Source organism: Pelmatolapia mariae, linkage group LG16_19 (genome assembly GCF_036321145.2).
Source record: "Pelmatolapia mariae isolate MD_Pm_ZW linkage group LG16_19, Pm_UMD_F_2, whole genome shotgun sequence".
NCBI lineage: Eukaryota > Metazoa > Chordata > Actinopteri > Cichliformes > Cichlidae > Pelmatolapia > Pelmatolapia mariae.
The window spans coordinates 25,395,778-25,448,488 of NC_086241.1; the positions used below are offsets into that span (position 1 = coordinate 25,395,778).

General features: G+C 39.4%; 2 protein-coding genes across 4 annotated transcripts; both read right to left on the bottom strand.

Moving 5' to 3' along the window:
• Positions 1-351: 351 nt before the first annotated feature.
• On the bottom strand, positions 352-13,011 carry ccnyl1 (cyclin Y-like 1). Of its 2 annotated transcripts, XM_063499102.1 has the most exons (10): positions 12,035-13,011; positions 10,179-10,253; positions 9,330-9,373; positions 8,830-8,930; positions 8,432-8,467; positions 8,270-8,321; positions 7,481-7,600; positions 6,430-6,596; positions 2,145-2,307; positions 352-1,724 (listed from the first exon to the last, which is right to left on the bottom strand). In XM_063499102.1, exons 1-10 carry the CDS (start codon positions 12,192-12,194, stop codon positions 1,608-1,610), a joined length of 1,035 nt encoding a protein of 344 aa, XP_063355172.1. In that variant the 5' UTR covers positions 12,195-13,011; the 3' UTR covers positions 352-1,607. The 2 variants fall into 2 exon arrangements, with proteins under 2 accessions (XP_063355172.1, XP_063355173.1); XM_063499103.1 differs by lacking the exons at positions 352-1,724; positions 2,145-2,307 and adding an exon at positions 4,641-5,092.
• A 2,343-nt stretch (positions 13,012-15,354) lies between these two features.
• Positions 15,355-27,156, bottom strand: creb1b (cAMP responsive element binding protein 1b). 2 transcript variants are annotated; one of them, XM_063498363.1, is made up of 10 exons: positions 27,012-27,156; positions 23,024-23,212; positions 22,869-22,948; positions 22,393-22,505; positions 22,123-22,269; positions 21,912-22,012; positions 20,716-20,870; positions 19,860-20,042; positions 19,526-19,679; positions 15,355-19,240 (listed from the first exon to the last, which is right to left on the bottom strand). In XM_063498363.1, the coding sequence occupies exons 4-10, from the start codon at positions 22,495-22,497 to the stop codon at positions 19,096-19,098; spliced, it is 990 nt and encodes a 329-aa protein (XP_063354433.1). In that variant the 5' UTR covers positions 22,498-22,505; positions 22,869-22,948; positions 23,024-23,212; positions 27,012-27,156; the 3' UTR covers positions 15,355-19,095. The 2 variants fall into 2 exon arrangements, with proteins under 2 accessions (XP_063354433.1, XP_063354431.1); XM_063498361.1 differs by lacking the exons at positions 22,869-22,948; positions 23,024-23,212.
• Positions 27,157-52,711: the final 25,555 nt, after the last annotated feature.

Sequence of the window (52,711 nt, forward strand, 5' to 3'; positions counted from 1 at the left end):
GATATTTAACAAGGAGCCAATGTAAGTTGGCTAAAATTGGAGTGATGTGTTCATAGGTTCTAGTACCTGTTAAGAGACGCGCAGCTGCATGTCTGTAAAAACCAAGGAATTACAATATGAGCGATTCTCTGGTTCCCTCACAACTGTGGGCTGTTTTTGATTTAGATATCATAATGCCAGCTAATAAGGTTAATGAATGGCGCATGTTGTGTTTTTCTAATATTCAGCTATAACACAGTGTTAAACTGAACTCTGGGAAGTCAGGCTCAATATTCTCAACAATGTTTAGAACTGAGCTGATCGTAAAGACACAACATAAAAGACAATAAACCACAACACATATGTTACATGATTAGTGTTTATTTAAAATACTCCATCTGCAAATGTTTTTTTTTTCTCAATTAAAAACAAGACAAATTCACAGCTAGAAGCCTACATAGTAAGCAAAAGAGAAGGGGAGCATCCATCAGTTTGTTTTCCCCCTCAGTATCTGTGTAGTGTGTTCCAAACCTTAGCCTGGATGGGTCCTTGGACAAGAACAACACTGGTGATCTGATGGGGGGGTGGGGGTGGGAATGAGGTTGGGATGGTAGGATCTAAGGAACTTAATACTGAGGCTGACCTGCATATACCTAACTTCCATATGGAGCCATTAATTTGCAAATACTGATCCAGAGTCAGTAAACAGCCTTGTTTGATCACCCGTGGTATACACAACTTAACATCACATTGCAAATGGCACTCCTGATTTTCCTGTCACAAAACAGCTGACTGAGAAGACGTCAGCCAGCTCCCACACAGTGATAACAGCTCAGTGTCTTGTAATATGAGACATGGTTGATGTTCAATCCTGATGGACAGAAAAATGTACTCGAAACATATCGACAGTAAACAGGTCTGAGTTACAGTCTCCACAGTAACTTCTGGTATTAAATCTAATTTACAACAAAGGTCATTTTGCATTTTTTTTGTGGCTATTTAAAAACAAAAAAAAAGAAGGAAAAAAAGGATACATTTGATGAAAGTTTATATTTATATACTGTTAAGGAATCCCAGGAAATGACCAACCAACATTAACTTCACTATGCTATAGCACTCAAGCATGATTTCAATCTTCATTAAAAAAACAAACAAACAAACAAAAAAAAAAAACAATTAGCCACATCTGAACAATCTAACATTTGCTGGTTTTGGTCTTTCGTGGAATACGGTGACAGTAACAACAAATATAACACACCACTCTCTTCATCCTTTAAGGCTGCATGAAGTAATTCAAACACTTTTGTAGAAAAAAAAAAAAAATAGAAACTAAAGTGTATTTCAGACAGATGATGAACTCAATCATTCATGTTCAATGTGTTCTCTCAGAAGTGATAGACATATAACAAATAAATAAAGGACTTGTAAAAACAACAGTCAAATGATAATGCTTCAGATAAGGTAAACACCTTTAATTTAACAATCACGCACGTCTACAGCTGTAATGTAAATTACCGTGTGGACAGGTCATACAGTGGCGTTTTTGTCCTTGCCTGATAACTCTGTGGGTAATGCTTTCTGGGGCTGGCTGTGGGTTAGCTGAACTTTGGAGGTCAGAGGGCAGCAGTCTATGAGAGCACAGCATTGGAGCGTCGTATACCTATCAGGTTGTCTGCGCTGAGAGATCGCCTCATTGCGGCTCGACTGAGGTCCTTGTACTTGTCTTCACATAGTCTTGAAATGGCCTGGAGGAGCATTATCAAAGCACAATTACTCAAAAGTCACACACAGATGGACTAGATCATTTTGATTTAACCAGGTGGTTTGAATTAAAGGTATCTAATGATTAGTAAATGATAAAACAGCCTTTGTTGCACTTTAAAATCCAGGTCATGAGCAAAAAAGCTACACAAGAAATTTCTCAGACTGTTTTCAGAGGGTGGTTCTTCCTACTGTACTAATCACTAACACTTTTATTAGTTCAATTAAATCCTGCTTGTAAATCATGCCATAGAAAGAGTTGCCAAAATAAACAGCCTTTAACTTGAGAATACAGAGTATCCACCAGCAACTCCTAATCTGAGGTCTGAGGCAGTGGGCGTTGCTTCAGAGCGTTAGATGAGCATTACAGACGGATGTTCTGTAGTCTCTGGAAGGAAGCTTACCTCTAGTTTCTGGGCACGCTGGTTGTTGAGGGGTTCCAGAGGGAAACTGAGGTTGTTGTCATCGGCCAGCTGTCGCAGGTCAAAGTAGTACTTGGCGTAGACGCTGGCCGGCACATTGATGTTAAATTGCAGAAGTTCCAGGAAGTGGCGCTCCATCTCATTCCTAGAGATCAGGAAGACACCTTAGGGTTATTCCCAACAGTCAAAACCTGGGACGTAATTTGGACTGTCAGGTATGAGTGTGTGTAAAAAATAGAGCCCATTTTTTCCCTAGGAAAGATCAGCCTAGTCAACCAGTCTCAAAGTTAAAAAAAATAATTGCATTTTACATAATTTGTGACACGGTAGGAGACATTTGAAAAGATTTATCAGAATCACACTTGTTTTTGCAACCTGCTTTTTGAAACTTCAAGCGGCTGGTTATGGATAGAGGTGGGCGTACCGATTCAAATATTAATAGTACTGTTGCTATTGCTGGTGGTACTGGTATTGAATAGTTACTTTGTGTTGCTTAAGTTCAGTATGTATCCACTGAATTGAGTTAATTTTTTTAAAAATTTGTAATATAATAATGAAAAACAAAATCACAACTCATTAACCATGACAAATGTCTATGTTTTGTGTTGACTATCATGTTTATGTTATTTGTAGTCTATAGCACATCTAAACAGCAGAAGCTGACAGAAGTGCTTTAAAGACAGACACATTTAAAATTCATGAAAAACTTCAGTGTGTTGTTGTTTTGTTTTTTTTAATTATTGTGAAAACTGAAAATCAGTTATTTAGTGATCATTACAATTATGTTGAGAATTCAAAAAAAAGATGATTCATCCCAGAACTCATGACACGCTCTCTTCATTACATAAGCTGCCTTTATTGTTTGAAAATATTGGCACTGGCCCTGGGCAGCACGGTAGCACGGTGGTTAACACTGTTGCTGCACAGCAAGAAGGTCCTGAGTTCAATTCCACCATCATGCTGGGGTCTTTCTGTGTGGAGTTTGCATGTTCTCCCCGTGTTTGCGTGGGTTCTCTCCGGGTACTCCGGCTTCCTCCCACCGTCCAAAGACATCCAGCTTATGGGGATAGGTTAATTGATTAATCCAAATTGCCCATAGGTGTGAATGCGCGAGTGAATGTGAGTGCGAATGGTTGTCTGTGGCCGTTTCTCAATTCTCAAGTACGCGAGTACGTACTCGCGTTCTCGGCGAGTACGTACTGGCCGAGAACGCACGGGAGTACGGACTCGCCGAGAACGCGAGCACGGACTCGCGATTTGTACATTTGGAACACCAGCGTACGTGATGATGTCACAGGTCCGGAGTTTCTACTGCCATCCCCTCTTAATTTAACTGTGAGTAACATGTTATGAAGCTTAACTTTAATCACAGCCAAACCGGTTTACTCAGGGACAAATAAAACACTGAAATAAACCAAACATTAACATTTAGAAGTGATCTAAGTGACTTGTATATCATTTTTAACCTCAGTAGTGAAACCTCTATTAATAAAAATAGTGTACATGTACATACGTGTACATACCTTAATAAAAACAAGCAGGTGAGATGTTAGAACGCTTTTATTTTTATTTTAGTGGACACTCAATACTATAGACAGCTGCTGGGGTTTCTTTAACCTGAGTAGTGAGAAGACCGCGAGCGGGGGGGGGTTGAAAACGATGTGCCAGGAGTCCGCTGTTCTGGACGAAATGCATTCTGGGATATTTAGCTGTACCAAGTCCACACAAGTCACCACCGATGCATGCTCGATAAAACGGGCGGAGCGAGAACACATCCGGGACTTTTTCGCGTTCTCGGCTTGATGCGTACTTCGAATTGGAACCGTACTTGGTCTCCGACTGATGACGTATCACGAGTACACGAGAACGCAAGTACGCACAAGTACGCATATTGAGAAAGGCCCAGAGTCTCTATGTGTTAGCCCTGCGATAGACTGGCAGCCTGTCCCCGCCTCTCGCCCTATGACAGCTGGGATAGGCTCCCGCAACCCTGAAAAGGATAAGCGGATGGATGGATGGATGGCCCTGTATTTAGATGGTATCGGATCAATATTAAAATTTGCAGTATCACACAGCACTAGTTGTTGCGACAGCCTTGATTAGTAGCAGGTGGATGAGTAATATTTTGAAGTAAATAGTCAACTACAGTTGCGCATTAAGGAAATATTAATATTTAGCTTAGACAATTTCTCCTGCAAGCACAACATCTGAAAGTTCCTAGTATACAATATCTTTTTAGTGAAAAGCCACTGTAAACTAATCCCCAAAACAACCACTGCAAAAGTTCCTTTTTGTACTTGTTCACAGAAAAGGGGGCCAGGGTCCAACTGACAGGTAAGAAACAACTTCTCAATAAGACATTTTGATGAGTTCTACAAAGAAAATCATTGTTGACTTTGCTCGTTTAGCAAGCAGCAGAGAAGACGACGTGATTTGAAGAAACAAAAGCAGACAGGACAAACCTCTCTCTACACAAACTTTTATATTCAGTCACTTTCAGCTTTAAAACTCATCTCTCTGAAGATGGAATCTGATATATCTTTATAAAGGTCTCACACTCACACGTGGGTAATCAGACATCCAGGCACTTAGCTGGAGTATCACAGCTCATCCTTTTCCAGACTACAACCTCCATCATCCTTCCTCATCATCACAGTCACGAGTAAAATCTAAGGGAGGTGGTCACCAAGGAGACAGCATCCAGGATGCTTTGTTGGTCAGCAAAGGTGGTGAGAGCGAGTGTGTGAGTGTGTGTGTGATGTCTGGTCTCCCGGGGCAACTAATGGAGCGGGCGAGAGCCAGGACCATTATGTAGAAGCAGTGAGAGCACTTGAGACCCTCCTCTCCGTTTCTCTCCGTCTCTGTTTCTCTCTCTCCCTCTACTCTTCTTCCCATCCCTCCATCCAGACCGGACCGGGATCACAAAGACACTTCAGTGGAAGCAATGAAAACAGGGCACAGACAGGGTAGGTCAGACGTATGAGAGGGATGGGGGCTCGCAGAGAGAGTGCACACGCATCTTTCCAAATCATGAAAAAACAAGGAGGCACTTTCGACCTCTTTCACAAACACACGCATATGAGCGCGTGCACACACGAAAAGCAATTGTAGGAAATAAAGCCTGGGTCTTCCAAGTGCAGCCTCTCGACTCTTATAGCCTGACAGACAGCAGAGATTGCTGTGGCTTCTCTCCATCCCCGTATTTCATCTGTCTGCTTTAAGTGCATCCTAGTTGATGTATTCCTTTTATTTATTTATTGGTGATGATGGTAGTGGGGCGGACTGAGCATTATTAACAAACAATTTTCTTAGCTGGACAGCAAAAAACAAATAAATAAATAATTAAATCAACACATTTCTTCATTTTCTCATTGCATGTGCGTTTCCTGGAGCTTTCCCCACCTGAACATGCCAACAACCCACATTTTGGCACCCCAGAGTTCACCAAGAACAAACCCAAATAACCCTGCCAATAAAAATTTAGGGTACTTGTATGTTCTCTCAACCTCTCAAACAGACCCGAGGATATTTGGAACAATGTTGATTCAGTGACAGCGGGATCTTTCCAAACCCAAAGGGGGAAATCAGCTTTGTACACAGGCTGAGTGCCACAGCTTTAGGAGGTGCTAAATGGGGACGGTGCTCTTCTTCCTAGCTGGATTTATCAAACACTTTCTTTCAAATTTAAGTGAAATGTTACAATTATGTTTCAGAAGCGACGTTCTGAAATTGTGCATCATATTCAAGCTTCTACCCACATCTTTTCTGGCTTTTCATTCCACTTACAAGTGCTTGAAACAGCTATTACCACATTTCATTTCTAACATGTCTGCTAGCAAACTAGTTTTGACTGAATGCACTCTGATCGTGGTGCTTCACACGGGCCAGCAAGATACCAGTACAGCAGAATGAAAAGACTCTGTTTGGTTCCACAGTCGGTATGCTGTTTGATCAGTCAGTACCAGCAAAACAAGGATTTCCTTGATAAGGCTAAATTCACTCCTTCATTTGAATTGTTATTATTCTAAACCCTTGAGGAAGATTTGCCTTGATATGTGTACTTAAAGCACTAAATCTGCTTTACATTCTTGGTAATATTTGACATTACTATTTTAACATGTATTTTCTGAACAAGTTGATTGATCTTCTCTACAGAAATTAGAGTTCACCAAGGATGTGACTATATTAACAGGAAACAGGTTACTAAATCCAGTGGTTCTTTTACAGTCACCATGGTCTCATTTTTCAGATCACTTGTACAACTTACATGTCCTCCACAGTGATGTCTTTTAGGATCTGGCAGTAGTCGACATTCCACACAGCTTGGTCATCCCAGACTTTAGAAGCCAGTAAGATGGCTCCCAGGACAATGCGCTTCCAGTTGGCGGGGCAGATATCCAGCTCAGCGTAGGTCAGCAGGCGCTCCAGGTACACCTTGAGGACGAAGAACGTTTAAAGTTTCAGAGGTTTTAATAATTCCTTTGCTAGTTCACTACAATTAGTCAGGAACGATAGTCTGGTTGTGTGTATCTGTACTGAGCAAGATCCCTATATGCACCTTCCAAACTACTTAGACTACTTTTACAGTATGTAGTCACACTGTATTTCTGTTCTAATAACAATGATTATGAGACAAGCCAACAGCCACAACAGCACCACTGCAAAACTACAAAGATGTGTTGGGGGTTTTTTTTGCCATTTTGAAAACAGAATACTGAGTTTTCATTTTTGCAACAGCTGAAAATAATAAATAAATAAGCAAAACACTTTCCAAAATACCCAGCCTGTAGGATGACATAAACTGAAAGTAAATATAGGGATTGAGCTAGAAAAATTCGAGAATCCTACTCTGACAGCTCTGACTTAAAAGTGAGTGTCTTTTGTCTTCATACTGACATTTGACTTCAACTGTCATTTGTGCTATTTGGGAAAACAGCATAAATGCAGGCGTTCACTGCCATCTGGTGGCCATTTAATACAACATCAAAGTACTCAACAACAACAACCTTCTCCACAGCTGTGTTCATGTCACTCAGGTTATCTTCAGTACAGACAAACACGATGCTGAGCACAACTTGAGTTAATATCCACTTGGTGATCTTTGTGTGTTTGATTAAATTCTGATCGATACTGTAGAAGTACACCATGGCATGAGCTCCATCCAAAAAAACAAAAAAAAACCCCAGACAGAAATCAAAAACAATATAAAAAAAGGAAAAAGAATTAAAACAATATAAACACACTGGGTGAAATCAAATATGCAGTGTGCAATGCAATTACTGTTGTAAATGTGATAAATAAATCAAGACACCACTTACAAGAGTGACGATGGCACATTCTGCAGTCAGCTGTGCAGCACTGAAGAGCGTCCTGACGAAGCGGTAGATCAGTTTGTGTTCTGGGTCTACAAATGCGTAGTCTTCAGGCACTGGCTCTCTCTGCATGAGGTGAAAAATACACACTTATCTGACAGAAGCAACAAAGGTCTAACAACAATCAGGTCACATTTGTTTGTTTGGGGTTATTTTTTTGTAGCTCAGTAATTCATCTGAAAGTCTGGAGCCAAAAGCTGTGTGGAAACACACCACAAAAAGCTGGATGTGTCAGGCATGATGCAATGATTACATTCTTAAGTATAGAAAATTGATTGGTGAAAAAGAAGCTGTGCCATTTAACTGCTGAAATCCATTATTAATGGAAACTGTAGAACAAGTTTAACAGTGAAATTTCTTTATTTTCCACTACTATAACTTCAGCTCTGCCAAAAGCACGCTGTAAGGCAGTGAAAAGAAACCACTTCTGCATCTTTATCACAAATCTACAACTGAACGGAAGTCATTAATGCAGACCGCAAGAGAGGATGTTTTTCTTCCTCATTATGGGTTCTTTTTAAAACAGTGATTCACATCCCTTTTGTGATGCATCACTCACAACTCTTAATAACTTGTGAAGTTTCTAGAAAAACGTGGCCCAGAGAAGACCAGTGGGCAGAGTGCCTACACATGTAAATGTGATGGGTCTTCATACTGACTCACATCAACATGAAGGATGTGAGTCTACCACCATTATTGAGCTGGAGAGCTGGTTAATTTCATTAACATGCTCACCGACAAGGGGTGCAACTTCTCATCAAAGATGTCCAGTGACCTGTCCGAGTCCCTACAGCACAAGCAATACATCAGTCAATATACTTCGCAGGCACACTAGTTTTAATAAAATAATGTGCCAAAAGTTACACGATAGTAATCAAATCCAACATTTACACATACCTGTTTTTGATGTGGTAGTATATTGCTAAAGTGACACTGAAAGAGAAAGAAAAAAAAAACCTGATTAGTTTAATAGCTACAACCTCAATGGGACATTAGCATCGTGTGTGCATGTGTATTAGAGCTTATGGTGTGACAAAATATTTGACACATTCAGCAAGAAGGCTTCATTTAATCACACTCAGATAATCCTGATATAATGATCCACATTCACTGGACTAATGTCATTACAGATTACTGTCCTAAACGAGGGGAAACAACATGAGCTTTAGTCACGCATCTGTTTTCTAACACTCCAGGATTACTATGCTCTGATGTAACAGGACTTTTTTTTTTTGAGGGAGGGACCTTTGGACAACACAGCCCTGTGTGTTTGTGTTTCTGAGAGACATTCTTACCATTTGATTGTGCTTTTGAGGTTTGGCTGGCTGACGGTGCTGTCGTCTATGAAGATGGTTGAACAGGAGCTGTATTTCTTTGAGAGTGGACCAGGGGACACCTTCACACATTTAAAAAAACAAAAACAAAAAAAAAAACCCACAACACACAATTAACTGGTGCTCAGGGGACAGACGGTCACGTATGCTTCCTACATTTCCAATTTTTTGAAAGCTCTGTGTTATAATTGGTTTTTTTTTTAAACAATATTTGTGGATCATCTTTGTTTAAATGTTTTCCACGCTGAAAGTGATTCATTCACTGGCAATAAACGCAAATGAAGCCCTCTACAATATGAAATGTACAAGCTAATAGCCCATAAATTAAGTTCATAAGTTACATTTAATTAGTTATATTAAAGTCACCATTAGGATGTTAAAAACCAAGAAGCTTAGTGTGATTGATTATTTTTTTTTAATATTACAAGCACAAATTTAATGTAAATTTTCAAAACACTTACATGACTGACATGGTTTATGTGGTTGCTTTTCCTCTTGTCTCGTACTGCAAAAGAATTAAAATGTTCAACAAAGACTAAAAGCAGCATCAATCACAGAAGACTAATTGTAATACCACATTAAACAGCATTTAACAGCCTTTTCACACTCAAGAATCATGTAAAATAAATTATAGTTAGATGAGTTTATTTACATTTGTTTAGATATTTTTCTGTAAATATAATACCATATATACTTATTCAACTATGTCTTGGACACATAACTAATAATGTATAGGTTAGCAAACCATTAAAAGTGATTTATTTTGTATTTTCCTTATAAGATAAATGCTTAACTTTTCAAGACTTGCAGGTATCCTGCAATCTTGATACTGAACTTACCATTAGAGTCCAATCTTTTCTTTACTTTACTAATTTTAGACAACAGAATTCTAAAAATCTTCTGAGACCCGTTTAAGTAATCGCCAACTTGGTTTTTTTAAATGATACATCTTAGTCTTAAACTCTACAGTGAAGAAAGTGATGAATTTATAAATTACACTTATGTATCTGTAGAGCAGCAGCTATAACAATAGGACCTATAACCAAGGTCTCAGCCAGGATAGAGTGTGCAGGATGAAGGGCACTGAGGAACACTTGTTTGCTGTAATTTCACCCAACAGTTACCGGTGCTGTTCTCTGAGGGTGTAGCCGAACATCTCACAACTAGGGAAGCTGGCAGGTTAAAGACCACTGAATTTCAAACATTTGCTCAAGTGAAAAGATGTGTGCATGTTTTCTGTTAACTGGGATTTAGATGAAGACAGTTTGTGTGAATCACTGCTGTGTGAGTGTCATGTTATGATTGCTCACCGTCTGTCTGGGACTTGCTAAGGAAGATGGTGCTTGCTCGGGCGTGGTCCGATGGATTAGACTCCAAGGCCAGCTCTGATACAACAAAAACAAGAAAAGCATTTAAATGTTCATTACTAGTGGCTGATTTCGAGCATTTAGCTCCTGTTTCTGCATTAATAAATCCAAAGAAAAAGCACAACGTTGTGAGCTAACAAAACCATCAAACACTTATAAGATCATACAGTGTATTTATGTAAACCATCATCATCATAAATAGTGGAGAATAATGTAACAGAGACAGTCTTTTAATCTTTTAAAGACAAACAAGACGTGAAGCTCAGAACAGATTAGAGAGACTGGGAACCTGTTTGTGCTTATGTGTTGGAGGTTTAAAGCCTCCAACACATCTGACTTAGAAGAACTAAATGTAATCTTGTTGCCTGACAGGTGGATTGTGTGCAAAATTTCAATTAAAGCATTACAATTACAATGACCTTTACTCCTTAAATCCAATTTGCCCGAGTACTATTAGCAAATGCAACTGCATTACTGTCCAATTACTTTTTCAATTTACTGTGCAAATACGGAGACTATCAAGGACACAAGCACTATGTTAAAACTTTTCACTACATTTAAAACAAAACCTCTGGTTTTAAAACAACTTAGACATTAAACATAGCACAAGTGTCATTAGTTTGATTTGCCGGCACTGGTTCATAGATGTCCACAACTTAGAAATCCGTTTTCTCCAAATTCATGCAGACGGCACATTACATAAAATACAAGGGATTAGGTGATAGAAGCATTTGTTAAGGGAGTACCATAAGGAATGCACGACAGATTGCTGGCCTGATCCTCCCTCCCACTCCCACTTTCACCCTGCCAACAGCTGGTCTCACAAACTGCACTCACAACTGTCCATAACCTCATAAATGAAATAAACTCTGTGCAAGCTGGGGAATCAATAAAGAGTGGCGACATAAGGACTGAGCTTGGGTCTACATCACACAGAAATATCTGAGATACTTTCCTGATCGGGGTCTGTACCACAGCATGAAATTACAGTGTGGGCATCAAAACTAAGATGGGTACAACACTTAATACGTACTTTTTATTCTGTAACATTGTGTTCAACCACTACCTGCTTAAAGACACATTAAGATGAAGTTTATTTCCTAAGGAATATGTAAATAAACGTTAATTTCATGCATGAACATAAAAATCTCATGCAAAAAAAGAAAATACTAAACACAGTTGCCATTTGGGTATTTGTGTGTGTATGTGTGTGTGTGTGTCTCAGTTTCTTTATTTTTACTTTTTCAAGTTTCCCCACACAGTAGATTGCAGAAATTGATTCCAAGTAACCAAGATAACAAAAAGCTTGTTTTCACGTTTTAATGTCTAACTTTTGTATGTAATGCCAATATAATCAATATAATGCAGTGGATAAATAGTGCCAAGAATGTCCTAATTAAAAAGGCCAGTTTTGCCACTGGCATGGTAATAAATACAGATGTGTAACTAGGCAATAACCAACGTGGGTGTGGTGTGTGCATGTTGTCCCTACAGTTGTGAAACACTATTATTACTTAGTTGTTGGATGATCCTTCGCTTTCGATTCATCCCGTGGGTCAATATTAGCAGAATTGTGTGCATACATGATGTGGCCTGTATACAGTCATCTAAGTTTGCGTGTGTGTTTGGGAGTCACACAAAGATCATTCTGCACTGTGCCAGTGGGTGGATTAGGATGAGCCTCCCTGTAAACAAACAAATATGGGTGTAGTGTTTCACAGGCCCAGATACTGAAAAGTAAAACGGGAGTTAAAGCTATAAAGGAATCGTTAAGTGCTGGATGTCTGGCAGGCTCTTACCATCAGGGACCTCTCTGTCGCTTATGTGCTGCAGGTAGGGCACAGTGTCGTCGCTCACTTCGGTGCTGGTCTGGAACTCCTCCAGCCGCTCTGCCGGCAGTCTCGATGGCAGTTTGGGGCTCGACTCCGGAGACACGCAGCATGACACCGTATTCCCCATTCCAAGCTGAGCGGAAGCTTCACACGATAGCAGCCAAATCCAAGTAGTGCAAATATATGTAGCTAGCTGAGGTTAGCCTCCCTCGGCCTCATAAACATTACCAGGCTGCACTCAGTACAAGCACATTATCTTTGCGTGCTAAAACGCCGCTCTCCACCAACTCCCAGGAACTGCATTCCTGTCCATTTGTGGCTAAGTAGAGCAGCAGCCGAAGACCAAACAGCCAAAAGGTTTGCCTTTTAGTGGAAAGTCAGACTGGGCGTATGTAACAGTCGATATGTTCTTGCCCTAACAAAAACCGCTCTTAGTTTAAAGCAGCTGGTCCATTCATTCATTCAACATGCCAGAGTTTCGGTGCTAAGTAGCCAACTAGCATTATAGCATGTTAGCTAACTAGTTAGCTCGGTTCGTTAACTTTTCTCTGCTCCTCATCAATTCAACTTTGTGGTACCACGAAATAAAACAGTCTCTTCAAAATGACCGTGTTACGTCTTCAAAATGTCACATTCCAGCAGACATATTTTACGAGACTTTCCGAGCAATCCCAGAGATGTCCTCTTGCAACTGAGCCCAGTGTGTCGACAAATCCAGTTCGAGGCTTTTGCGGCCTTCTTTGGAAAACAAAGAAAAAAAAGATAAAATTCTAAAAGACTAGCCAAGAAATTATCAATGGAGTTGCACTGACAAAGTCTTCTTCCGGTCCCTCGTTAGACAACCAACTCTATTCACAATTCCGGACACCCCCATTTGAGTCTCCTCCCTGTCAGATTTGTGCCGTAGGTAGACGCCACTGCCACCATCTGTTGCCGGAGCTCCCAAACGGACAAGCCTTGGCACTGAACGTGGTAAGCCCGCCCACCTCGGAATTCCATGCATTACTATTGGCTAATAAATCAATGCGCGAGCATTTAAACCCTGCTAATTGGTTGTGAAGGCTGTCTATCAAAGAAGATTTAAACTCATGAAATGTAATTACAACGCTCCTATTTTTGTATCGTCACTGATCCACACCCTTTTTTGACAGTGAAAACCGAAGCCCATCCTCTATTGCACTACCTGTCACTCAGTGCATCTTTTGTTATTCAAACAACGCAATAAATTTGGATAGGCAAGCAGGGACTGTAAGTCAGGTGGTATATTTTTTTTAACATGCTACATTTGTTAAATCTTAATTTATTAAACAAATAAGAATGGCTGTTTAATTAAAGCCGAAGAGTGAGAGGAAGATTTAGGGATAAAAAAAAAACAAAGCCCTGACAAATATTTAAAGATGAATTCGTGAGCTGATGATAGATTTCCTTACAGGCCGCTAAAAACCAGTGTCAGACAGTTTGTATTAAAATGTGGCAGCTCAGAAAGGACTTAAATTCACATTCTCTGGTTTCAAAAACAGGATTCCTAACTCCTCTTCCTTCTCACTCTTGGCTGTACGTGATGAAACAGGGAAACCACAGATTGTATTTAAATTTTGCTCAATGATTAAATAAGAAAAAATGACATAAATCATATACTAGTGTCAGTCTGCCAGCAGCTGTTGAATATTTTAATGTGTACACATGAAATTCTAAGTACAAACAAAGAAAGCCATGTCAGTCATCCAACCCTATTTTTGCAAGTTCATGCTGGAGACTAAAAAAACATACTTCAGCAGACTTCATCAAATACTTTTTAAGTGAATACCCAATATACTTGAATTTACTTATAAATGGTAAATGGACTGGTACCTATATAGCACCTTTCTACTCAGTTTTAAGTGCTCAAAACCCTTTCATTCTCATTCACCCAATTACACACAGTCATACAGTATGTTTTTTTTCCAAATCTATACTTAAGCACTTATATCTAACATTCACACACATACTCACACTCCTTAAAAATATGTCACAGGCAACTCAGGGTGAACACATGGACAGGAAGAGCCAGTATGGTGACCCAGAGAGGTCAAACACACTGCACACTGTCTTCCTCCCCTCACCCCAACCTGAACCCGGCAGATGACTGCCGGGTTCTGCTAGAGGTTTCTTCCTGTTAAAAGGGTGTCTTTACCTTACAAAATAAAGCGCCTTGAGGCAATTATATAAATAAAATCATAATGAACATCAAGAAAGCACATGCAAATAGAAAATACTGCAAAAGCACATGAAAAACAATGGAAGTGTTTTGCTGTGACGATAACGTGATGGAACAGCTGCAGAAGTGACAGATACCAAAACATGCAAAGGACTGAGACATGCTGAAAAGAAGCGTAGGATCATTGGTGTTGTGAGGGAGAAAAATATGCAGGTAATGTGCGTTCTGATCACATGACTATAGATAATTGGCTACTATTAGTTGTTTACTGCAGCTGTTTCATCAGATGATTTTCTCCCCTAACCACTTCCATTGTTTGTTTTTTCCCCTGCTTAAGTTACAATGTGTTTGATACGGTAAGCCAGGAGATCAAGCCACTGACATTCCAATTGGTAGACAACCTGCTCCACCACCTGAGCCACGGTTACCCCAAATCCATCAGCTTAAATTTATAGCAAACAACCTTTTTTTTTTTCTTGCTTAGTGTTTAAGCTGGCTTACACATACCTAGTGTTCATGGTCACGTAATATGGGTTTAAATGCATGTTAGAATAGATTTGAGACTTCTACCCACCCCACCCCTACATTTTCTGTTGCTTTGAATACTTGATCCCAGGCATTTCAACTCATTCACCTTTACTTCTTTTGCTTCTTACATTGCCATTTTCATCTCTTATTCACACACGTATTCCGGCTTGTTTCTACTGACTTTTGTTCCTCTTCTCTCCAGTGCATACCTCCACCTTCATCTCTCCAGGCTCTCTTTGAACTCCTCCCACACTCACTATAGATCACAGTATTGTCTGCAAACATCATATTGCTCCCTGACCTCATCTGTCAACCCGTCCAACACCACTGCAAACAAGGCTCAGAGCTGATCACTGATGTAACCCCACCGCCACACTGAAACGCTCACACCTCACCCCTTTCTCGATGTCCTCGTACATGTTGCAACTTGGATAATCATGATTATTAAGCTGACATGCTAACATTTTATTAGAAATAGAACACTAAATACAACGCAGTCAAGCAGATTGAAAATAAACACAATACAATTAATACAATTAACAATAGGATATATAATCTTCAGTATCAGTTTATTGTGACATAGCAAGTGTTTACAAAAGAGTGACATAATGCCAGAGTAACAGCACTTTGAAATAATGAGCTGGTATAGTTTTATAATTTGACAATGTTTAAACAAACAGTATTGAACGCTTCATCTGGCAACCCCGTCTATACAAGGTACCGTATGATACATGGCATTTTCAATTGATAACTTGCAAAAGTGGCAATATACAAACTCATCACATTAAAAGTTAGAAAAAATGTCATTATTACTGTTCTAGAAATCCTGTTTATATATACACTTTTACACACATGGATATCGTTCTGTTACATGCACAAATGAGGCCTGTCGTTACAAATTATTCTGGCACACAAACAAAAATCGAAACAATTATCGTTTAAAAGATATTGTGTAATCACATCACAAAGTTGAGCTCACCATATCAAATCAACAGAAAAGAAAGTTATTACTAGATTTTTTTAATATAAGCACCACTGGATGTTTGAATTACAAAGGGGTTGACTTTCTTGCATTTCCTCTCTGTCACATCGTAATGGCACTGGTATCTAAACATTGTCACTGCTACCAATCCCTGCACACACTGTTAAAGCCCTGGCACTGACCATGCATTTATTACTAAATACAGATTTTTAGCCCATTTATGGTTTTCTCGATCATCAGACTTTATCATCATCGTCCCCTGGAGTGCAGTACAAGAACATTATTTATGACTTTACGAATACTACAAATTGCTTTAAACCACACTACGGGTAGCAAAACTGGGTCAAAGGGACCTCAAGTGCCTTGACACCTCATACATTTCTCCTCAGCTCATGACTGAGGTTTTGAAACTAATTTGTGAAAACACAGTTAAAATACTGTTAACTTAAGATGCATTTAGGACCTTCAGAAGATTTCAGACAACCTGGAGATCGTGACTCTGTTGTGCAATGGCAAATGAACTAATTTCATGTGTAGATGAAGAGTGGGAAGCATTTGAAAGCTCTGAACAAAGCTAATAAGTGCACCAAACTACTTCTTGATGAGTATAAAGATCACAACCGTGAACCGTGAAGGACATTTTTTAAATTTCCCTTTCTACTTTTTGAAGTTTTCATGTCAGCATCTTTCCCACTAAAAATGCCTCAGACTTTTCATTAGACAGGATTGCAGTAATGTTCTGGTTGAAATGAATGAATGACTGAATTGACATAAGAAAAAATAAAAACTGTGCTTTAATTTCTTAACTTAGACAGAAAACCTTTACCTGCTGGAGGTTCTGCTCATTCAGAATGATTTTCATAACAAATTTATGTCACAATATAACATTTCTTTTAACAGAAAGAGTTGATATAAATATCGTACCACTGCTAAAAACCCCACTATGTTCTGTTAAAACAAATATAGCTTTCTTATGAAATACATTTTATTTTGAAAGTCATCCTAAACAATGGGAATGATATTCTCAAATTCCATGAGCACAGACAAAAGATATGTTTAGGAAACCTAATAAAGTTTTCCAATGACAAAATTGTGAAGCTGATATATCTTGTGGACCCCAAATGCTTTCAACAGACTTGCTTTTGTCTACAAACACTACTGATCCTAAAGAACACTCCAAAATATAACATCTCCATTAAAGGCCTTTTCTCATACACTAGCTGCCATGACTGTGGTAGGCCCGGTGGATAACATGAATACACACATACATGTCTTTCAATTATACACTGATATATGTTACAAATATGCAAAGTTGATTTTCATACAAGCCATAAGAACATTTTTTTCCATATCAAACAAACAGAAATACATGAGTTCTACACATGCTGTAGAGTCTATGTACAGTAATATAAAAAAATAAACACACAAATACATACACATATCTGTTCAAAAACCACACACAGTCCCACAAAGTGATCTCCTCTCGACGGAGTGTACATCTTCACGGGTTATTAGAGTTAAACTCATGTTACTGTAGCCTTTATCTTCTGTAGATTTCACCAAGGATCCAATCTGCTACATATCCAGAAATGACCCGCAATCTTATGGTGTCACAATTCATATTTTACCACCATTTAACACACATTGCAAAATGGAAATAAGATTGAAAAACAAAACAAAACAAAAGTTAATTATTACTTTTGATAGTGTCGCTTGTGTTACTTGGGTTTGTTTCCTTCTTCTTTTAATCCTCTAAAATTTTGTTGTGAGAGCATTTTACGCACCAAATTAAGAGCGTGCATTGGCAAATGCAACAACGCTTTATTTAAACCGTGAATATACCTAATGTCTAAAATTGAAATTTTTCCTTAAGCTAATGAGTAAAATGTTCCCAAAATTACTAGGAATCTTTACCAAAACTATAAAGACTTAGTCTAGATTGTAACAAAAATAATCTACCTTTAAAACAGTACTGCTAATGATCTTTCGGTAGTAGCGACAATCATCATGTTGAGAAAAAAAAGCAGTGAATAGAAAATTGTAATATTACCATTTCAATATATAACACATACGACTGCGGCAATCAAATTTCTGCTTGCACCTACGTAGCTCCACTTTCTTCCTTTTTGGCAGTTGGTAGCATCATTACAAATATTTAGAAAACAAAAAAGGATTGTTTGTGCCTAATTAACTGTAGAGTCCCCTTTACAATGCGGTTCACATAAAGGAGTGGATCAAGTAGAAATTCATGTTTCATTCAAAGCCTTTAACTGGAACTGACTGGGTTTGCCTGGTACAGCAACATATTGGCTATTTTCCAGAAAAAAAATGTACAGCCGGAAAAATATCAATTGACATGACAATTTTATATATATATAAATAAAAAAACAAAGGCAACCAATGCCCCCGCCCCCCAAAAAAAAAAAAATCTTTTTAAAACAAGCTTTGTGTTCCTGTCAAAATTTTGGCCAGTAAACATTTTCCAAACTGACTACCTTCAATGTGATGTTGTGCCAGTGCAACATAACCTTTTTTGGCAAGTTTCCATTGAATCACATATTAGGACACAGTAAAAATAGTTCTTGCCTTACAGTTTGACTACTGTATTAAACCAAAACCACTGGGCAAATTAAACAGCAAGCGACAGCTACAACAGTGACACTCCAAGGCCAACTTAAAGATGGCATTATTGCTTACATAGTAAATACAGGACTCTACGGGAGTCCAGTGAGGCCAAAAAATAAACTGTTTTTCAACAACTGAACCTTGATTCAAGTAAAAAAAAACTTGGAAGAGAGATAGTAAAAGTTAGTACCTCAGTAAACCATTATGAATGATTTTCATCTTCAAGTTGGCCTGGAAGTTGAACCATTTGTCTTACTCAAAGATAAAACAAACAAAGAAAAAAACAAAACAAAACAAGCAGATATCAGGATTTCTTCTTATTGTCTTTTTCCTGTGAAGCAACATTAGACTAAATGATATGGGCATCAGCCAAAACTATGACAATAAAACCCAGGCTCGTACACAAAGAAACATGTTAACCACTGTCATATGTTTGTCATTGCGATCTGTATTGTAATTGCCTATGAAGTATCAGTTAGCACTTTTGCAATTTTTCTCATTAGACCTTGATAACAGTACACAACTTTCGTTTTTTTAAATTTATTGTTATAACAGTCTTCTAGATCGAGCAATTTTGTGGGGGTGGGGATAAAGACCAGGCAAGGGCAAACCGGAAGGCCAGGTAGACAGAAACAGTCAAAGCATTTGAAAGGTATTGAAATGCTACTTGGCCCAGTATGGTGTTCAGGAGTGCAACTACTCTGATTTATGGCAGTAAAGGTCTTTAAGGGCTTTAAGTTCTTCAATTAGTGTCTTGTTTTGGTTCTCCAGAACGGCCACTCGGTTCTCCAGACATTTAACATACTCCTTCTTCTTCCTGCGACATTCACGGGCCGCCTCTCTGTAGAAGGATAAGACACAATTTGGGTTTTTGTTTCCTTCTGAATGTTGGATTTGGTGTGTACTTATTGGCCTCCTTTCTAATACCTGCAATGTGAACACTTCTCAAATGTACCAAACTCTGGGCCGAAACATACTCACTACAGGGATTGTATGAATCACTATTAACTTGCTATGAATACCCTGCGATTCCTGGTGCTTGCAGCTGTAGAAATGTATTTGAAGAAACTGCAGAGACATTACAAAACAAACAAACACAAAAACACACAGTCCTCCTTTTTTATACCTGTTCTTCATGAGGCGGACCTCGCGTTTTCTGGTGACCTCCTCAGTGGCACCCTGGGTCGGAAGAGCAGGGGACGAGGCCATGACTACCCCGGGAGCAATGGTGCTGGCAGGGGCTGCTCGGATCTGATAGGCCTGAACGTCACCTGAGGCAGCTAACAGGAAAATTTGACAGAAAGCAGATGTTTAATCTGGCCTCTTAATGAACCTAGTTTATTGTTTAACTATATTGTTTACTAACGATGAACATCCAAATGTTTTTGTCTTTGTTGCCAAAGACAAAAGAATGGCTTGAAGAATGGCTGTGCTCATGGATAATAGACTGCCACTCTTACCTTGGACCACCACCTGGTTGCTGGGAACCAGTATCTGCTGGCCGTCACTGGTCTGTGCATACTGCAGTATCGTGGCGCCAGGCTGGGCTGCTGCTGCATTAGTCATAGTCAGAGTCTGAAGGCCCTGTACTCCATCTGTACCATTATTGGCCAACTGAATGGCTCCACCCTGTGTGATTGCAACTATTTGTTCAGAGAGAGGGACAAATGACAGGGGAGAAAAATAAAAGGACAGAAAATACATTATAAATTTGTTTCGTTCTTATTAAGGTATTGCCATTTTAAAATGTGGGCTTGGGTTAGGAAGCCATAAGAAAAAGTAGCTATGGTGACCTAAGGTAGCTCCTCAGTCTTCTCATAAAGAAAACATTGTGATGAATGTGCTGTCAAGTTGTTATTGTTCCTTTTAGAGTCTTGCGCTTAATCAAACATGACGCATCAAACTGTATTTCTGTGATGAACTTGCACAAACTGCCCCACAAACAAAAAAATGAGCTTAACAGGCCAGACTTATTGTCTTCCTCTATGTGATGAATATGTGTAATATTAACTGCCCTTTACTTTCTTAACCCAGTTTAAGTCATTTAAAAAAGCTTTAAACTGCACTGAAAACATATATTTTAATACTAGTGTGATCTCCCTAAATATGTTTACATTTATATTAAGTAACTTGAGCAGTAGTGCCAAGTTTTTTGGATTACTGGGGAGATAATTTAAGGCTTCACACGAAGTAATGAGGTTGATGGGTAAATTGTTTTATTTATTATAAATATTTTAAATTTTAATTCCTAATTATATTCTTTTAATTACTAAAATAACTTAACATAATTTAATTACTGAACCAAATGTCACTTACTGTATTGGCCGCTGCTGGTCTGGTAGATGGGTGTCGGGACAGTAACAGTGGTGATTGCAGGTGTGGCAGCAGCAGCAGATGAGTCTTCTTCGGCCTTTTCTTCCTCGATACGAGGGACAGCAGGTGCGTCAGACGAAAGGTCGTTCAGAATTTTCCTGTTAGGACACGCAGAAGTGGATTTACTGTCAATCCTAGTTATCCATATAAAATAATGTATCAGCCTTAGCATGAGCGTTCAGTCAGGGCAAGCGAGACAGCCAGTGCCCTGTGAAATCTAAAAATAGACATCAGCTACCAAAGTGAAAGCAAACTCTCTTTAAACGTCAAACAGTGTCATTTCTGTTCCATAAAGCATCTTTCATTGCCTATTTGTATCCTTCCTGTAAATACTAATGCAGTAATATTACATTATTACAATTGCTCCCATGAAAATGTAATTTGGTGTACTACTACTACTTATTGCATTACATTTGCATTTAACTTATTTGTCTCATAATAAACCTTTAACAATATAAATCTGAGGCTACAGGGCCACACACCAACACAAATCCTAATGTGGACGCACATATGATCTTTCGCTTAGAATTTAGGTATGAAAACAAAGCTATCAGCACAAAGCAAAGGTGAAAATCAGCACAAAGAGACTTAAAAGCGTCACAGTGAGTCTACTTTAGAAACAAATAGAAAATGAGGCTTCAACCTGATTGCTCATCACTACCTTTGTTAGCTCTTGAAGTTCAGGATCTGGCTGCTGGGCTGGGGTCTGCATTCATTCAGTTTTAACATCACTCTGGGTTCTAGGCTAGGTTAACGTTAGCACACTGACTCTGCAGATGCTCGCAAGGAGCTTGGTTTAGCACCGTAATGCAGTTGTTTCTGTCCTGGATGCAGTTTACACTTTGCACTCGTTTTTTGGGGGGAATACAAATAAAAGAAATGCCCATATCCACGCTGTAGGCACACCACTATTTTCCTCCTCCCCCACACAAACTAAAATCAGCCGGTTGTACTCCATGCGGAACCAATATGCAGAATTGATAAGCAAGCAAGAAGAAATTTAACTTCTGGGAACTACTTCTCGATTCCCAAAATTTACAGAGCCAAATTAAAATGGTTTAGTGGCCATCTGACAGTTTTCCCCGAAAGCTTTAGACTCACCTGTGGCATAACACCACTGTCTTGAATGTCTTAATTACCTGTATGAGGGGCGCCGTGATAGAATCTCTCTGCGCTTCTGAGAGTCGGTCACACTGTCTACAGACTCCTGCGAATCCTCGCTTTCTGCTATGGTGGAGATCTGGAGCATCAATCAAAAGAACAAGACATTAATCAACACTTCATGGTTAATGATCTTGTGCTAAGGCTGAATAAAAACACAGTAAAAACACTGTACTGCTCAAGCTTCACCTGTACGGCTTGGACCTGTGGGGACTGGATTACAGATGGCTGCGCAGCCTGGATCACACCGTGGACCTGAACCGTCTGTCCGTTGGGCAGCTGTACCAGTGTTACTGTGGGACCTGTTGCTGAAGCATGTCCTGCTGTCATGGACACCTAAAATTCAGAGGTGATATGACTGAGCTATCACATGCATTTTAACACACTTCAAGATGGGCACTGAATGCACTGAAAGTAGGGGAAATTGTGTCAACATCATCTTCATCACGTGACTGATACCTGCGCCAAAGTAGCAATCTGTGCCGGGGTGATCTGCTGGTTCTCCGTCTCAGTCATAGCAGTCTCTGCCCCCTGCTGAACCTCTGCTGCTGACTCCATCTTCATTGGCTAACCTGAGGGTACAGATTTGAATGAAGCTGTTAAAACAAAACTTTTGGGGAGCTGCAGCAAACGACTCGCCAGGAAGACGACATTTACTGAATTATGCTCCCTAACATCAGGAAAATAAAAAGGTGTCAGGTAACTACAGCTTAGAAGCATAGAATGTTTGAATTTAAACTTCCACTTAAATAAAAACACAAAACTAGATGACTCAGAATGAGTCACCAAGGAGTCAATAACAGTAAACATAACAACAGTTGACAACCACTGGCAATCTGAGTAAAGAGGTTTAAGATACTATCATTCTCTTAAAAAATATGGCTTTTATGATGCTAATCATCAATAATAAAATCTCCTGGAAGCTTCTTCTATACCTGTATAAGCCCGCTCTGCTTTACAATAAGCTGAAGGCATTTGTCGTCTTCATGTCTGAATGTAAACCCTGGTCACTTTTCTGTAAAGGCAGAACTGCAATTACTTACTAGGTCAGACCTTAAAATAATTCTGCATGTATTTAAACACAGCATACCTCTGAGAGAATGGCGTCACATAGCTACTACTCTTCTGCTTCTCTACGAGTTTGTCAGCTCAGCAAAAGACGACTGTTTTGGGTAACAGCAGCAATAACAGAAAAGGCCAACAGGGTTTTCAGCTCTCATGCTTTCAGTGTAGGGTCTGCTTTCAGTCGGTTTCATGGTCTCACATTTCCCGAGCTAATCTAAAAAAGAAAAATAAAAAAAGACTTTTCTCCCTAAAATTTAAGCACAATACATTTTAAGTGGTTCCCCTGCAGGTTTCTGTCATTCAACTTATTCACATTACTACAAATGTAAATATTGTGAAATATAACTTTACAGTAAAATGTTAAAAAGGTTTTTGAGTTAGTTGTTGCAGCTGTTTATAACATACGTGAAGCATCAGAATAATTCTGTTTCTAAAGTGAGACAACTGTGCGCATTTATAAAGGAGACACGCCAAGAGCAGTAACTTCACTGTTCATATATGAGAAATTCAGCCCCACAGGATTGATCAGGATCTAACAGCAAAAAAATCCGACCGTGTCCTCACGTCCAGGAAGGTGAGTTTGGAGCTGAGCAGTTAGTTGAAGATGAATCAAAACTGACATTCAGAACCGCTAATCAGGGTTTTTATTATTTTAATTCCATTAATACTTTTATGTACCATCCCCTTTCAAACATACTACTGAGTGTGTTGTCACGTAACTTTGCCCACTCAGTCGGCTGAGTGTTTGACTGGAGGAAAAGTCAAACACTCAGCCGACTGCACAACTCAATCAGTTTGTGCCAAATAACAATGCTGTGTCTGTTATTTGCTCACATTTTTGGCTTTAGTAAAAACAACATCAGAATAAAACTGAAAACTGCAGGAAAAATAGTTTCAGTGACTAAAAGTAACACCGCATATCTGCTACAACACTTGGCACACATTCAAATAACAAAAATTAACTGGATGCATTGGGAAATAACTGAATATTCATCCCCCTGGAAGGGTTGTTTTTACCATGTCATTACTCTGAAAAAACCCACAGACAACACTGCTTCACAACAAGGCCTTGCTCTCCTGACGCAGGCACGACACTTTTTATCTCTGCTCTGTTCACAGAGTGAGCAGTGAGGTTTCAGTGTGACAGAGAGCAGAGCACCCTGTCAGATGAAAACTTGTGATCACTTCACTTATGTAAATGCAGCTGAAATCACAGCACAGCCAGGATTGTTGACATACGTCAAACGGTAAGGTATTCACAATAGCCTTATGAATCTCAATGAATAAAACCGTGAGGAGCAATAAGATAAAAGAGGCTGAAAATCATCTCTACACTCCTGTATTCTCTTTTATTCCACGGTTATCTCATCTGCTCTTCTGTTTGGGAACAGTTTTTCGGTTTCCGTTTGAATGCATCCACAGACTGACGTGCCCTATCCAATTATGACACGCGTATCAACGTATTTTGCCTGTGTGTGAAATTGAAAAATAACTAGCAAAGAAAGACAAAAACTCCTTTTAAGGACATATTGCCGCTTGATTTTCTTCATGGTAGCTTCCATCATATCCAACAAAATCTGCAAAGAATGTGACTTTTTGCTGACGTGTGACTTTCCCTGATGAGTATGACATTGGACAGGCCAACGTCCTCCTTCCAACTGTAATTTAAAAAAGCCATTCCTTCATATACACAGAGTAAAAATCAGCCTTTAGAAAATGTGGGACACTGTCTCAAGACGTGGGACGATTGATAAGGAATAAAAACAGAGAAACATCTGGTCACCCTAGTGACATATTCTGTGACAGGGGCTTAAAAAAAATAACCAAATCACAGGTTAGGTTGTTCTTAGAGATTATCAACAATTTCATTTAATTTGTGTAATTCAGACCACGTTATTAGAGCTTGATCAACATCTTAATTTTGCTGCTGATGCCATTTTCAGGGAGTTAACAATATTAACCAATTGTGCGGGGAAGACAAAAAATGAAGTTAAACATAAACAAGTCTAACTGCACATTTTATATATCAAATATAAGTAAAAGCAGTGTACTTTCAACAGTTTTTCTACAAGACAGAGAAATACTGCTGTAGTAACTGAAAGAAGTGTGTCAGCACAACTGCTTTGGCTTAAACTATAAAAAATTAATGTGAAAAATTGCAGAAAAAGTTCCAGGGGCTCACTACCAAGACTGTCCTGAAATAAAACAAAAACAAAAAAGGAATTTCCCGTTTTTTCACATTACTGTTATTTAAATTAATAATTATTAAGTACTAAGACAGTATGAATGGGTGAACTGGCAGAGCTTTAACAGTTGTTGCAGCTGTTTATAACATATGTGAAGCATCAGAATAATTCTGTTTCTAAAGTGAGACAACTGTGCACATTTATAAAGGAGACACACCAAGAGCAGTAACTTCATTGTTCATATATGAGAAATTCAGCCCCAAATAAAGACAAGATTGATCAGGATCTAACAGCAAAAAAAATCCGACCGTGTCCTCACGTCCAGGAAGGTGAGTTTGGAGCTGAGCAGTTAGTTGAAGAGGAATCAAAACTGACATTCAGAACCTCTAATCAGGGTTTTTATTATTTTAATTCCATAAATCCTTTGACATTTAAAATTAAATCATTGCTTTTCTTCGCATTTTCCAAAGCTGTTAAGGGGGCCGGGTTGGAGTTTTTGCCGTGCTAATTCGAGCACCTGGGCCTTATGTTTGACATCCCTGTACTAGACACTAGATTGTGCATCTGAATTGTGTTTTCACCATTGTCTGCATGGGCAGGTTTTGATAAAGTTACAAATGTTTATGAAAGAAAAAAATGTCCCAAACAATGGGATAGAAATTATTTTGTGAAGATGCAATCTACTCATTAACACATACAAAGTTGAACCCTTCCAGGGTAATTCCAAGGGGACACATGGGCGTGCCCCACGTCATCTTCAATAACAAACACACACAAACTGCTTTTATTTTGGAAAGGAAAATTATTGAACTTCTTTTTTCTTTAATAAAAAAAAATGGTTAATGATCATGAATGGCATCTTGGGCTTCACTAACAAAATCCTGATCAATTATCAGGAGGTCACACTTCAAACTCAACTTAGCTGCTCCTAACCAAAAGCCCCCACATTAACTATGATTCTTATAAAGGAGCTTTGGAGAGGTGATCCCCGCCTGACTTCAGGCGATGCAGCGAGTGTTGATCTGGGACGTGTTGTTCTTTGAGCTCCGTGATCTCACACAGTGCGTAGCTTCTCTCCGCTGCATGATTGGCTTTACACATTTCTCCCTCTGCTTTTCAAAAATCACTCGGATGCTCCGTGTGTGACAGCAGCGCCACATGGCCGGGTAACGCCCCCTCAACGCACACCGATCACATCCCAGGAGATGTGCCGCAATTTTTTAAAAAAAGTAATGAGACCGCAGACACACGATGTGCGTTAAATCCACAGGCCCGTGGGTTATGTTTTTAACGGGCGACCAAACGCTGAGGCCTGCGATGTCACATTTCTGTGTGCACATCGACGCAAACTCGGAGCAAAATCACTAACGACGAAAGAGCGTCGATACAAATGGGTATGCAATCATACATGTAAATGTACATATATACATATAAAAGAATAACAATTTAGTCTTTCAAGTAACGGAGAAAAACGCAAATATCGTAGCTAGTGTTTTCAGTGCGCCTTTAACGGGAGGAAAACAGCGCAAATCTTTGCGCAGAAAGCTCAGTCAGCTACAGCATCATTTACATGTGAGCGTATTAACAAAGCTAAAGTCCGACCGCCGTTTGTGGTGCCTTAACACTCTGCCCATCCTGGTTCACTAGCAAAGCCACACATTTGCTCCGTTTCTCCCAAACAGCCGCAGACTCCCCTCCCTCCATCCTGCTACAAACACACCGCGGCGCCATGATCTCTTTGTTTGCTTCGGGCCGAACCCGACCAGACCGACACTTTCTACGGCAGTGTCCCGTCCCTGTGAGCCCCGGACACCGCTTCGTCCTTACCGGTACAGTCTCCCTTCGTCACTCCCAGGCCTCCGGAGCTCCACTTTTATTCTGGCCGACACGTAAGAGCCCGCGTCAGGCTACACCTCCGCCGCGTCACCGGGAACAACAACACGGAGATTGGAGAAGGACGAGAAAGCAGATGGCGACGCTGACCGGAAATGAACGAAGTGCAGACGGAAAATGCCGGAAAATCCCGAGAATGAACGGATAGCAACGACACCCTCGTGCCCCATGAAACGTCTGGCAAAATAACTAAAAAAAAACAATACGCGGTTTATTTGCAATTCAGTAATTACATAACAAAAACAATAAAAATCTGTCAGCTAAAGCTGGTAGTCATAAAAGCGTGTTGTAAACGTGAGGGTCGCTGCGTTCATCTAAAGCCGTATTAGACATATGACAAAGCAGGAAACAGAAATTCTGTAAAATATTAGTGGCCACGCTGCTTATGGTAAGACAAGCTACTTTTTATTTTTTCTATGTTTTTTTTTAAATATATATTTTTTCAACGGTATTAATACAAACACAGTCCAGTTAACTAATTAATTTGAAAGCCCCGTGGTTTTATCTGAAGCTTATACATCATTGGGCGCTCCTCAGCCTTGATTGCCTCTCCCAGTGGCCCCCAGTTAGTTGTATTGATTTGTTAGTTTAGTGGAGCTGCGGTTTTTTTTAAAAAAATATTTATTAATTTTTATCAAGTACTGCGATTATAGATCACAACTTGTATTATTAGAAATGTATTATAACAAGGTTAAATATCTAACTTCACGGGGGATTTTTTTTTTGTTTTTCTTTTTGTTGCAGCTCCCGTCATATTTTTGATTTACTCATATAAACTAATGAAACCTCTGCTCGACTGTAACAGGTCTGTGCTTTTACTACCACATGGTAATATAATTATGTGTTACTGAATATTTCCTGGGGCACAATAAGTCTTGTTTCTTCAAGTTATCTGGTTACTGCCTCCAGTTACAACTTTGTAACATCTCATTGTGATAGTCTGTTTGTCTTAAAGAGCCTGTCTGATGTACTGAACTACGCCTATACACTCGTTCATTCGTTGGGGATCTACAAATTAGGAAAAACATTTAAAATGAAAATATGCAGTTTTAACTTAAACCCCTTAAAATTCTATCTATATATCTATCTTCCATTTTCTTCTACTTTTAGCATGAGGATTACACTTAGATCCATTAGTTGTTCTTGCAGTAAGTTACAGGCAGGTCCCAGAGGGAAACTCTTCATGAATAGATTTATTCAAAAGATGAATGCTGCTTCTTGCACACAGCTGGAATTAAAGTCAGTGTCAGTACAATTCTTGCAAAAACTTTACAGGAGAAATAATAAATAAATAAATAAATAAATACTGCAGTATTAAGCTTATCCTTACTGACACCAAAGCACAGTCTGACTCACAGTGATGGTGAAGATGCCCTGCATTTTATCACCTTTCACTTTCTTTGTAACCACACTACAAGAGGTACTGTGTACATCATTTTCACATTAATCAGAAATAAGTACATTGTAATGGTTTACTGAGAGCCTCTGATGAAATGAAGAAAAAGTTCAAGCTTTTAGCACACATATTGATTTTCAAATTATGACAACCCAACTTTTTGCTGTGAAAAAGACAAACTTGCTGTAGCCATTCAGAATCTAACCACAAGAGGGGAGCATAAGACCAGCTGAGCATGTGCACGAATAGATTTTGCAGGCATTCAATCTGCTAGAAAACGTAAGCCATCTCAAGTGAGAAGTTTTCAAGAGATCAGCCAAAGGCAAACAAAAGAGAGAGAGACAGAGAGAGAGAGAACTTTGCAAACTTAATGTGAAGTACTTGCAGATTTTCTCTCAGGCGTTTATATGCTAATGAGGAGACTGAACTCCAGCCTGGGACTCAAGAGGACACAGATCCAGTTTTACTACCTAATCACTGGGTTAGAATTTTAAGCAGCGTGTCTCAGGGTATGATACATAATTAAATCCTGCTAAAAAATATTCAGTATCACACATCCAAGAATGAGCAAAAATATATCACCTAGATTTTTAAATCTTGCAACAAAAAACATTCTATATGTAGAAATGAACAAATATGGCCATATCAGACATTACATAGTCAGATGTAACAGATTACTGTGATGTTCAATGTAGAAGAAATAAAGTGGATATGATCAGTTTCCAAGCTGTCATAATTAAAAGGCTCATGACAGTCAGAAATAATCAAATTTTAAACGTACTTTGTGCATATTGTCAAATTCTTTGGTGAAGTTGCGACATGGAAAATACTCTCATAAAGAGAGGTGTAGATTTGTGAACTGACACCAGGTGGCAGTGTGATGAACAGATGTACTGAGTTTTAATTATTATTTAATAATCCATCCATCTTCTTCTGTTTATTCAATTCAGAAGCTTATCCCAGCTGTCAGGTACACTTAGACAGGTCGCCAGTCTATCGCAGGGCCAACACAGGCAATCCGTGTTACAATCTGTCATGCTCACATTCACACCTAAGGCCAGTTTAGAATCACCAATTAACGTAATATGGATGTCTTTGGCCAGGGTGTCCAGACATGTGGAGAACTTGCACACTGCACATAGAAGGATCTGAAGCTGGGATTTGAACGCAGGATCTTCTTGACAGCGCTGTACCACCCTCAACCTTCCCCTATTTAACCATTGCTAGATTTTAGTTATCGATATATAGATATTGTCTAATTTGAATCTGTACAGATGCATTCAGTGAGTTGTTGTCGTCAATTTTTGTTGAGACCTCATTTTGGAAAAAACAGGGGGGAACCTAGAACTTTGTTTTACCAGCAAAGTTCTAGGTTCAAACCTCCTCGTCAGCCGGGGCCCTTTGTTATGGACTTTGCATTTTCTACCAGTGCCTGCTCCATTTTCTTCCCAGCACAGGAGACTGTTAGGGAAATGAATGAATTCAAGTTGGCTCGTGGTGTGGATGTGAGCAGCTGCCTCCCTGTATTAGCCTTGCAATGAACTGGTGATTTGTTCAAGGTTTAACCCCCCACTTTCCTAATAATAGCAGTGATAAGCTCCAGCTCTCTTCCCACCCCGATGTGGATATGAGGCTCAGAAATCTGATGGATGGATGTTTAGAGTAGACGATGAATGGTGCAAAGATTCAGAGGAAGTGAGGGATTAAAAATGCCACACAAATTATGACAATGCCAATCTTTGAGAAAAATGCAAAGAAAGAAGAAGTGGTACAAGAAAAAGAATAATTTACACACTTCACTGCTCAAACCCTCTCCAACCACACGAATATAGATGGATATGAATAATAATCTCTGCTCTCATGAGCTTTGTTCTCATGCACAGCTCTGCTGGGCAATGCCTGGAGAACTTCAGGGCTGCTGTGCATTTGTGAAAATGGCTATGCAGTCCAAGGTTCTTTCTTTTTACCTTCATTCTTTTTCCTCCTCCCCGGAACCAAAAAATGGTATTTCGACCTTACCACATGGTGGCGCTGTAAAGCTGCGAAAATTCTGAGACCATGTGCTCCTCGGTCTCTGGCTCGTCCTACCCAGGACTGGAGAGACGAGAGCTGCTGGTGTGTCACCGCGCAGATATGCAGAGTTTATCAAGGCAATTCTTTTTATAATCCTCCTGATGCTCGTTGCCGGTGTTTTATCTGTTTAATAGCATTTTACTGCTACACGCCGTAAAAAACACCCTTTTTATTGTGGCACCAAACACATTGTTTGGGGATTTGACCCTGCCTGGGTAATGAACAGCAGTGAATTTGCAGCCAGTTATATATATTAAAATAAAGAGGTGGAAAAAAAAACAAGAGGTGAGGAGGTGCTGAGGTGGGGGTGGGGGTTAACCCAAAGAGGAGAGGAGGAATATTTTACAGCCTGTTCTCAACGTCTCATTAGAGGTTTCAGCTCTGCTGATTTTTAACCGTTTTTGCTGGATCGTCGTGGCAAAAAAAAAATCAACACTGACTTTGTCAAACAGACCTTGTCAAACAGAAAAAAATTAGGTACAAAACAGCCTTTTAATTAAAAGATAAATGTTGTTTTTGAGACTTGAAACATATATTTGTTAAATCCTGGCATTGAATGTTGGGATACCGCAGCTCTACAAAGGAGGAAAACCTGGAAACTAACAGGGATCAGATTTAAATGAGTGGAAACGTACAAGCAGTCCAACACCCTCCATCACCATCACGGCTTCTAATACAGAACTGTGTTTTGAAACATGCATCTAGAGTTGCGTGTAGGTGATGTTATTATCCTAGATATTTAACATGCATAGAGAATGTCTCCTAAGTAGCACTGAAGCAGTGTCTTACTCATATCTACATGTAGCCGTTATCCACTGGTTTCCATTTACCACTGGGTTCCCTGAAACTAAATTAGAGTTGCAGTCTTTTTGAAGAAATGACAACACGTCGATCACACCTATAGGGCTTTTCTGTGTGATATCTAGTCCCTATTGGTGCTCATTTCTTTACCTTCCTCGAGATTTCACTCTTGACTTCACACTTCTTCCTCCTTTACTCCAGAAGGTCAAGAGTCACCACTACAAGACTAAACATTTTCTTACATAACCAATGCTGAGAAAACTTAGTCCCATAGTTAAAGGTTTGCATTTGTGTAGGAAAAACAGTTTCACTAAAATCTCTCTAGTCAGTAGCCAGAAGCCAAGAGGTGGCTCAGCAGAATTACCCCTCACCAATGAAGATGACACAGGGATGCAAAGCCAAGCCAAACACAGCAGAAAAATTATCAAACAGATGAAACAAGATTGTAGTAAAATGAGGACTGACAATGTGCACAGCAGAACACTCACACACAAAATTACAAACTATATTTACTTTTCACTAACAACTGTCAAGCTGCAAATACATCACAACAATGCTTTCAGGTAGCAGCAGGGAGCTAATACAAGAGCAATCATGTGAGCCTTCCATTACCGATCTAATACTGGTAAAACGTCCATGTCTGACATTTTCCTTCAGCACTTTGTCTGTGTTTTTAAGCAGGCACATTTAATCATGTTTCATGTGAATTCAAACCCCATCTGGTTCACAGCACCTGGAGTTTCAGCGACACTTCGTGCCTTCACTTTCACCTCTCGGGCAAGATCTTTTCTTTTCTTTGCGGTCTTGGTTCTTGCATTTTATTTTTGGCCACGCCGTTTTAGATCCCTGCGTGTCAAAATGTAATGATCATGAGGAGCGGGTGATGTATTAATACGGAGAAGTCATATGTTTGTTTCTTCTTTTTTGTCTAAGTAGAGAGGAATAGATATTTTAAAGAAGGAGAATGGAGCGAGACATAAAACTGATTTTACATGCAACCACAGAGGGAGAGAGACAGACAGAGAAAGAGAAAGAATCAATAGAGGCATTTGGTCTATTATCATAAACACACAGTGTGCGTGTGTATTTGTGTCTCTGCGAGTGTGTGTGTGTGTATGGGAAGAATGTTTTTATCTCCAGATGGTTGACTGAGATTTGGCTGGTTGGTACACAGAGTCAGAGAGAAAAAAGCAGGCAGAAGGCGTCTTTTCTACTTGAGCTCGACTAAATGCATTTGTGTGTGTGTGTATTTTGGTGTGTACCGTGTCTGCCAACCGCCTGCCTGTGTGTGTGTATATGAGTCTGTTTTGTGTGTACATGAGTGTGTATGCATGCGTGTGGCTGACCTTGAAGAAGGAGGATCAGTTGGAGGAGAGAGGGATGAGGAGCCCCCCACCCCCCATCCCCCGCCGCGCCTCCCCCCTGGGTAAAGAACGACTGGCTTCTCATCCTCCTCCTGTCCTCTCTTTTTCTTCTTCTCTCTTCTCGGAGTCGTTTCTTTTCCACCTCCTTCACTTTCTCCTCCTTTTTTTGCTTTCTCTTCTTTCTCCTTCTCGCCTCCCTTTTTCCTCTCTTACATTTACCTCCCCCTTTTTTTCCTTTTTACCCACTCACCTTGTTTTTTATGTTCTCCCTTTTTCATTTCCACACCATGTGTCCTCGTGTCTCCTCTTGTCTTTTATGCTGTCTCCTTCCCTATCCTTATTTCCTCTTCTCCCCTCGTTTAACCTTAATTCCTTCTCTCTCTCCTTGTCTCTTCTACCACACTTTTTCTTCTTTTCTTTTACCCTTGATCGTCTCTTCTTCTTCTCTTTTATGTACACTCATCCCTTTGTCACCCTTCCTTGCTCATCCTCCCCTCTTCTGTCCTCTTTGAATTTCCTCTCCCCTCCTTTTTTCCCCCTCTCTTTTCATCTTCTTTCCTGTCCACTTTAATCTTCTCTCTGTTTCATTTCTCAGTCTCTCCTGTTCTCTCCCTGTCTCTTTACATCCTTGTTTCCTTTCCTTTTTTCCTTTAAATCTTCTCTCCTATCCTCTCACTTTATGTCATGTGCCTTCACATCGAATAACCGTGGAGCTCTCCAATGCTCCCTTTCAGCGGCCAAGGTGCTCTGCATGAAAGAAATGAAGAAGAAGAAAGACGTGTCTAAAGTGAAGGAGAGCAGGGGGATCGAATGCCAATCTAAAACCTATTTCAAAGGCTTTGGAGACAGCAGGATGCCCAGAGGGTAATTAAAAAAAAAAAAAAATGAGAGAGAGGAAAAAAAACATGTCACAAGAAATGGTCCAAGAGACGGTGTCACGATGTGTCTGCGACATGTTTCATATTCACAAAAGTCCGAGTCTCCACACATTTACCATGTACTGTTGTCAGTGTACTTTCTCTCACTTGATTTAGTTTTGTGCCATATGTTGATCGCTCACAGCGTCTTTGTTTGCTGCTTTTCTGCTTATTCACCAGTGGCGGAGATCTTAACTCGCATTCTTATCTTTCTTAAAAATTATACAACATATGATATGATACGAGTTTGAAAATCTTCTCTTCTAGCCTTTTGCCTGCTACCATGTTGGTATTTTTGGACTGTATTTGGACAAGGGGGTGAAGTACTATGCTGTAAGCTAACTTTAGCAGGTTTGGCTAGCAAAGTGCATCTGTAATTATCTGCACAGCGGGACATTGTACTTACAAGACTGATGGGACAGGATTTTTAAAAAAACTAAACAGCACTAACAGCACAACGTTTAAGAGGTGTATATCCCTGTAATGCAGGCCTAGCAGACATACGCTGACTACAACCACATGTGGCAGCATTCGGTTGTCAGTCAAAGCGGCCAAGCCCTCAATAATGCAAACTGTAAGCCTTATTTAAATGAGCGACTTATGTAAAACCCCTGATGCAGTTCTCAGAAAGAGTTAAATTAGCTAAACATGGTGACGTCTGCTGCTCGTGAATGTCTCAACAATGGGATACTTACAGAAGTGCAGTTTATGCCATGTGATCCTCTACAACACGTGCATATGGATATCTATAAGTCAACTCTTTCTACACTGATATGAATCTGTTTGTATTGCCTTGTTAGACCTTGGAGCAAAAAGTGGGAATTTGTCTAACAGGTACATTTAGAAAACTCATATCCTTGAGGATGACTACATCTGTATTTTCAGGGCTTTGAACTGCTGATTGAATTGAGGGGGTGGGGGTAAAAACAGAGAAACAGCAGCACAGATGGTACACACACACATCAGTCTGCATTCATTTCATGTTCAGTGTAGAGCTATGTTATTTAAATTTCAGGTATACAGAGTTTATATCAACAACAAGCTCTCCTTATTAAAAAATTTAACTGTATAAAAGCACAAAAGGCCGTGTCTTGTACTCTGGTGTTGTGACCTTGCTCTACTGCATGCCTTGTTGGTTTATAAAAAAAAAAACCCCAATAACCCAAACATGCTGTTGATTGAAAATAGAGTAAAGCAGGGACTCATGCTGGACAGATAATTAGAAAGCAAATGGTCTGAGAAGTAATATGGAAGCAATTTTGCTGTTGGCAGCGTGATTAAGGTGCCTTTTTAAAATTCATCAGTCTCACACTCCCTCGGTGACAAAAAACGATATTTTTTTAAATCGACTGTCGCCAAATGAGGACGCCGCTGTGGAAAACTCAGCACGCAGAGGCTGTGAAGACATGGCGCCATAAACACACTGAGCTACTTAGGATAATACTAAATGCGGAGCATTCAGATGACAATGTGAATACATCAGCTACGTGTTAGATTTTAATGGCTACAACTTTCATTTTTTGAAGTGACAGAAGTGAAAGCTAGCGTTGCAGAGTCTGCGGCTGATGATTTTTTCCCGGCAGACACAAATATGACAAGTGCTGTCTGTATCTGTGATATTCCCCAGTGGTGTCGTGCCTTATAATGAACGTTATTAAAAATGGTGGAAAAATATACATATGGGGAAATTTAAAGAGTGATTCCTGGAAAACTGCATCAAACACAGATCAAGACAGTGGAGGCTGTGACAAAAGCACTACTCAGCAATACCTCACACGCCACATGTAATCAAAAAGCATGACAGACTCGACGTGTTTTCAAAACGCTGTCACCTTGAGAGGTGAAATGTGGGACTGTGCCTCCTCCATGTCTAGCACACCTCTCTCTGCTCTTTGAACTGAATCACAGGTTCAGACAGTGGCAGACTGTCAGAGGTTTTACTGTTTGTGCTCCTCTGTCTGTGCGACGCACAAACAGGCTTATGTAGACTCGGTCCAACATCCCTGAATCACAGCCTGACATTCGCTCGTTTGAAATGCTCTGTGGTGAGTTTGTGTCGAGGGGAAACCTGTGTGGGACGAGCATCGGTGTAACAAAGTCCTCTTTCACATGTTCAAAACGTTCAAATGGGATTTTTTTGTAGTCTACTGTGTGACCTTTTGAAGGCGCGGAGGAGAAGACGAGAAAAGTAGCACAAAGAGACCTTAGTCAATGGAGGGTATCCATGCATTCAATTTCCACTTTGTCTCCTGTCAAATTTGCTGTTAATGTTTACTAACCGGACTGCTGTTCCCTTCTGCGTGGAAGCCTTTGTGCCCCTTTCACAGTATAAGTGTCTCATCATTTATTATATAAAAGCTTATTTAAGTCCAGTGATGTGTAAAAAAAATACGAAAAATCCATGGGAGAGAACAGAATGAATGAAAAGCATTCCCCATTGTCACCCTCAGTTACTGTTGCCATAACTTTCTCGCTTTGTAGTACAGCATGTAAGCTTTCTACAGCAATAACAGGATTCAACATACATCCACAGTAACTCAGGAGGCTTCAAAAGGCAGCTTATTGTTCCTCTTCACCATTGGGTTTGTTCAAATGACATCTAAGCTTTTCTAACTATCCATTTAATGGAACTTGATAACATCTTAGCTTACATAAATTATTTAGTACATAGGAATGCAAAAGAAAAGGGGGAAAATGCACACATTGGTTTTGTATTACAGGGCATCCAGTTGTTTCTGTGATAACAGTGTGACAAGACCCCCCCGAATTCAAGTCAATTTATTTATATAACGCCAACAACAACAGTAACCTCGAGGTACTTTACGCTGTAAGGTAAAGAGCCTTCAATAATAAATAGAACATCCCAACAATCAAATGACTGACCTCTGAGCAAGCACTTGGTGACAGTGGGAAGGAAAAACTCCCTTTTAACAGGATGAAACCACTGGCAGTACCAGGCTCAGGGAGGGGCGGTCTTATTGTCAGGAACAGCTTATAGTAAATAAAAATACTGGTGGCTGCCACTGCTAACCCTCAGCCTCCTAGTAGACACATCTATGGTATTGATTTCAAAATCCTACATTGTCTTATTCTCGAGTTATTGCATTTACAAACTTGCATGTCCGCAAGGCCTGAATGTGGTCAGGTGACATCAATACCCCAGCAGCCTTTTACGGCTGGGGGTGGGGAATAACTTTTGAGGCTGTAGTCTTAGGCTACGTCCACACTAGCCCGGATAGATTTGAAAACGGCATTTTCATCTGAAAACGCTCCGCGTTCACACTACCGTTTTCAGTCATTTTCACAGAGTTGCACATCCACATTGAAACGGCTGAAAACACTTACGTTCCAGTCCTGCGCATGCGTGAAACGCAAGAAGATTCGGCCTGCCTCATTTCTGTCTGCTGCTTATTTACTTTCTGGCTTTTTGAAACGTTGAGGCAAAATGTCGAGGAAAAGCACCGAGTTTTTTAAACGGACTAACATCGAGGTGGAGTTGTTGCTGCGAGTAACACAAAAGTACAAAGTTGCAAAAGCGAGTGAGAATTAAAGAATTTAATCTTTAATAGGGCTGTCAAAATTCAGAGCAAACAAAACAACTGCTGTATAATGCCCTCCTATCTTAGTTTAATTGGTCACATGACTGCATCATATGACTAACATGTGTCATCGTTTTAGAAATTCTCAGTTTTCGCTGTCCACACTGCGATGCGAAAGCACCGTTTTCAAATGTATGCGTTTTCGAGAGTGTTTTCAAAATGCTGCGTTTTCCATGAGCGAAAAACGCGTCTCAGTGTGGACGGGAGGCCAAAACGGAGAGAAAACAATGCCTTAACGTAGCCTTAAACTGCTTGGCCAACCCGTTCTCACTCCCAAATCGTAACATTTTACGCTAGGTGACAAATCGTCAACATATTACGTTTTCGGGCACCCAAGGCGTTCCTACGTCACGACATCGGAAAACTGCGGACACATGAGAACCGTTTGGACTCAATCTACACATCTTCGCCTTTTCCCTTAAAATTGCTTTAGAAAACACTATTTCACCTCATTAAAGTGCTGGTTAAGGTTAGGAATAAGGTTATGGTTAGGTTTAGCGATAAGGTTAGGTTTAGGCTTAGGTATACGGTTATGGTTAGGTTTAGGCATAAGGTTATGGTTAGGTTTAGGGATAAGGTTAGGTTTAGGCGTAGGGATACGGTTATGGTTAAGGTTAGGAATAAGGTTATGGTTAGGCATAAGGTTATGGTTAAGGTTAGGCATAAGGTTATGGTTAGGCTTAGTGATAAGGTTAAGTTTAGGGCTGCAGTACAGGGCTGGAAACCGCCGCGTACCATAACAACGTGGAAGGTCACCTTTCGCGTTCCTCAGGAACGCCGCAGGACGTGACAAAACGTCGGGATGTTACGCCTCGGGAGTGAGAACGGGCTCGCTTGGCAGAGAAAAAGGGAAAAATACATGAAAAATGTCAGGCTAGAACAGGGGTGGATCTAGAAGGGTGGCATGGGGTGGCAAGTGCCACCCTAAAATGATCCCTTGCCACCCCAAGTGCCACCCCAGTTTTGCATATGACAGTGTTGTTTATTAAAATAAGATAGCATTAACAGTTTGAGCGTAGTTACAGTCAACAGTGAATATAAATGCTTAAACTGAATATATTGCATAGTGTTCCCCCCCTCCACCGTTAACAAATGGTTCAGCCCATAGCAGGACCGGCTTTCTTCTTGTTTTCAGTAGCAAGTCATGTTTATGATTGTGCCAGAGCACATTTTGAACAACACCATGGGAATTTCAGATTTTACACAGGTGGTCGGATGTTACACTCTGGAAATGGAAGGAAGGTGAGTGTTATTAACCCTCTGTGGTCCACGGACACGCTGCACCTCCAAATCACATGACTGATGTAAGCTGACATAGCAACAAGCTGCAGCCACGCTGAGTCTCTATTTCAGCCCACATTGAAAGCTCTGACTTCAAAGTTTTTTAATTTTAATTACAGGCCAGTAAATCCAGAGTTATGATAATATATATAAGCCACGCTTTTTTCTAAATACTGTCGTCACGTTTTTGTGTGTGTGTTTTTTAAGCGTTTTCTAAGGACAGCGCGAAAACAGTAAAGAAAGGAAAAAAAGCCACCTCTTTCCTGTCGGTGGAAAAATGTACCATGTCGACCAATTTTTTAAAAAAAGTCAACATGTGGGATTTGGTTGTTTAGGGAGAGGGGAGAGTTTTGGGAGTGACGGTAACGGCAGCGAGACAGAGCGAGCGAGTGAGAGAGAGTTTTTAGATGTGGGAGATTTGTGACGTTTAGTGTGGAGTGTATACTTAGTGTGTTGTGTTGTCTTGTGTAGTTCTGTTGTGTAGTTGTTTTGTTTTGTGTGTCAGTGAGGGCACTAATGAATGTCACAAAGGCACATTTGTAAACACTGTCACTAAGTAGAAAACCAGCGGAGTGATACACCTCCTGTTGTCAGGCCTGCAGGTTTATCCCTGTGCTGTTCTCCTCTGTCTTTTGGTGGACAAACTCTTTTTTTTTTTACTGGCACACACCATTTGTGGGGCATCTTATTGTGAAACCTGATTGTTCTCTCATTTTAGTTTTAGTAATATTTTTAAATGGTTGTACAAAATGAAAAAAACGGCAGGTGTATTGGCTGCATTTTTAGATAAATAGTTGTATATGTTTACAAAATGTACAATTTATATTTGCATTTCAAGTCATAAAAATTTACTCAGCATGTCTGTTTTTTTTTTACAGTAAAAAAATACTACTAGGATTTTAAGTTCTTTATGTGATTTCAGATCAGTAATACTAATGCAGTATGTCAGTGAAAAAACAACTAAATTCATGTGAGTTGAAAAGAATGACACCAAACAAGGCAAGGGGAAAAATAAACTGAAACAATCTGAGGGTGAAATACAAACGTAAACTCAAAAGGAGTCAAAAATGGCCGGTTGTATTTCAGACCTCAGAGGGTTAATCCAACAAATCATAAAAAATTAGGTTTACATTTTTGTTCATGACAGTGCAGATTTCTGACATTTTGTGTAATTTAAGCTGTAACAATGTGACTGTTTTCTAACAAAAAACAGTGAAACTTAAGTTAGACTTGTGTTTGTAAATGAACTTTCTGCTTTCTGGATTTTATACTTATTGGGCTACATATTTATTTATTGTACAGACTATACAGTACATAGAATCAAAACTCACATGTTTTATGTAACTAAAGTGTTTAATTATGTGGGCTACAGACAATAATTAAGTTATAGACTATATTTATATGAAAAACGTGTATACTTACTGCATTTGAATCATTTTAACCATATGTAGCCACCTGCATATGTGTTTGAAAAAACAGGCTTTGATTTTGCCACCCCATTTGATTTCTTTGCCACCCTCATGCCACCCTAAGACAATTTCTCTAGATCCGCCCCTGGGCTAGAAATCCTGTTAATGAGATTTAGTTAAAAACTACAATTAAAAAACAGAAAAAAACCCCCAAGAAAAAACAAATTGCCAAAATGAAAGTACCCAATTTTGCCAGCAAACCTAAAACAAATTCAAAGATGGTTGTAATCTGAACGTTGTTCCTAAAACAGAGAGTTTCAGTTAGTGAGCACCAAAACAACAAATGACATAAACAAGCTACCGAGCCTTACAGCAGCTCTATTCAGTATGATCAAACCAACAAAGGAAGTCATATGACATCATAACAGAACGGCAACATCCCTATAGAAAGGAGCTCGGCGTCATTTATGGTCATTCATCCTTTTAAACAATAACCATGACTATTCCCTAACTTCAGTACAATGTTTATTAATTAATTAACCCAAACCCCTAAACATAAATTGACCATAATCATAGTGTTATCATATCATAAAACAGATATGACTTAGTGAGTTTAGAAGGTGCTGACAAATAATATCTTGCTTATAAATCAGGAAGGATGTTTAAGTGTTGCTTAGAGCCCATTGGCTGATGATCAAATGATCAAATTTCTTGGATTGATGTGACTTTAATGTGGGGGATTTTAATGTAACCCGTAACCCAATGATGATGCAGTTAGCTAATGAAAAGCTCTTTGCAATGGACATAATGAGCCTTATATTAGAGCAGAGAAGCACAAAGCTTATACTACACCCTTGTTATTTGGAGGTTTAATTAGGAAAAAGCTATATAAGAAAGACCCAGACCTCCAAACTCCAAACTAAAGATTTCTATATAAGCCACACATGCACCGCTTTAGGATATGAAGTCCGCAACTTGGGCAAGTCTACTGTGCCTGTTAGAGTTTCTGACCTATAAGCAGACAGTACTGGGTTGGGGGGAGGGTTTAAGTTAAGTCTGCGTGTCAAGTTTCTTTTTTAACATCCTGTTTTCTTCAGTGGTAATTCACAGGCTATTTTTGTTAGCTACTCAGTGAAACATGCTAGTTTGGTTTGCTCCAAACCTCTCTATGTTCATAAAGATCACTTCAATCCACTTACAAGTCTAACATTATTTACCGTAAGGAAAAAGCAGACATACTTAATTTACCAAACAAAAATCTATAAAGTGAATTTACAGCAGTTTTTCACATCTTACCTCCCCGATGATGCACTGACAAGTAAACTTATTACTGCTTTGCATCCACAGAGAAGGAGCGGACATCTAATTTTTTTTTCCTTTCGGTGCATCCCACTTTGTACATTTAATGCCTGGCAGAGGAGCTCCTCATTTCCCCTGAGCTGAGAGTGAGTGCACACGGAGGAGAAAGGGGGAGACGTGGAACATAGGGCTATTTTTATGAGCAACATAATAAAGATATGGAGATTAAGCATCTATATGCTACCTGAGGACCTTCTCTCTGCTCGCAGTCTGGCCCAACAACCTCTTCTTTTGTTTCTGCTCTCTGGCTCCCGTGGAGGATAGAGAGAACAGGCTGAGATGAATGAGCGTAATAACCCTACTGTCAGGAGAGAGAGAGACAGAGCAGTGGGGAGGGCCATGATGGTGTAAACACCAGAGCGAAAGCTTGCAGGTTTATGGATCTATTTTTACTATGGCACAGGGGAAGAGGAGGAGGAGAAAAAAGGGGATGAGGGGAGGGAAGAGGAAGTGGTATGAAAATGGGAGTTCTGCATTATTCATGGACCCAACGGAGGAGTGTGGATGGTGGCTAGTGATGGTGGTTGTTTCACAGTCTTCACGTGCATGTTTATACTTATGCACGTATGAGTACACTGATTAAATAATTATAATACCATCTATTTTCATTTCTTTGTTACATATTAAAGAGCCACTAACCGTACAGTAAGAATAATCCAAGCCTTCTGCAAGCCACGACGAACCTACAGACCACACAAAACTTTTTTTTGTCCTGTGTAGTTGATCTGTTACAGCCCAGGATATAATCTCAACACAGCATAGTTAGCTGCGGAAGAAATCAGAGCTGGAGTCTATAAGGATGGGATTAATAAATTTAGATTCATCATGTGCACACACAGACCCACACACACTACTTAACCAAGTTCTTGGTTATTGCAGTTAGTTAATGTTAACTGTTGGAGTAAACATCTGAAAGCAGTCTGTGGAAAGTCCTGCTGTCCACCCCATACTGTAGCTTTACAGATAATTACTGTGTTCAGTGCACAGAAAGCCATGGTTCAAAAAAGAGAAAAGTTTATCAACCATTGGCTTGTTATCGTCTCCAAAACACTTTCTTTCCTTTAGTTCTCCTACAAATCATCTAAAACAGTATATTTAAAGCCAAAAAGTTTGTCCTGTTGTGTAGTTTCACTTGTCCATTTTGTGCAGAGAGACACACAGTTGTGTCCTTCTTCTTTTGCACAAAAGTAGGATATATTAATGGAGAGTGAATAGTACAAGTAATAAACAAGTATCAAATAATTAAAATAAAAGTAATATAAAAGTAAAAAAATATATACAAGTAATCAAATAATAATCATATCAATATATTATAAAATATATTAAACAAATAGCATGTTTGCTTTGTTAACTAAAATGCTAAGGTAACATTAAAAAAAGGTTGCACTGACTGACTCGCTCTTGTATCTTGTAGTAATAAGTAGCATAACAATAAAGTATAAATAAAGTAACAGTAAAGTAACACACTGGCCTTAGTTCAGCTTTTGTTGACATCGTTGGCAGGAATTATAAATGTTTTGTTTCTTAACATGCTTTAGTCTGTTTTGGATATTTCTGAAAGGTTTTTAAGTTAAAAAAAGAAGGATAATAATAATAATAATAATAATAATAATAGAAAATAAAAATGTAATTTACGATAAGTACCTTTAAAAAAATAATAATAAAAAAATAATTTCTCAGTATTGTCCACCTTCATTTATTCCTTACATGAATATTACAATATACAAAAGAAATAGCACAAAGCCGTCACATCTAGACTGTTTTTTGTTGTTTTTATGTTTTGAATATTGCGATAAATAAAAAGATCGTGCCTAGTGTGATAAAATCTCAGTCCTGTGTAGTAAGTTTGGCATAACCATAAAAGGAAAACAGGGCATTTGTTGAAAATCTGGAGTAATCACTGATTTCACTCCAGTCTTTAGTATTAGTCATCCAGTGGGCTGCATTGGACCCTTTGGTGGGCTGTGTTTGGGCCCTGGGCCACGTGTTTGACACCACTGATTTCAAAGCCGTTTTAGCGTCTCACAACACGTGTTCACCTGAGACTTTGAGAAAAGTGAAAGCTAAACTTTCAAACCTCATTATCTTTATCACACAGATATTAGCTGTTTCCTGACAGTTTTCTCAATCTTTAATGAGTAGCTGATGCCATTAATGAAAATCCCTAAAATCACTAAACCTGTCAAAAAATCAATATTCTAGTTGCAAAAAATGTAGATTTTTTTTAAACGTTTAATCGCTACTTCAAAATACCGAACACACTTTTCTTTACTACACCTGCTATTAGTTGTGTGGCACAAGTTTTATTAGCTCTTAAATTTGGTAATAGTATTATATAGCAGCAATAACAATAAAACTATGAAATATAGCTGTTAACCACATATTTCAGTGTAATATAGATTTTAATATAGTATAAAAGATTTGAGTGTAGCCACCAAAAAACCTTGTAACGGATGTGTGTGTGTGCATGCGTTCATGTGTGCTGCTCCTATCTCTTCCCTCCACAGTACATCAGCGGGAGCTGTCAGATCAGCATCAGGCCTTGCCAGTCAGATTAAGGATGTTACTGCAGCAGCACCCTGTCCGTCTGCAGATAGATTACACTCTCTCTCTCTGTTTATCTCCACCCTGTCTCTTCCTCAGTCTCCGCCTCTCTGTCTTCCGTGTCTCTGCAGGACGCTGCTGCTCCGTCAGCGCAGGTCCCAGGGTCGAAGGGAGGGGAGCTGAGGTGAGTGGAGGAGGTGAAGGGACAGGTGGCCCAGCATAGCGTCCCCACAGCTGCAAATGAATCTACGTTAATGAAAAGTTCTATTATGATCTAAAATAAATTCATAACTCCGCGGCAGCTGCAGCTCGAGTGGAAGAATAGCAGAAATAGCTGGGGAGGAATTTGACAACAGGCAAACTTTCAGAAGCGTATTTTATTTGTTAATCATCAACCGTAAAAAAAAAAGAGAGAAAAAAAAGCATTTAGTTAAGATTAATTGCCATCTGCCAGATGCACTAGTGACTCTATCAGTAATGCACAATAATTTAAAACCCACATGAGTTTCTAAATGTGCAAGATATGCGGGGTGGAATACTAAGGAAATGTTTCCTGTTACTGATTTTACAGATGTGACACTGCAGATATTTCCAAACACAGAAACTTGTTGTAAATTTTAGTAAATTTTACTGTGAGCTTAAATGTACTGTGTAGTAAATGTAGTAAAATGTACTCGAGCTTAGAGGTACTGTATATGATAGATTTCAGTTATTACTGAAATTATTAGTTATTACTTCCAGCTGTCACATACACACTGGCTTCCGCAAAGGATATCACAGTGAGTGTAAGTTTATTAACAACGTAACTCTCTATGTGGACTGGTGAGTGGGAGGTCACATCTGGAGTACAATGCCGGTGATGTAAACACTGAAAATGTGAAAACTGCATGGTGATAGTCGTTGATGGCATTTGCAGTTCACACTGAAAAATCAAGGAAAAACCTATAGTGAATATCAATATGTTTAAATTCATGTATTATGCTAGGAAACTGTTTATGTTAATATTTATTGGTGTTGGTATTATGACTTGGACAAATCTGTCAAAGATAACACAGTTCAAAAGGCATAAAATTGTATTTTCACATCAACAGAGTGATTCCCAAAGTGCTATTAGCTGAAAACTTGGCTTATCTTAGCACAGTGTGCAGTGTGTCCTTAAAAAAATTAAGGAAACTGGACAAACAGAGGGCAAAAGAAGTGGTAGGGCTAGAAACTATCTACAGCAGACCAACAGTAGTTGAAGGTCAAGTCAAATCCAGCAAAGACCTGACACACAACCTGAGAGATGCATCTGACCATTCAACTGATCCATCTACTGTTCACTGAAGCCTCATCAGAAATGGTCTTAATGGAAGGGAATGCTGGAAAGGAGACGGAGAGAACTGGACTGAAACCCTGAAAAATAGGTCAAATGATGTGATGATTCCAAATGTAAAATTTTGCTTCAAATTTTTGTTTGCTAGTATGTACAGAGAAGGTCAGAAAAGAGGTACAACAGGTATCGAAAGCAGCTGGTTTAGAACTGCATTTAAGCCAGTGGTGTTCGGGATCTTGTCAAGACCAGTTGAGTTCTGAATGCAGAAAACTAACTCAGATTTTGATCTGCAAGGCAATACCATCTTCAAGAAGTTCTTCAAGAAGCCTGGAGAGCTATTCCAGAGGACTACTTAAATAAGTTGGTTGGCTAAGACGGTTCAGGTTGTGTTGAAGAATAAAGATGATGATACAAAATACTGAATTTCAGACTCGTTAGAATCATACAAACTGCACATGCTTCAATAAATTGCTGCAGCTATTTTCTAATTTCCTATCAAATATAAAGAAATGAGAGGCTGGCTCAAGACTTTTGTGCATTGCTGAACCGCTTGAGCAAAGAGACCCAAAACCTAAATTCCACAAATAACTGAAAACAATTACTGCTTTCTCTTCTTTGATAAGTTTACATGTCAGTTTTATTCTGTCTTCTCACATTATAGTTGGATACTACCAACAGTTTCCAAACTGTTACCAAAGCAAGTCATTCACATGCTTAGCCTTGCATGAAGAGTGAAAAAAGGAAGAAAGGCAACAAAATCACCATACTTGTGAATCCAAAGCTCACTAATTAACAATGCAGCTCTTCAGTTGTTATATAAAAGCATTTTGTAAAACAATTCAGCCTCATTAATGGGTTTATTGGGTTTTACATGATAGTTTATCAGTCAGTTAATTTCCTCAATGAATTTCCTATAAAACACACCAATTCTCTGCCTCTGTTTATTTTTTAAGGCATCCTGGTGTAAATAGGATATCTTCACATCAAATAAACCAGCAGATCCTATTATAGCTCTACTGGCCCGTTCCTGAACCTCAGTGTCTTTGTAAGACTTGTGTGTAAGATAAAACTGCTGTTACGCTTGAAGCTCCATTGTGAGGAAACACAGCCTTCATGCCAGTCTGAAAGAGGGAGAGGAGGGCTGAAAACTGTGCACAGCAACAGCACAGAGGGGTTTTACTGTGTGCGACATGACCCTGTGAAGGTCACTCATCCATTTTAATAATAGGCTTGTATGACCAAACACAGTGTCTGCAAGTCAGTGATGCAAAGACACGAGGATATGATGTGAGTGCAGATAAGAACAGAGATAAACCCATGTATATGAGATATATGAAGCATAAATAAGCCAAGAGAAACATCTAAAAATCAAATAAATATATAAATGGAGAGCTCTCTCTCTGTCTCTCTCTCTCACACACACGCAATTTCCAGGAATCCTCCAATCTCTCCGGCTCTCCACAAATCAGATATGTTTGCTTTCCCCGGATCAAAGGGAGGTCATCTTAATGACTATTCCCAGTGTGCCCTTCTTGGTAAATTACTGACAGGGGAAGAGGTTTTTTGGCGATCCTCACATGGCAAATTTTATAGAAGTACTAAGAAAAATGCTTTACTTATTACATCTGGAGATCAAGCTTTCCTGTTTACTCCCACTTTGGGAATGCACTGCATTGCTCAAAGGCACTTTTACCTCTACAACCATTGAGGTACCACTGGGAGAAATACAGTGTGACACGTGACAACAGTTTGATGTCAAGGTGACACATGTTGTTGGGTATCAGGCACCTGTGCTGCACCTGCTCGGTGTCATTGTTACTGAGCTGGAAAAATGCAATGGAGTGATCATCAAAAAGGCATGTATTGAGGTATTCCTTCATTTTTTTTTCTCCATCATCTTTTGCCAGGCCACTTTTCCTCTGCCGCTGTATGAAGGTGACAAGCTGATGAGACTTGTTTTCGTCTCCCTAGTTTCATATAAAACTGGATAAAATACACTTTCCTCATCTACATTATACTATTTATTTTCTGTGATAAATTACCAGCTGGTTTTGGTTGGTTGTCATAGTAACAAAAAATGCAACTTGAGAAACTATTTGTATCATTTTTCAACATTCTACATTCTCTGTGCACAAAATTCAGCCCACAAAGTATCTTTCCCAGTCTGGCGTAAAGACAACCAAACTGGCTTGCACAGGCTTGACCCCCAGTGCCTTTGGGATGAGCTTGAGCTTTGAGCCAAGCCTTATTGCCCAACATCGGTGTAGGAGCTCAGTAATTTTTTTGTAGCCAGTGAGAGCAAATCTGTACAACCAGTTTCACAAACCTGGTGGAAAGCTTGAAACAAAAGTAGTGGAACCTATTAAAGCAGCATGCCCAAACCAATATATGTGTGTGTATATATATTTCAAACTGATCTGTACACAGTGTTGGGGAGTAACGGAATACATGTACCGCCGTTACGTATTTAAAATACAAAATATGAGTAACTGTATTCCGTTACAGTTACCATTTAAAAAGGTGGTATTCAGAATACAGTTACTTTGTTGAAATAAATGGATTACACGGCGGTATTTTCCTGTTTCATATTGTCGCGGGTCAGGACTGTTTGGGTTTTGTTTGACAGCTATGTTCTGTTGTTCCAGGCGGCAGCGTTACGGTTGCCATGGTTACAGGAGGACGCGCGTTCTCTCTGCGACTGTGTGTTTCCTGGGTGAGAGAGCGCCTTTTTGTTGTTGTTGTTGTGCTAAGCTAATAGGCAGAATGCTACAGGCATAGCTCTAAAGAATGTAGCCTCATGGGCAGTGTAGTCCGTGCTGCAGGGAGAATGGACTGCCATACCCGTTATGTGTCTGTGAGCAAGAGGAGGGAGAGAAAGGAAAGTGGAAAAGTACGAGTTGTCACCGAGTAGAAACGGGAGCTGGAAGCATGTAAATATAAATGTAAATATAATAATAACCACTGCAGCCAAGAAGTGTGCCTGACGAGCCCAGTTGTAAGTAAGCTATTAAGACTCGACTGCACACTGTGTTCGTGTTTTCCTCCGAAACAATAAGTTCCATTGGAGCAGCCTTTCAACGCCTCTCTCTGTCTCTCGCTAGCAAAGTTGGCCCAGACAACAAAGTAAAGCTGTTTTTCGGCTACGAGCCCAACACGGAACCCGACGTATTAGCCAGAGGTCCCTTTATTATGGTTCGGAGCCGCGGACCTTAAGTAATAGTAATAAATCACTTTCATGTAGTTGTAAACAGCATGATAATATATTAAGTAATCCAAAGTATTCAGAATACGTTACTCTCATTGAGTAACTTAACGGAATACGTTACAGAATACATTTTGGGGCATGTATTCTGTAATCTGTAGTGGAATACATTTTAAAAGTAACCTTCCCAACACTGTCTGTACATGATGTGAAGTTATGTCTTTTCAGTATTTTGCTAAACAAACAAATATGCAAACTTTGTTTTTGTGTATTTAAAGGTCAAATGAAAAAGTACTGGGCAGTTTTCTGTGGGCTAAACAGGTTAGTTTGCAGTACTGTGGCGAGCAGGGGCGATTCTAGGATCAGAGCTTTGGGGGTGCTGAGCACCCAGAGAGCTGCCCAGCCAGGCAAAATAAACTTTACACGTCACGATGAGACTTCTTCCCTGTCTCTGTCAGTCCCTGCATCCTTAAATGTCTCCAGTTGTCCCAAGTTCTCTATGACTGTCTCCTTGGTGCATTTAAACCCCTGTTCCTCCCTGTCCTCGTCGTCTGTTGTCTTTGTCTCCGTTATCAGTCATCATAATTTTACCATCTCTGTGCAAGTCTGCAAATTTCTTTATTATATCATAAGATTCTTAAATTCATCAAGTCTCTCTGTGCCTGGATCCTCGTCACAAAACATGACATCACCATTTTTGTCACTGTACATTTTAACACAATTTAATCCCCAAATTTTGAAAAGTCTGTAACAAAACCATCAAATCTGATAAAGTTTATTTAAATGCTGCAAAAGAAGAATGGATTGGAATAATAAAAAAAAATACATATCCTAACCTTAATTACTGCAGGAGAATAATGAATGATGCTCATAGTGAGTAAAAAGTAAACTGAGTGCATTTTTTGGACAGAGATTCACTTTTAATGAGTATGTATAATACAGATACAGATACATAAAAAATACTCCCAAAACAGAATAGGTTATTACAAATAAATTATTACAAAATATTAATTAAAAAATATAAAAATGGAGGTAACTTTGCCTGTGGTAGAATGTATGCAATGTATGAAAAAATCTTTACTGCAGATACTAATTTGACCAATTTAATAATACTAACTTTGTGTTGTAAGATTTATGAGTTTCATGCTTTCATAGTGGTACTTAGGAGAGCTTGACATTTTCTCAGGTGGTGCACACTGTAAAAAGTATGAGAAACACTGATAAGTGTATGAGTGCTTTTGGAAAACATTTAAAGCTGCAGTACAGAATCTTTGAAACAAGCCAGCTTAAAACATTTTCAGAATATAAACAGAGCACTCTGCTTCTCTTTACAGCTCCTCACTCCACCAGGGCTCTGTTTGGCACTTTCTGATAGTGCGCAATTGTGATGTACGTACTGCGGCAGTCATACAGACAACTGGGCGGTCCAAAAGTTGTCCTACCTATTACTGGCTGAGGTTTTAGTAGAGTTGTGGCTGAACCACATAAAAATATATCATGAATTTTAATCTCCCCAATCAATGATAATGTTATGTTGGAATGTTGTTAAAGAGGGTCAAAAATGTTTCAACCCAGTTTGTTTTGCAGATTCTGTATAGCAGCTTTAATATAGGGAGAACGCAACTTCCTGATTGTATGAGTAAAATCAGGTTTTTTCTCTTTGTCAGTTTAATAGTTTCTGTTTTGCCTGTCACTGTTCCCTGTCTGTTTTCTTACCTGGTTCTTCCTGACCTTGTACTTTCTCCTCACGTTCCCCTCTTTCCTCCTCTCTCCCTCTTTGGACTGACAATCATACACAAATAGATTGTATTCAATTAGATGAAAAAATTACATTAATATGAAAAAATACTATTAAGATCACTAATGAAAAGTCCTCTCTCAGTCTGCTTTCAACCAAAAGGCAAATAACCAAACCACATGAACATCTAATAAAAGATATAAATATTGAAACACTGATCCAACATTATCCTTTATTGACGGATCATTTGATCTTACACTTTTACCTGAATGTGGCTCCTGTTTTTGAAAAACAAAAAAACAAAAAAAAAAACTTCCTTATATCCATTATGAACCTGGCTGTCTCTCTGTACACACACGCGCACACACACACACATACAACAGGAGTTATAAGGTTAATGGGCATTCAGTCAGTTAGCTAGTTAGTATCCATTTCAAACAGGACAGTGGTAACAACAGCAGGCTACGGACAATTTTAAGTTTTAGATTTTAAATAGGCTATATACATTTCAAAGGGAGCAACAGGACGGTCAAATGTCACTGATTTTACTACAGAGCAGGACGGATTGTAGGGTAGCAAACATCGTCGGAAAACAAGTTTTCAACACTGCAGGTTACCTGGGTGTAATGTTTTTCGGCTAAAAAGAAACATGGTCTGACTCCTACCTAACTATATAAAGAGTAACTGCAGGTTAAATGTAGCTAATATGTCCTGTTTCAGCCAGGCACTCACACCTCCGCTCCGCTGCGTCTCAGAGTAGGGGAGAGGCGAGCTGGAACAAACCATTTTGGGAGGGGGGGGGGGGGGGATATCTATACTTTTGTTGTTGAAAGGTTACGTCTCAACCAAGTACTGTATGCTTTTTATATTTTTAGTAGTGTGTCACAAAAACAGCAAATATTGTCAAAAAAGTAAGAAATCTTTGGGGGTGCTTTGATTCATTTTGGGGGTGCTTCAGCACCCCCAAAAATGGGCTAAAATCGCCCCTGGTGGCGAGTTTACACTGATGCACTATGTTGTACTGGCGCAGAGTGGCTGTGGTGTTCATGGTCAGTGTTAGCTTACATGAAGGGTATCAGACATCAGTCTGAATATAAAGTGATGATACTGATTAGATTTGCCTTTGTTTTTGTCTTGTGTTCTACATCATTTTGGATTTCTCAGTTTCAAAAATTTATAGTATATTTTCTTCATTTAAACGATTGGATTCTCTTTGTTATTCACATATGTGTTTGTTGAAGGTATGTCCATAATAAAAAAAATCTTAAGGAGACATACATTTTGCCCAATCATCTCTGATCCCCCTTTTTATCCCCACTGCATTAAAGTATGTTCAACTTCACTCTAACCTGGTGCATTTAAATTCACTGATTTACATAAACTTTATCAATCCCATTAAATTCCATCTTTATTCACACTTCCACAGTCCTTTAACCAAGTTTCATTATATTGTGCCAAAAACAGCATAAACAGCATTAATGGTTAATTAGTCCACTGCATAAATTAGAATAAGGCCACAGTCTGAGGATAACATGTAAGAAAATTAATTGCATAGTGATAATGTTACGTAAAGCAAAGACACACACACACAATTATCCATAATCAGTACTGACAATTCCACAGCCCTCTGATTCTTGTTCAGTCCTGTGTGTGTGTGTGTGAGTCTGTGTAAGTGTGACTGGAATAGCAGGTGACTTGTTTTGGTGCTGAGCCCCATATGTGCCACGTAGAAAGGACTACATATGCGTGTGTGTCTCCGTGTGTGTGTTTGTCTAGCTAATCATGTGTGGCTGAGTGCACTCAACAACAACAACACCCCATCACCAGACAGACAGGCTGGCCGGCAGGGACCCCTGTCCACCATCTGTGTGTGTATGTGTGTGTAAATGACACACACATACACACACACAATCACACACAGACTGGTGGTAGAGATGGTCTGGTCTCCACCTGTCCCCCCTGTCATTACCCAGGAGGTGATAGAGGGGAACAGAGTGAGAGAGAGAGAGAGATATGAGGAGGGAGGAGGAAGAAGGGGGAGGGAAGGTGGAATGGGGGAAAAATGGAGGAGGTGGAAGAAGGAAGAAAGAGGAGAGATAAACAGAAAAAGAAAAGAGACAGAAAGAGCAGAGAACTCAATGTGACAGAGTCGCAGGTGAAAAAAAGCAGATAGAGACGTTGAGAGACTGCAGAGCTGAGCTGATGTGGCAGAGACAGAGAGACGTGATGAGGATGGACAGACTGAGATGTGGATTGTGAGGGAAAGGATAGATCAGAAAGGAATGGTGAGCAGAGAAGGACTCAAATATGTAAAGAGGCCCAACAGTCTGTTTAAGTGAAAAATATAAACCAGAGCAATAAAATCACCAGTGTTCAAATGAGAACAAAGGATGTGAAACTAAGATAAGCTACAAATGAGTATGATAGGAAGAAAATAAATGGATATTCTGCATTTTGTTCCTCTTAATTCAAATATTGCTCAGGGTACTTCTATTAGTGATTAAGTCACTGATTAAGTGCGTTAATTTACGGTGGCCCTGAGAGGTCAAATGCAAATTGAAAAAAAAGCTGCAAAAGCACAGAAAACACAAAGGAGGTTGAATGAAACAGAGTCTAGGTAGAAAAACCAGAAACTC

Excerpts from the sequence above, each read along its gene's own strand:
- creb1b (XM_063498361.1), bottom strand. The coding sequence starts at position 22,497 with ATGAAGATGGAGTCAGCAGCAGAGGTTCAGCAGGGGGCAGAGACTGCT. Across the intron at positions 20,871-21,911 it reads TCACGGCGCCCCTCATACAG|GAAAATTCTGAACGACCTTT; the intron begins GTAATTAAGACA and ends GTGTCCTAACAG. Across the intron at positions 19,680-19,859 it reads CAACCAGGTGGTGGTCCAAG|CTGCCTCAGGTGACGTTCAG; the intron begins GTAAGAGTGGCA and ends TTTTCCTGTTAG.
- ccnyl1 (XM_063499102.1), bottom strand. The coding sequence starts at position 12,194 with ATGGGGAATACGGTGTCATGCTGCGTGTCTCCGGAGTCGAGCCCCAAA. Across the intron at positions 8,322-8,431 it reads TACTACCACATCAAAAACAG|GGACTCGGACAGGTCACTGG; the intron begins GTATGTGTAAAT and ends CTTGTGCTGTAG. Across the intron at positions 7,601-8,269 it reads AGAAGTTGCACCCCTTGTCG|AGAGAGCCAGTGCCTGAAGA; the intron begins GTGAGCATGTTA and ends CACCTCATGCAG.